Genomic DNA, 72,089 nt, shown 5'->3' on the forward strand with positions numbered 1-72,089 from the left:
AAGGGTTTATATATATAATGTATTTAATATATTAAAGTTTCAATAATTTTAACAATTTAAATTTTTTCTCATTTTTCTTATAAATTCAAATTTCTCAAATTGTTAAAATTTCATATTTAATTTTTTTTTTAAATAAACCCATGTAATACATGGATCTTACATCTAGTTTTTATATTATTTGATTAAAAAAATTATGATTTGAATCAATGTTGCTAAAATCAAGACCTCTATCATAAAATCTTATATCCAACAAACAAAACACGAAACGGTCTCAATAAGATTAGTTTTGGAGCAAGATCGAACCTAATAGTGTAGGATCACACATATGACAGGAAGATTCTACTTGAGATGTTCTTCCCAGTTAATTATGTAGTTAATGTCTTTGACTATATACTACATACAAGGTCATGACTCTCGATGCATTTGAAGTTTGTGTATTAGCTGTTAATCTTTACTATTGTTTTAAATATTTTCTATCAACTTAAAACACGGATAAATAAAAAATACTTTTCATGTTTTAAACTTTTGGTTCAGTTTGTGGTGGAACATGTCTTTAACTGCATGATGCTTCTGTGGTTAGATTTGAATTTTATGTATTGGCCTTTTTTTTTGAACGCTTCTGTATTTGATTTAATCTTTACTAATGGTTAAACTTTTTTTTTTTTATAACTTGTGAATAGATAAATGAAGCAAGTCTTTAACTTGTGCCAATTTCAAACTGGAGGAATCTTCAGATCCTACCAAATAGGAAAATGATTATAGAGAGGATCTCGATCTTTTAATATTAAAAGATGGTATTTGTTACTTTGGAAACGACTACAGAGAAGATCACGATCTGAACTTCCAATCCAATCATGATCTTACAAAATAGAAAACGATTCTAGAGAAGATCTCAATCTTTTCATCATATAACTTTGAGAAACCTCCATTTCTTTTTGTAAAAGGGGTCTTACAAAGAATCTAATGGAAACTTCGAGTTACAACATCGAAGTTCTTGAAGTAACAGAACCCGTAAACAGTAATCAACACCAATATCCATCAACGGATGATCTTAAACTCATTATATTACCAAATGCCTATCTTCCTCGAATCTTTAGCACACTCATTGTTTATCCGAGTCATATAGCATGCTAAGTCCCCTTGTTTTTCCTCACCAAATGCCATCTAGATAAAATGTTCTCCATAAATTATGTTTAATAACTTTTATAGAAAATTGATGACACTTAAAAATAACGGGAAGAATTACAAAAAAAAAAAAAAAAAAAAAAAAAAAAAAAAAAAAAAAAAAAAAAAACTAGAAATTAACAGGGAAAATCTCATTTCTCTAACTTTATATATATGAAGTCATCCTTTTCTGCATCAAGTAAAAAACGAAACACTCATATACAGCTTACCAGATTAAACCATTCTCCTATAGATTAGTTTATCTTTATCCAGAGCAATTAAATTAAAGGCTTGATTTAGCTATTAAAAAAAAAAAAAAAAAAAAAAGAGAGGCTAATAATAATAAATCGGCAGGAACTTCACTTCACACATGCTGATTAAAGTGATGCAGCAATGAAGGTGATTATAATAACAACATTGAGCTCTCTAAGTATACACTAAATGAAGTATTAGTATTCACAAAATTCCCCCCAGGCTTTGGCCATTAACAATAACTACCCCACCGCCTATTACAAAAAAGAAAAAAAAAAAAAAAAAAAAAAAAAAAAAAAGGTACTAATATGGGCTAATCCAAGGATCAGAAAAATAGTAAACAAAATGTTTTAAAAAGAGACATAGACAGAGACAGAGAGATGGAAGTCACAGCTGTACACGTACCTCATTATCCTCCTCCATCAACCCTCAACCCTAGTTCATGACTTCATCATTTTATACAAAAAACACCCAAGAATTAGCCCTCATTTCAGTTAACCTAATCCTAACATCTTCATAACAAATTGGTACTCTTTTTCCATCTTTCACCCCACCTGCAAATCATATATCAAATCAAAATCCAATTTTTTTTTTTTTTTTTTTTCATTTAATAGAAGGGGAAATGAAACTAACCTGTAGATTGATTGGTGTTACTTGGGAATGAGAGCCCAACTCCAACGGTTGGTCCGGAATGCTCAATTCCGATCCAAAATTAGCAGGCAAAAGTGAGAGGTTATGAAGGCGGCTTTTGCTGCTGCCACTCAACCGCAGCCTGATCAGAGCTTCCACTCTCCGCCCCTGCACCACCAGTTTGTGGTGGTGACAACCGTACAGAGTTAGAGTTCTTAGCATTATCCGCCATCACAACAGGTGTTTCACTACTATTTGCATCATTGACAGGTGTAGTCGTTTGAGAGGTGGTCACAGGTGACTCAGATGGATTCACTTTCCGAGTAAGCAACAACTTTTGAGGATTTATTGTTTGCAACGACTTGTGGTGGTTGTTGGATGAAGTTGGAGGAGGAGCATGATTTTGATTATTATTATTGTTATCAGTGGAAGCTTTTTGCTGCTGAGGTTGCTTTGATGTTTGCAGATGTGGCAATGGTTGACTTAAAGAAGAATGTGATATTGGTGGCTGCTTACCAGGATACATCATATGATGCATGACTTTCTGCTCACCTTTATCTGCAGCACTAGATTGGCCTCCACCTCCTGAAAATCCATTCATATCGGCAGTAGTCATCATACTATTACTACCTCCCCCCCTTCCACCTTTCATAAGCTTAGGTTGTTGGAACTGCTGACGTGGCCGCTGCTGTTGTTGTTTTGCAATTTGGTTGTTGTTGTTGGTAATGGTTTGAGGGTTGCGCATAATCCCATGTGGCGCAGGTGCAGGTACAGGAAGTTTCTGTGAAGGCACCAATGGTGGAGATGAAGCTGGAAGTTGAGAATCTTGTGGTGGCATTATGGGATTGGATGTAGGAAACTGTTGCTGTTGTTGTTGGCGTAACCGCTGTTGTTGAAGCTGTCTCTCTTTAGCGAATCGCATTGCAAAAGCTGGATGTTGTGGGTTGGTGGGCCCCTGGAAATGATGTGGATGATGGGAATTAGGGTTGAGCACGCGTGGCGACTGTTGGGGTGAAATCGGACGTGGTGGCTGGTGGTGGTGGAGTGGGTATGACTGGACAGGCGGCAACGGAGGAACTCCTTGAGTGCTGCCACTTTGTGATGCTTGTTCCGCCGCCACCATCTTTTGGTGGTCCGTGTTCTGGTTGGGCTGTATAAAGAAATCAAAAACATGGTAAGGGTATTTTAGTCTTTTATTATATATATATAAAAAGAATGAAATCCGTTCCCTCGATTTGGCAAACCAAACACACAATGGAATGGAATCGCGAATTCTGATTCCGTCGGAACTCACCCGAATCATATGCATAGCCTCACGTGATCTCAAGAGGGAGTTTCCTTGAGCAGAGGTTGGTGTTGGTGTACCGGAAGTCAACAAACTAGTGGTGGAATTCATCATAGAGGGGGGTCTTGCCATCTTGATGCCTCTGGTCATCCCACACATAACACCCATACCACTTCCAGCTGGCAACATACGTACACCTCGATCGGTTACCGAGTGGGACCCAGGAGGCAAACTCGACTGATTTGCGTTTCTTGCAGACAACATCTGATTGTACTGTTGCAATTTTTGCTGGTCATCTACCGATAACGACCCCGCTCTAGGGATCCCGTATCTTCCCTCCCTATACATACAATTTAAAAAATAAAAAAAAAAAAAAAAAAAAAAAAGTAAGAACTCGGAACAAAAACAAGTCATTCAAAGAAAGCTATTTACTGAATTACCTGACAGATGGATTAAGAGGGGAAGAAGCAGAGGGAAGATTAGTTCCATGAACGGAATTGGAAGAACCAGGAGCTGAAGGAGCGGGACCGGATCCAGGAAGCATAGGTGGTACAGTACCGTGATTCAGAACCGGTAACCCACCCGAACCTTGAAAACCAACCGGAACAACATCTGGGCTGGATGAGATTGGTTCGGATAGTTCTAGAGGCCTATTTTGGTAATTACACAGAATATGGTATTATAAAACAAAGTAAAAAAACAAAAGGGGTGGTAAAAGGTAAAATGGAGAACTGACGTGAGGACAGGCCCGCCATTAAGGTTATTTGGAATGACTTGAGAAAGAGCAAATGCATGAGAAGTATGAGGCTGCTGCAACTGTTTTGGATCCTGATTATCATTCTTTGCAGAAAAAAGATTATATGAGTACAGTAGAATCATAAAATAAGTTGAAAAGGTGTTGAGAGACTACCTGTGACCTTCTGTAATGTTGTTTATGCCCAATCATAATAATTTTTTCAAAATGAGATTTCAGTGTATCCTCTTCCATTGGTCCCTGCAACCGTTGAAATAATTGTCTTGCACTGCCCTGTATCAACATACGTACATACAAAAACCAACAATTTACCTCAATCATACATACATACATACATACACCTTAAAACTTCAAACACATAAACTATATATATTACAGATATAAAAATTAAAATTTGAATATTGCCTCTGGAATGCCGGGTAAAGTAGAGGGATAAGGCTGGGAGTTCCCTGAATCTTCAGCACTATCAGCCCCATCCCCAGTATTTCGATCCATTAATATTTTATGCCGCTCTTTGCATTCTTTTGACTTGCGAAAAATGCACTGCACAAACATGTAACAAATTAACCTTTTTAATATAAAATACAATTTTTTTGGGAATTGGGATATGATATGATAGTTACCTTGAATTGCAAGGTGCTGTTAATGGCATCACTTATAAGCTCCCAGTTTGGACCCATATCATGAACCAACACAACAAGTGCCTGAGGAGACAACAGACATTTTATAAACAACACTTATTTCTCAAGAAATATAATGTATAAAAATTTAGTGGAAAAAAAGTTTGACCTGGTCTTCAAATAACGACCATGGACTTCCTGACCCTGGCTGCCCAACAGGGGTCTGCAGAGTTGACTTTTCAATTAATCCGTGTAACGAAATAGAATAGGAATTTAGAGTGTAATTAAAAGCAATGAATTAATTAATAATACCTTAAGTGCTTTGGCTTTCCTTCCACGATCACGCACTAGTAATTTCATGATCTTATTCGGGTTGGACATATTACTCATTTGAGAAGCCACTGTAGAAACCAAGGAATCAAACCAACCAAGTGAGTAAGATTTTTAAATGGGTTATCTAATAAATGCATCAAGAATCAAATAGTCTGCCAAATTTAAACATATACGAGAATAGGAAGACGCATACCACTGCTTCCATTCGAATCAAATTGATGTGCATCCAGCCTCCTTCTTGAGTGATCCTTCTGCATTTGTATATCAACATGTTTAATCTTACAATACGACTCTACAACAAAGTGCAAAGCATTATTTTTTTTTTAAATGTCGGAATTTTTACCTGGTCACTTTGAAAATTAGAATCAAGTTGCCATCGGTGGTCAAATGCGGATCCCTGAAACAACAAAAAACAAGATTAAAAGTCAAAACAGGTAGAAGCCAAAAAAAAAAAAAAAAAAAAAAAAAAGACTTGAGTAAATGTCAACATACCGGATGTTTTACCTTCTTTTTCTTTTTAGGTCTATTTGAAACTTCCATGGAGTCAAACTGTAACTGCTTTTCATAGTCTCCCACTGACTCAGCTTCCATATTATTCGGTATCTGGGACCCACCATGTAAACTACTTTGTTCATCTTGGAAGGAATTTGTATCGCCACTTGAAGCATCTGTCCTATGTGGCGCTTGTACACTTCCAGAAGTTCCAGCATGGAATGGACTTATAATCCTCTGTCTGGAAGCAGTACGCACTCTTTTTGTAGGAATTGAGACATTTAAGCTGGTGGCAGGTCTTTTCCCACTCAAAATAGACGGTTGGGTCCCACCAGTTTGCATGAATGACACATCACCTCCCATCTCATATGATCTCCCCCCATAAATTTTAAAGTTTTTCCTTCTTTTTTGAGCAGCTTTTGAAGATTTGTGACCTTCAAACCCTCCAGGCAGATAATATGTGTTTGCTTCTCCTTCGTCCTCTTCAAATGCATTTTCTTGAAATTCAAAGTCTCAACAGTTAGAATTTTAACGGATATATTAACAATTAATACAAAATGTTATAATACCTGCAACAGCATCATAGCCAGATGTATCCACTTCCTCTTGCATGATACTTCCAGTTCTCTAAACAAGTTTCGAAACAAATATCATTGAGCAAATTGCAACATACTTTACTCTTTTTACCAATATGGACAATGTACTTTACTTTTCACGCATGTTTACCTCAAACTGAAGCAAATGAGATTCAATTGCTTTCCTGTAGGCCTCAATTGCGCCAGGTGGAACTGTATAAAAGAGGTTCTCCTGCATTACAGTGATACAAAGTTGTTATGAAACCAGTTAAAAATTGAAGTATTAATGTGTGCATAGTTTGTCTCAGTTTATGGCATTGTGTTTGTGTAAGATAGTGAAATGTGATGTAATAGTGATTGCAACGTGACATGTGAAGATACCAAGTGTTAGTCCATACTTCTGTCAAATTGTCCTCCCAGGAAAGGTCCATGATGCCTAGATCAGATATAGTATCAGTTGTCACAGGTGCTTCAGTTGGGTTGTATTGAGCTTTAGAGCTATTATACTCCAAAAACCTCATTGCATATCCCTGAATCCCAACTCCATGATCTTTTGTCAGTTGTGACTCTGATTCCTCGCGTTTCACCTGTTAAATGTCACAATATAAGTGCCAGAACTCACAATAAGTTGATAAAAGATTACAAAAACTTATAAAAAAGACCTGTATCAAGTGCCAGAACTCCATGACTGCTTCTGCTAAAGTGTGAGACACTTCCTTTTGCTTTTGCAGTGAGCTTTGTTTTTTGAATCTTACACGTGAAGAAAAAGCAACTCTCTTTGAGAGTTGAGCAGCTGTAGTTACCTTCCAAAGGCGCTCCTGTTTATAAACATAGGACCAAATACTCACTAATTGGGTGAATGGCCTTAAAGGGTCAAGCACTGAATTTGGACAGCTATACAGGTCCTTTTCTACTTAATCTAATGGGTTAAGCCACTAAGAGGTTGTTTCCTTTTGACTTAATCAGCTTGATGGGTTAAGAACTTAATCTGGATAGCTACACATGGTTGTTTCTTTTTTACTTAATCTGGAAAGAATGACTTAATGAACTTGATTGCTTAATGTATTAAGATACAAACCATTTGTGCCTATTTTCATTTCTTCGTTTTTCCTCCCAACTCCTCTCATGTTAAATTGATGAATATTGCAAAAAAGAATTCAGAATGTAAGGGTAAAATGGTCATTTAATCTCATTAAAACAGGGTATTCGGCCTCAAAAAATAAACAGACCATATGTATGCAACAAGCCAACAATTTATTGACATCATTATTCATTCAGCCACTTTACCCATACAATTTATCCAGGAAAAGAGAAAGAATACCTGTTTGCCCTTCCTCTTTTATACATCCTGCTCCTCTAACGTTAAAATTGATGAATATTGTTAAAAATGATAAATACTGTGATTTTTTTTGGGGGGAATGCAAGGGTAAAAGGGTCATTTAGTCTCATTCAGGTTATTTATTCTGTCGATAACAAATGAACCATATGCATACACTTTATCCAGACAAACATCATTACCCATTCAGCCACTTTACCCATACATGACTTAATGTGGGATAATTAAAAAAGAAACAGCCCCTTAGATCTTTATCAGCAAAAACAAACCTGGGCAAAATCATTAGCCAACCATGACATTTCCTCGAGCACAAAATCCCATTGTGATTTTAGACGTCTCTCCAATGGCAAAGTTCTAACAGACAGCTCAGCAATCCTCTTACGTTTTGCCTGTTTACAATACAATCTCAAATCAGCTATTTAGGACACTTTTATGCGGAGCCAATCAAATGCCTTGAATTTTTAAAAACAAAATGAAAACAAAAAACAACCTCTATAATTCGAGCCTCTTCTAAAATCGAGTCTTCATGTTCTTTGGTTGCCTGTTTGAGGTTTTCCTGAGAGCATGCAATTTGCTCCGCCACATCAGCACAATGCCTAACAGTGTCATTTGAAGCCTGATGTTTTCTTTCTGTTTCTGAGGTGATGCAGCCATCTGGAGCATATTTTCTGGTAGCAACAGAATTCTTCAACTCATTTTGCAAGCAAGATTCAGATCCTTTCAGACCTTCCTCTTCCTTAATAGACGAGCCATCGTTATTCTTATCTTTATCTTTATCAACATTCAATATCTTATCATCCTTTTCTGCAACTAAATTATTACCTACCACATCTACCACCTCCTTTGATGCCAAACTATACCCATCAAAACGTTGACTGGTTTGACCGCATGATGACTCAGAATCCAACACCTTTGTGGGAATCACTTCACCATTATTTCCATCTTCATGTCTGATTTTCACCTCTTCCATGTTTCCAACCCCATTGGTGGGAGTGGGAGTGGGACCCACAAAAATTTCAGTTTTCACTGTGTCTGCATGAGGAGGAGATTTGGAATCTGTCAAGTCTTCTACCTGTTCTTGATGATTCTCTTGAGTGTTTTGTATAAGATTAGCATCTAAAACAGCAGAATATGGACCATGTGGAGGTCCAAGGGTTGATTGTCCAGCTGGCACACCATCTAACTCATTAGGAGTTTTAGGATTGGAGTTGGAAGCATGTCGAAAAGGAAGAAAATGAGCACCACGAGAAGGAACTGCATCAGTAGAACTTGAACGGGCCCCATCCCGATTTGGTCGAGACCTAACCCTACGTTTATATGATTTTTTAGGAAGTTCCAACACAGCAGAGTCTAAGCCTGATTCCTTGCTGATGTGTCCAACATCCAATTTGGAGAAGTTAATGTTATTTGCACCATCGAATAGCATGAGATTATCAGCACTGTTGGGTTCACAGACTGAAGGAGCACCTAGTCTACCGCTACTTTCAACTGAATCTCCATGAGGTGAAGCAGTAATTGCAAAACTACCCTTTGCTTCACTAAGAAAACCATAATAAAAGATTATCAATAGGCAATAATCATGCTGGAAACACTTGGCACATTCATTACACACTAGATACAGACCTTGTCAGATGTCGATCTGCTGTCAGTGATGTGGACTGAAAGCTAATCGATGCTGCATTCCCAGGTTTCAAGTCTAAAGGGTCTCCACCCTGCAAATACCAACCATTTCATCACCAATCTAAGCTTAAAGATTTTCAAACATAAAGATAAGATTAGTCCCATTACTTTCTGTAGAAATTCCAATTCTCTTCTAAATTTCTCAGCAGCAGTGAATGTTTGCCTGCAATAAAACATACATTATTACATTGGCTTGATTTCAGAAAAAAACACAGGGGTCAAAGCAAAATTTTGCAACATAAAGAAGAGCACAACTGTTACCTAAGTTCCGCTTGAGTTTTTTCAAGATCTGACGATTGCTGCAGAGATGGTTTTGAAGAAATTCCAACTCCGGTATCAATAACTCCTCCCATTGAATCAAACTCAGCATTGACTATAAGCATAAACCCTGAAGTACATCCATGCATGCCCTCTTCAAGCACCTAGAGGTCTGTTCATGACCCTAATTCAAAAACTAAATCACATTACAGATATACATACATATGTATATATATATATATATAGAGAGAGAGAGAGAGAGATTACAAAATATTCTCATTCCTAATGGTTATGCACACAAAGAGAGAAAGAGGTCATATGTTATATAAGGTATGCCACCAAACCTGAATATGTTGTATGGAAAAACAAAGATCATAGAAAATGAACTAACTTGGAAATTATCTACACCAAGATAACCATTTCTTGCTATAACAGTAGCATAGTTATGATTCAATTCATGAATCCAAAGAAAGCTATCTACCAATTAGGTGTCCAGGTTAAGTTAGTCAGTCATAGTGCACAAATGAGCAAGCCAATTCAATTCTCATGAGTAAAATTCAAATAATTGCACTGTATATTACACACCATTGCTTAGTACACTCCATGCCCACGTGCAACCACCATTATAAACGTTCATAATTTAAAGAAAAATGCCCCAGTAATATAGAGTTACCAACGCCCCATGTTTGAGAAATGAAAAACGACCCTAGTTTTTGTCACTTTGACACTTGGTTAGGGTTCAGGCATGCATTCAATCAAAATGCCCCAATACAGCACTGCAATTACATAATTACACATTCATTGACCTATAATCTACTAGAGTGAAAAAATTCCAATAGTTCCAGTTCTAGGGTTTACACAATATATAACATTTCGTCCAATTCTAGGGTTTCTGTGAGAAATACCTGAATTGCGAAGAGCACTGCAACAATATCCAGCTAGGAAACCTTTCCCCTCTCCCCTGAGGTGCTGCTATGATGTAAAATAGATCAATTTCCAAATCAAAAACGAATTTTTGCCCTAGAAAATATAGGACATCAAAAGAATCGACTGAGTGCGTCCTTTTTGAAATTGTTTACCCTAATCACTCACAAATTATACATATACATAATATATATGAATGTCCTTTGTGTGAAAGATTGGTGTGTATGTAATGTTGTTCGTTCTGGTTCGTCTTCAAGCTCGAATTCCTCTCTCTTAAGCAGATTTGCAAAAAACTATTTCGTCGTCTCTGTGAGTAGTGGGCTGGACATGCAGACGCAGATGGAGAGGGCTTTTTTGGTAGTATTTGGGCTTTTTGCTTACCTTTTGTTGTTGAAAAGGGATTTGGTCTCAAACTTCAAAGGAAACAATAAAAATAGTATCTTTTTATCATATATCTAGCATAATATTTATATTTTTTATTTTAATTTTAAAAAATCTATTCAATTATAACATCATTTAAATTTAAATATTACATGTAAAAATAAATTTTTTTGAAAAAATAATTGACATGGATAGTTATTTTAAAATAGATTGATTGAATAAAAAAATTAAAAATACAATCTTGTAATAAAAAATAAAAACTATGATCTACTCTAATAAATGAATGTTTTTTACCACATGTCATCTTCTTTTTCATTTGGACACATGACATTTTCTAGAATTTTTAGATTTTATATTTTCCACTTGTCATTTTATTGTATTTTTCATTTTATTAAATTAAAATTTCATATTTAATATGTAAGGTAATATATATGTAACGTATTTATTAGAAAATGTTTATATATGTAATTTATTCAATACATTAAAGCCTCATTAATTTTAATAATTTAAAATTTTTCTCATTTTTCTTATAAATTCAAATTTTTTTTCTTATTATTAAAATTTCATATTTAATTTTTTTTAATTAAACTCATATAATACATGGGTCTCACACCTAGTGGTATAATATACAGAGATTTCATGTTTAGTTATGGGTTTTTTTTGGAAACTATCACTTTTCAAAATATCATAATCCTATATGTACGTGTATGGTGTGTACGTTAGGTACCAACCACATTTCATACTCAAAATATTGAAAACTAATGAATAACTTTGTAACCTCTCAAACACAGACAACCACACTTATGGTTCTTAATTTATAATAATACAATCTTATCATAAAAATCTAACATGTAAGTCTTTCAAATGAAACATATAGTACCCTTTTTGTATTCTATATATTTAAATCAAAAATATAATGTTTAAATGAAGTTTATGTAGACTTTTGAACATTAAACATATGTATTTTGATTCAACTAATTCCTTATATGTGGTTGTTATACATTAAACATATGTGAATGCTACATATGATGGTTAATGTCATATGAATGCTACATATGATGGTTAATGTCATAGTTGGAAAATTACAACCATGATGAATTGGGAATATATAACTAATATATATTAAGTACTAGGTGTGAGACCCGTATATTATACGGGTTGATTTAAAAAATGATTAAATTTAAAGTATAAAAAAGAAATATTTTTAATGTACAACTTTAAAATAAAAAAGAAACATATTTATTATAATTTAATATCATATATATATATATATATATATATGATATCTAATACTTTATATATATATATATATATATATATATATATATATATCTAATACTTTATATATATATATATATATATATATATATATATATATATATAAGTATATGACTTTAATTAAAAATTAATACAAACCAAAAATTGACAAGTAGATAATATTTATTTCAAAATTACCACAAAATGACAAGTGTCAAAACTCATGAGAGATTGACAAGTGGCAAAAAACCTTCATTTATTAAGGAAGATTAAATCGTAAGGCGTAAAATGATATTTTTAATACATAAGAAATGAATAACATATAAGTTATTTAATAGTTTTCATTGATTCATTTATTCACTAGTTCAATAGTTTCCATAAATTGATTTATGGGCATATAGCAATAAAATACATTTCTAAATTTATATACTTGCATACGTGTTGTAAAAGTTATGTTGAAAATATGTATCCAAACTTGACTAATTATGATTTTACGTGGTACAAACTATATGTTTATAAGATGTAAAAAAATATGTTTATATATATATATATATATATATATATATATATATATATATATATATATATATATATATATATATATATATTAAAGTGTTTCCTACCTTTTATGTCTACAAATATTTCTACCGATTAAAATTATGATATGTGTCACCATTTCATATTACTTAACTATCTCATTATCAGTATATTAGGAATATATCAAATAAAATTAAATTGAATGGTTGAATGATGACATGTGTCATAATGTTAGTGGGTAGGAATATTTGTAGACATAAAAGATATGAGACATTTTAATCTCTCTCTCTGTCTCTGTCTCTCTCTCTTTCTCTCTCTCTCTCTCTCTCTATATATATATATATATATATATATATATATATATATATATATATATATATATATATATATATATGAAACCCATTTATAATATGCATTTATCCGTCACTCTAAGGTAGCTTGTTTTTCCTTATTGTTTATTGGTTCGATCACTTGCTTTTTACATAAAATGAACTATGTAAAATAAAAGGATAAAAAAAAATAATGTCTATATGTGGGCCATAGATGTACCCTTTAGACGCGAGAGGAATCGTGGAGAGTGAGAAAAAATCATTTTTGATAACATTTGTGGAGGTGCAGTCCCTTGGATCGGGTAAACAAAGTCGCAATATGAATGAATGGTAGGTCGTTAGGCCTGTAGTTTGCTCTCAAATGTGTTGGTTCGAATCTAATTTGTAACTAACATAAAGTCTTTGATCATAGAATATCTTAGGACCCTTATAGGTAAATACGGGGCTTTGACAATTTTACTTTTTTTGTATGATGCATTAAATGCTTCTTTTGCTCAAAGGAAGGGAAAAAATATTATTTTATATGTACCAAGGATAAACACTCCAACAAACTAAAACCATATGAATCATTCTTGTCATGGAAAAAATTAAAGATTGCATTTGAGATCTTTTATAATGTACAAGGACCATTTGTGTAATATAATCATAAAGCAGGGGAGATGTTATTAGAATTTAATATTTGTTTGGACCTTTAACTTTATTTTTAATAACTTTCATACTGTCTAAAATTTAATTTGAATGTAAATGGAATATTTTGAATAAATTGCATCGGCTTCTTTAAAACCGTCACTTCCTAAATTCTATCGATTTCTTTAATGTATCTAAATAAATAATTATTATCGTTTTTTATAAGGGGAAAATATTATTTTATATGTGCCAAGGATAAACACTACAACAAACTAAAACCATATGAAGCATTCTTGTCATGGAAAAAATTAGAGACTGCATTTGAGACCTTTTATAAAGTACAAGGATCATTTGTGTAATATTATCATAAAGCAGGGGAGATGTTATTAGAATTTAATATTTGTTTGGACCTTTAATTTTATTTTTTAATAACTTTCAGACCATCTAAAATTTAACTTGAATGTAAATGGAATATTTTGGATAAATTGCATCCGCTTCTTTAAAACCCTCACTTCCTAAATTCTATCGATTTCTTTTCCGGTAACTTTCAGCAACAATGGAGATGTTTCTTATTCAACTTCTAAAAGAGGTCCGTCTTTATATAATTTTCGACCCAACATAATACTCAGCGACAACAAATGGCGAATTAAAAATACATCGTCATGACACACGATTGGAAGAACTTATTGAAAGTTGTACGCTCGTTGTGAGAATGTTAATGTTTGTGTTGTGGAAATGAGAACGACGGCGATGGTGGTGGTGATCTAGTGTTAATGAGCAAGACATTTTGACTCGTTTATCAATGAAAATGAATTTGAGCACATGCATATCATAGTAAACACTCAACTTTAGTAGGAGGGATTGTGAACAATAATTACCGACCTAAGTTTGTTGACATGTTATTAAATGCTAGGCAGTTTCTCATAATGGGCATCGAGGTTATTGATCAATATATGATTTCTAATTAAAATATGAGATCGTTTCATAACTAATTGTATAAAATATTTCTAATAATTAAGATTTATATTTAAATTGGAACTCTCACAAGATAATCATTAAATTAATCTCATGCAAAGCTTTTCTATGATTTTAGTTTAATATCATTTAATTAATTGAAGAGATCTGAGATCATTTCGTAATTAACTTTTGAGTTCTTCAAATGATCGAGATATATAATGAATTATAATTTTCATATGAGTTATATATTTAACTAGTCTCATGTAATTTTCATTTCCATGACTTTAGTTTGAGATCATTTATTTAATCGAGGTTCATTTATGGTTGTGGTTTTTAGTTGAATTTAATACATTTGTAACCTGTTATGATTTCACTTAGAGATCGACACTTTGGATCAAATTGTAAATGTCAAAAGGTTTTCAGTCATTTAAATTTGAATAAAGGTAGATTCATTTGTTTATCAATGATCTTTTACTATAAAAAACCTAAGAGACATGGTAGCTTTTCAAAATTTTAAGATTCAAATATTATTTTGTATTATTATTATTATCGATTTTGTAAGAAATATTATGCCTTGGATAAACAATGACGCCTTGGTAACACCATTTTTGTCCTTTAATGCTTCAATGGAACAAATTTCTCTTTTTCTAATAGTCAATCAGTTGAGTTGAACCGAAATCGAAAGTGTCAATTACTTTATCGAGGTTGAGCTCGAGCTTGAAAATCAAGACTCGAGTCAAATTTCAAACTTGTGATTACTCGGTTCAATTACAATGACCATACATGTAAAAAAAGATAGAAAAATAAAAATACATATGTAATTTTATAACTTTATCATTAAAACCAAAGGAAAATAAATAGTAAATTATGGTCTCTATGGTTTTGGGTAATTTGTGTGCTTGGTCCCTAACTTATTTTTTAACTCGGAAAGTCCATATTGTTGGTTTTTGTTACGCGCTTGGTCCCTACTATTTGTTTTTGTTACGCGCTTGGTTCATGTCTTATCTAAAAAGACTATTATTTAAATAGGGAAAAATAGTGGGGTAGGTAAGATAAGGTGAGAGTGGTGGGGTTGGGGTGTGTTTATTTAAATAAACTAAAAAATCAAGGGCAAAATAGTCTTTTTAGGTAAGGTATGGACCAAGTGTGTAACAAAAACAAACAGTAGAGAGCTTCCGAGTTAAAAAAATAAATTAGAGATCAAACGTACAAATTACCCTAAACTATAGGTACCAGTCGTGTAAGTTACTCAAAAACAAATGTGCCCACTTAACTTTTTAGTATATAGTGATTAGTGAATATTTAATCAGATAGTATACAGAGCTTTCAGTACATCATTGGTGGAACTTTGCGTTGAAAATTACAAAATCTCTGATGCAATGAAGTTCCTAATAGCTAAAACTATAAATATCAGCACCTTTTATTCAGTTGACCTCCAGGTGGCTCTTTCAACTTAAAATAATTTAATGCAAGACTCTTATCTACAAAATCACAATAAACTTCATTAACACTCATATCATCCATAAATCATGATCAATAATTGTTTGTATATTTCATTAACACACACATAATTTAAATGAACAAATATGCATCTTAAAAAAAACATCAGACTATTGTTCTTGTATGAAATAACATAGTTTTTGTAATCATATATAACAACACATTAAATCCCTCAAAAAAAATTATCATCTAGAATCTGATTTTCCAACTGAAGAAAGCATAAGCCTCAACTCCTTCACATGGTTACTCATTCCATTCATATTGTAAGCTGTAATCATAGTTCTATACGTAATCTTATCAGGTTCACACCCTTTACTTTCCATCATCACCAACACCCCCTTCATTTCCGCTAAGCATCCCATAATATCATAAGCATCCACCAAACAATTAAAAAACACAGTATCAACCATCACATTCAAACTTTCAATATACTACAATAGCCTACGATCTTTTCTGCTTTGCCATTTTGCACATAACCTCATACAAGCGAACACAGTGTAACACAATTTGGTTTTATACTCTCGGATTGCATCAACCAAAATAAAATTTCCATTTGATTTACATCTCCAGCTCTCCCAAATGCACCTATGACTATATTGTAATTCACTAGAGTCCATGAGAAATGATATTTTTACATGTATTCCATCATTTCACTCATCTTTTTATAGTTTCCAGTTTTCCATATGAATTTATAAGCATAATGAAGGTTTTGATGTTAGGTGATACGTATGGAAAGTACTAGTTTTAATCCTACTAACTTAAAAACAAAGACAAACACACGATAGGTAGTGTACCTATCGATTAACTATTTAGTTCAGGTAAGTATGATATCGAACACATGGAACGATAAACAATTAAAATAAATGCTAATATTATCTAAACAAAACAAATAATGGAAAGGGGTTTTCTCTAGTTTTGCAAGACTAGAAACTTAGTAATCAAATAACACTCAAACAAAAGACAATTAACAACTAAGGGAACAAAATACAACTAGATTCAATAAGATAAAGAGAATTATGTTCATATTTGATTCACTTATTCCTATGGTTGATTTCGTGGCAAGTGCAATGGATTAATATATCAATGGTTACCGATTTCTAATGTGATTAGGTTCATGTTCACTATTACTAATCCTTTAGCAAACAAGTTAATTCAAACAATGATCAAGTGATTAAACTAACAAGTTTCCTAGTGTTCGGTTCAAATCAAGTAAGACTTGTAATATTAGTTAACTAAATTTGTCAATTCAATCAAATCATATGTGGTTGTTCATCACACAGGCTCACACATCAACTTACTTATTTTCTAGTTAACCCTAGGTTCATGTTCACTAATACTAGGCATACAATCTTGTTTTCACAAAACTATATGATTCAAGCAATTAAGAAGATGTTCATACAACTTAATAAACCTGATTATTAACAGAGAATAATTATCATTAACACGTAAGGGTCTTTAACAAGCTTAACAAGATAAATAACCAAATAAAATCAATCCAAGCCACTCAATCAAACTATATTCATAAGATCATCTAGTCTAAACATAAGTATGGAGCTTTTAGTTCATAACTACAACAAATAGCATCCTAAAATCAAAATCTAATGATTCAAGCATGGTTCACACAAAAGATCAAGATAAAAGTAATGTTTGTTTGCCTTTGATCTCTTCAAAATTGAGTTCTGGTTTGAATTCTCGAAAACCACAAGTCTAAGAACCCTTCTAGCCTCCAAAAATCATCCAAAACTTCCAGAATTAGTTAGGGTTTTGAATGAAAGCGATCCTATATATAGATTTTGAAAACAAAGCCAACTCGACGAGTTTTTGGGAAAAACTCGTCGAGTTCTTCATTTAAATCGCGTGTACGGCAAGTCAACGTTAAGAATCGTGGAACTTCTATTCAACTCGTCGAGTTGTAGGCCCAACTCGTCGAGTTCGCTTTGGAATTAACATTTTCTCAAAACACAGAAGTCGTCTAAAATTATGTATAGTTTTCAAAACATTTTGAATCTCGTTAATCGAAGTTACGGTTCATGAGATATGGCTAAACCAATAACGAGGGTTCAAGTTGTCCAACAACATCCTTCTTTCTTCAAAATCCAAGATCCAAGCTTTCCAATTGCTAAATTCGTTTCCTTTTCCATCCGAGCATGTCATTGTTGCTGAAAAATGAAATTCTAAACTAATTAAGCACCTTTTGTTCATTAAATGAGATAAAATCAACATAAAGTATTAAGATAATATATAAATTATATGACTAAATATGCCCATATCATTAGGTTGAATTCCAACACTTAGAAACTTCTCATAACATTGATCCATTGTTTCAATTTGACCACTTCCACCAAATGCTCTTAGGGTTGAATTCATGGTCCATACATCAAGCTTACATTCCCTTTGGCGAAGCATTTCCACTAATGTTGATTCCATATCAGCGAATCTTTTGCAAATTGGAAAACAAAAACATTCATATGTTAGTCCCATGTAGCCTAAAAAAGTAATCTATTTGTTGAAGGATTACCTTTTTGCTTTCCCGTATGCATCAATAGGGGTATTGTAAGTAAATGTGTTCGGGTTGACTCCTCGTGAGAACATTTCAGAAAGCAGAGATTGCACTTTATCAAACTCATGAAAATGAAGGCATGATTTTATGAGGATGGAATATGTGTAGACATCAGGGTGGCAGTTGGGTGTGTTCTTCATCACTTTTAGAATAGAAAATGCTTTTCTAAATAGGCCACTTCGGCTATAGACAGAGAGAAGAGCAATGTATGACTCTTGGTTTACATCACATCCTTCATCAATCATGGCTTGAAACAAGGAATTTGCTCTCTTAGGTTGCTTGCATTTTCCAAGCATCACAATTAACTTCACGTATATAGCAGAGTTAGGTCTGTACCAAAGCTGCTCATGAAGTAGTTCAAAAACATGAAAAACATATAGTGTCATGATATTAAATATTAATAACAACAAAGTTATATTTGAATTCTATTGTTTCTTGCTATTGTGCTCAGGAGAATGTTATTGAATAAATAATTAAATGATGAGAGATGTTGATAAATTATGTGTGATGAAATGCCTGTTTTTTTTTTCCTCTTCATCAGTTGGAAATCACAAAACTGAAGGTTAGAAGTCTGTGAAGGAATTTGGTAGATTTTTTATGCACAATGTCTTAATAAGAAAAGTATTGAAACTATAATTCTATAATTAAACAAAAAAGAAAGTAAGATTATACAAAAGCAATATTTATTGCTTTGTTTCATAATACATATTACCTTCATTAACTTTTTTTATTATTATTAACGCATTATACATTGAAAGTACAATGCCTTAATACGAAAAAATAATCAATGAAAGTAGAATGTTGCAATAACCAAATCAATTAAAGTCTTTCTACTTTCATTAAGTAAAAATTGGCTAAACTTTATACAAATGATACAACAACATATTCCAAATGCCTTCTTATTGGTAAACCTCTTATATTGCATTTGAAACATTCTTATGTTCTCTATTAGATGTTAATGATACGGATAATCAACTTGTCTACTACAAGGGTATCTAACCTAGTATCTTAATGTGTCACTAAGTTTGCAGCATACCATAAAACTTGAGAATTAGATGCCCCAGTAAGCTCAATTTGAATTTCACGAATTCAATTACAACACAACCACCGAAATACGTGTGAAAATCAAAGTTAAATTGAGAAACAAGTAACGAACTACCTTAAGAGCAGACTCCCAACGCAAAGCAGCGATACGTTCGTGAAGCGCTCGAGTACAATTCCCATAGACAACCTCGTGGATCCTTTTTTCTTCTCAATCACCGCCTTCATATCCTCTCATCTTAATATAACGATATGACCTTTTGCGACTCGATTTTCTTATTCACTTGCTCTTTCCTTTTCATCATCACCTTTTCATCATTAATTGGAAATGATTCTTCCCTTACTGGATTAACATTGGTGGATCATACGAGCTTTTTATTCTCCGGAAATCCATTAAAATCCGATGGGAAAGGGTTCATCGCCGGCCCAGGGAGGGACACCATGGGTGATGGGGATGAAGTTTGTTTGTAGTCCGGGTGCTTGTGAGATATTTAGTTTGTACTCATTTTGGACTTTATGAACTTGTTACACGTCCGGAAATCTATATAAAGTCCATAAGTATGTATATATATATATATATATATATATATATATGTGTGTGTGTGGGGGGGGGGGGGGAATACACTTATTAAGGTAATTAATTTTTATGTTTTTTCACAACTGGGTAACTATCTTTTTTTTTACACATCTAGGTAACAAACTTTTTGAAAGTGTTCACATATGATCATTATGACCGGTTGTAACATAAGACAGGTACCAAATGCATAACAAAATAAACACTAGGGATCATCCGAGTTAATAAATAAGTTAAGGAACAAATGAATAAATTACCCAAACCACAAGGACCATTTGTACAATTTACTCTTACCTTTTCGGTTTGTTCACATCTGGTAACTATTTTTTATACACATCTAGGTAACGAACTTTTTGGAAGTGTTCATGTAACGCCTTATTCCTTGTACGCATTTAGTTGTAGTTTGTTTATTTTTATGTAGCTACTCGACGAGTTGGGAGCCCCAGACTCTTCGAGTAAAAGCAAGATTGGACGCGAGTTTAAAGCCATCTACTCGACGAGTTGAGAGCCTTCGACTCGGCGAGTAGGTCTACCAGAATGTAACCCTAATTTTGGGGTTTATACCCTATTTAAGAAACTTAATCATCACCTTATAGCCTCATTTCCAGCCTCCAAGTCCCAACCCCTAATCCAAGAAACCCTAGAGAATTTTGTTAGTGTGTGAGCCATTTGTGAGTAATCTTGTGTGTTCTTGAAGCTTGAAGAAGAAGAAGGAGTTAGAAGACTCAAAAGGAAGAGAGTAGATCTAGAAACTACACTTATTTGGCTACATTTTATGGTAATCAAGTTTCTATCTTGACCACTAGTTCATTAGATCTCTTCATTCCTTTTTTATAAGGGGTTTGGCCCAAGAATGATAACTTTTGGAGAATGGATGACCCAAGTGGGTATTTTTCCAGATCTAAGACCTTGAAGGGTTGGTAGGGTATAAAGGTGCAAACTTTATACCATTATATCCCCCATGCAAGCCCTAAAGTGTCATTTTGGCCTTTTTAGCCCAAAAAGGCCATGCATGAAGAGAAAGGTGGGAGCTTTACGTGTCCAAGTAGTGTTAGGGGTTTAGATATGTGGCTGTAAGCTTTAGTTTGGTGCATGGATGGCTTAAGGACCAAGTTTTAGGTCCCAAGGAGTTAGGATTTGAGCTAAACCCATTAAGAAGAGGTATTAATAGGTAATGTTGGAAACTTTACCCTTAAAAGGACATTTTTGGGGTTTATGTGAAGTATAAAGTTTGGATCTGGTGTAGGGGCTTAATCCATCAAGATAGCCAAACAGGAAAGGGGGCTCGGTGAATCCAGAGGGGGGGGGGGGGAGGGACTCGGCGAGTTGAGTCGATTGGTCCCGATTCCATACCAGGTGGAACTTGACGAGTCTGCGAAGAGACTCGACGAGTTGAATTGATTTGTCACAAGTCTGAATAGCCTAGGGACTCGATGATTTAGGAGGTAACTCGACGAGTTGGGTCAACTGGAAGTTGACCTTGACTTTGATATTGAACAGAGCGTTGACTTTGACTAGGGGTAAAATGGTCGTTTTACCCTTAGAAGGATTTTCAATTTTTGACTAAGTGTTCCTTGTGAATTTATAGCTCGGGAGTCAACAGAGCATCCATCAGAGATTCCTCACTTAAGATTTCAACAACCAGCTTGAGAGGTGAGTTTTCCTCCAGTAGGAACGGGTCGAATGCATCAATGCCGACCCATTTATGTATTTTACATATACTGGACTTAGGTCCGATGTCAGGGTTAGCTCGATGTAGTTTATATGTTTATGTGTTTCAGACTTAGGTCCGATATCGGGGTTAGCCCGATGTAGTTTATATGTTTATGTGTTCCGGACTTCGGTCCGATGTCGGGGCAAGCCCGAGGAAGGTCTCTATGCTTGATGTCTTTGTGATTCTTGCATGTATTGTTTATGTGTTCCGGACTTCGGTCCGATGTCGGGTGGGGCCCGATGCCAGACTTTGGTGTGATGTCGGATTCGTCCGATACCGAGCGGGGCCCGATGTAGTAGGCAAGGCCCAATGTATGCTATTATGTGTATGGTATGTGATAGTTTGGGGAGACTCACTAAGCTTCGTGCTTACACTTTTCAGTGATGAGAATAAATCGCATGATCGTTTAGATCTTTCACAAGTATATTAATGAAGAACAAACAATTCAATCAGACACAACAATGAACACAATATAGAATCAATATAAAGCTTATGATTCAAACGTAGTCATGCCTCAGCAGAGCTCGATAAAGAACTTCCAGTGTAGAGGCGAGCTAGGGTTTACAATATTATGATAAGAATTATAAAAACATTACGAACTAAGGATGCATGCATGCACCTTAAATACTAAAACCCTAGAATAAAATAATGCACGGTTGGACAGGCCCAACCCGACTATAATACCAGGCTAAAAGGAATGAGCCCAAGACGCAACATTATAATCCCAACAATCTCCCCCTTTGCGTCAATTGGGGCGAGACCATCACTTTGGCTTTGTGACCTTGACTTGATTCACAACTTTAAACAACCAAGGAATAATAGCAAGAAGCGTTTGCCGAAACTGAATATACCAATGAAGCATATTAGTAAACAGCTTATTGTCAGTTTCACTGTTCTGATTACATCTATGAATGATCTCCAAAATATGTTTCAAGCAAACCATAGAGAACAGGTGTTTGTCAATAAGAGCAAATAGGCATTTTGACCTTCACCCCTAATGAACATCACCGTGTGAAACTTCGTGTCAATCTTTCCCTTGATCATCGTGTTTATATTGCCAGCTCTTCCCATTGGTTTGATCGTAGTTCGCTTGTGAATGGAAGTGGCAATCTCTTGATCCATCTTTGCTACTTCATGAATGTAACAAACAAGCATTCACTTGATATTGTCAATGATCGGCTGATACTCTTGAGGATTACATAGCAGAATATTGTTGAGGAGTATCCAGTCGTGAGGGTTTAGATTCGGAAGATCAGCTAGGGAAATGGTATGAACCGAGCTATCTGAGCCTCGGGTTACTTTGAATTTGGCATTAATAAATTTCCCAGCTGAATAGGGCTTCAATACCTTGACCGTTGTAATTTTCTTCAAGCTCAAGGTCAGGTATTGTGGTTGAGAAAATTCTAGTAGATCCCGATAAACCTTCGGGTATGGAGAAGGAATGACAGCAGTTGAGGCAAAACAGTGAAAGATGAATGCCTTTCGGTTGATTGGCATGTCGAACTGAGCATCCTTCGAGTTCTCAAGACTGAACGATAAAACAGGTTCAAGCCAAAGAATACTCGGTTCATCAACGACTTCCCTTTGGAGCGATTCAATAGTCCATTCGGGAAACATCGATTTCCTTTTATCAAGCAGTTCCTTCTCTTTCATTTCTTTCTGCAACCGATTCATTTTCTCCCTAAGCTCTTGCTCCGAAGGCTTAAATTTTGTCTCAGGCTTGGAAAGAGCGCCTGTAACGATATCATCATAATCATCGTCTTCACCATCATCGCCAATAATCTTCTTTTTCTTTTGACTTTTAATGGCCGAAGCTTCATTATCCTTCGGTCCAGCAGTAGCTTTCGGTTCTGGAGGAGGTGGAGGTTGAGTTTTGACAATATTTCCTCCTTGTGATTTCTTTTATCCCCTTGTTTCGGAAGAACGACAGTGTCCGAAACACCTTCAATACGACTGAGAATTTCCAAGGCAGGACGTAGCTTCTCAACCAAGTGACGACAAATGGAGATCGTTATGATTGAGTCATGAGCATCCAGGAGATGAAGCAGGATCAAATGGACATCACCAACATAACTGCAAATCACCTATCTTTCAGATTTTAGATGATTAAGCTCTTGAGTTGCAGTACGGAGCTTCAAGTTTTGAATTTTGAGCTGAGAAGTGCGCTTGTCCAACTCTTCCATAACTTTGTTTTCAACTGCTAGCTCTGCCTCAAGAGTAGTTAACCGTTCATCAACCTTGGTATGAAGCTTTTCATTAGCAGCTTCAACATATTTTCAATCCACACCAAGTTGGGACAGCTCGGCCTCCAATGACCGTTTAAGAGAATCAACCGAAGCAGTCACGGTATTAGCGTTTTTCTGAGCAGCAGCTTGAAGATAATCTAGAAAGAGTTGAGCTTCTAAGATTAGTTTTTTGACTTTTGCGTTCGCTTCCTTGCATTCTTTAGTAAAGTTTTCCACTGCAAGCGAAGCCTTCTGGCATTGAGAAGTTGAGGCATCAATGACCTTCGTTGCATTGGAGATAAAGCTATCATGCTCATTAACTGCAGAAGAGAAGAGGGCCTTGAGAGCAACTTCTGAGTAGGGATTAGCAGAGGAAGAGGAAAGTAACTGATCAAGCTTATCAATCACAGCTTTAAGATGTCGCTTGGTGATAGGAGTGCCATCATCATCGTCGCTCTGAACACGATAAGGATTGAAGTAAGTGGAATCAAACTTCAAGTCCTCACCTCCAAGAACAATGTTGGTGTCAGTTGAATAGGTAGGAGATTGATGATGAGTAGTGATAGGGGTTTCGGGATGTTGAGTATTGATAGGGGTTTCAGTATGTTGAGTAGAAAAATGAACCCCCGTATCAGATATGTTGGTCTGAACTCCCGTGGTTGTGGTAGTAGTAGCTTCAACAAAAATGGGTGTAGGGATGGGAATCGTGGAAGAAGGTTGAGATGTGATAACCGAGAAGGTTGTGGATAAGGAAATAGGAATAGAAGCATGTGGAGGAGAAGGTGCTTTAGAGCGAACATGTACCTCTAGAGTTGGTGACCGAGGAGGGGTAGCACCACGAACTGAAACCTCCTCATCAGAGCTTTCGCTCTCATATGCAGTAGAAGAGGGTCGTTTATGTCCAATAGGGACATAATCAAAATCTGAATCGCTCGTGGACTGAAGAATAAGCCTCCGAGCCGGTTTCTTTGTATTTTTCTTCTTCGGCGGTGAAGCGCTGCCTGCTCAGTCTTTTGTTTCTTTGGAGTTTGCCCCTTATCTCCTTTGATCACCAGTCCTTCATTCTATTTCTCTTGTTTCTTTCCCCTTTTGGATGGTTTTTCTGCTTCCTCAATGGAGCGAACCATCGTTGGTGTGAGTTCCCTTGGGCCCGAAGATGGAAGTTTCTTGTATTCTTGAATGATTACACTTTTTTCAGGTACATAGGCATACATGGATGCCGAAATCGAGCCAACGAACAGATACTTAGACAGTTCAGTGACTAGGATATTGGTTGAATGAAACGTGACATTTAGGAGGAAGACAAGATTTCTTGAACTTCGTCACTGTGGTTCGGGTTTCAGTGTACCCCATATTATAGAACATTAAGAACAATTGACCAGTGGTGATAGAATCGGGGTTTACCATGGTGGGTTCATGAGCAAGACCTAGCAGGTTGCAGAAGCGGTTCTTGGAAATCGAGGTCTTCTCATTGTGAATGTCAAAGTGTAGTCTCTCAACAACTTTGTCGTAGTATGCAGTGGAGTAGATGTGAGAAAGGCAAGACATGGGAACAACATCCACCTTTGAAAGAGCAATAACGAATGGAGAGTATTTGAGGCACTCCACAATTTGTAGCATGTAAGGTTCATAGGCTGAAGGCGTAAGGTCGATAATAAGATTCTGGTTAGGTTTAATGACCAGAAGGTTGGATTGAGCAGAGGTTTCTTGAACAGAAGATGATTATGCCATTGATGAAGGTGAAAAAGAAGATGATGAATAGTGAGAGAGATCGCCCTTTTCTTTTAGAAGATGTGTGAGTGGTAAAAGAGTAAAGTTGATCGTGAGAAGCCCTTTTATACGTGAGAGTAGGAGAGAGTAAGATATGAAATCTCGTCCTTTTGTTAGATGGCTCCTGATGCGATGGGGAGTAGACAATTGGCAACCCCGATGATGACGCATGAGAGAGAACAAACGTTTCACTTTTTACGTGCCTTTCCATAAAAAGTACCTTTTTCAAATCGATGCAACGATTGGATAATTGCTAACTCATCCATCATGCTTTATCTGAAACGTCACCCATATAAAGAACATGAACCGTTGTCACCCTTATGATATTAATCGAAAATCACCGTAACGTCTTTTAGAAACCAAGCTATAAAAATTAGCTCATATATAAAATAGAACCAGACTTTTGGAAAATCAAAGATTTTCGTGCATAGAGTGTGAATGAAAAAGAAATAAATCGAACTTTATGGGATATTGTGATGTCATTTAAGACATGAAACAGTAGATCCCGGTCACAAATCTCTTCCTTTCAAGTCAAGAGTGACTTCAAAGTGTCTGTGTGGATTCTCGTGAGAATACGATCAAATGTTTGTTAAGAAACATTGAAATGCATCTTTTTAATCATAGGATTTAGAGGTGGCTAAGCTTCAACCAAACTTCGATGCTTAAAATAAGACCGAATGTTGGAAAAAGTACTTGTGAGACCAATGCGGTCTGTTGAACAAGTAGGTTTGATTGCTTTGAAGTAACATAATTCAAAATAGAAATATCAAAAACACAAACTAAGTTGTATCTTTTGGGAAGAAAACGTCTTGGTGTTAGACAATTTCATAAAGATCACACAAGAAAGTAAAATGAGACTTTTGTAGGTAACAAGTTAAAGCTTGAATATTAAAATTCACTGTTAATTCAATATTGGTGTTGGATGTAGGGTCTCACTCAACACGTGGTGTACGTATCTAAGATCATAAACGCGGATTCTGTGTAACCATAAACCTCAGTGGTAAGTGCTGAGAGTCTCAAGGGTTACATGAATGAGATGAAGTGTAATGGAGAAAAATGATGTAGGTGGGTTAAGAAGAGAATGTACATATGCTATAAAAGTAGGACCGAGCAGAAAACTCGAAACTCAATATGAGAAGAGTAAGGTAGCTCTCGATTATAGTGAATGTAGCAGCCTAATTTGGAAAATATGATTTGTACTTATCACATTATTAAGGCTTCACTCAAAATCATTTGAGGCTTTGGTCAACATGCATCTAGGGACACTTAACTAGTCTTATGAAAAGAATTTATACCTTTAATGAAGCGAAGGCGTTTATGGTACTGATTCTGCTTCCATCATTCCTAGACCTTGTAAGATCTTATTGAAACTTGCTTTAGGTAAAGCCTTATTAAATATATCTGCTAATTGATCAGTGGGCCTAACGAAATGAATCTCTACGTTACCATCTTCCACATGATCTTTGATGAAGTGATACCGCAGTGCGATGTGCTTTATCTTCTCATGTTGCACTGGGTTATGACAAATCCTAATTGCTCTTTCAGAGTCGCAATATAGTGGGATTTTCTTCATATTCAGCCCATAGTCCCTAAGCTGACTTTGTATCCAAATAACCTCAGATGTGCATGAGGCAGCAACGATATATTTAGCTTCAGTCGTGGAGAAAGAAACATAGGTTTGTTTCTTTGATTGCCAGCTAACCAATTTTCCATCAAGAAATTGGCATCCTCCAGTAGTGCTTTTACGATCTAATCCACAACCTCTTAAGTCAGCATCTGAGAATGCTTGGACAAAAAATCTTGAGCTGGCTGGATACCATAGACCGATATAGGAGGTTCGCTTTAGACAGCAAAAGATGTTCTTCACTGCCAGCATGTGAGGTTCACGTGGGTTGGCTTGAAATCGAGCACAATAGCAGACTGAGAACATAATGTCCGGCCTGGTGGCTGTAAGATACATCAATGATCCAATCATTTGATGATATAGCGTCATGTCAGCAATTGGTTTGTCCAATGATGGTGTCAGTTTGGTTCCAAACGCCATAGGAACCTTCACCCTTGAATCGCCTAACATCCCAAACTTGGAAAGTAATGTTTTTGTATATGCCTCCTGATTGATAAAAATGCCTTCGGGTCCATGACTAATATTTAAGCCGAGTAAAAAGTTAATTGGACCCATTAATCTCATCTCAAATTTAGTTTCCATCAGCTTCCTGAATTCAACTGTTAGGCTGGGATTCGTGGAGCCGAATATGATGTCATCAACATAAATCTGGACTATCATAAGGTGGTTACCCTCTCTCTTACGAAAGAAGGTTGGGTTAACCAAACCTTGTTAAATTTGGACATTTTTAAGAATCAAGTCAGGGTTTATACCATGCTTTAGGAGCCTTATTCAGACCATATACTGCTTTGTCCAGAATATAGCAGTGATCTGGATGCTTCTCGTTCACGAAGCCTGGCGGTTGCTCAACGTACACAGTTTCTTTAAGTTCTCTGTTGAGAAAGGCACACTTTACGTCCATTTGATAGACTTCAAAATTCTTGTGTGCAACATAAGCAAGAAAAATTTGAACTGACTCTAATCTTGCAACTGGAGCGAATGTCTCTTCATAATTTATACATTCCTCTTGATAGTATCATTTCACCACCAACCTGGCCTTGTTACGAATCACATTCCCTTCCTTGTCCATCTTATTTCTAAATACTCATTTGAGACCGACAACCGAAGCATCCTTTGGAGTTGGAATTAGACGCCATACTTTGTTTCTTTCAAACTCGTTCAGCTCGTCTTGCATGGCCTATACCCAATCAGAATGATCAAGAGCTGAATTCACCGTCTTCGGTTCAACTTTAGAGACAAAAGATTTGAACATGCAAAATTCTACTTGAGAGAATAACGTAACTTGCTTCACTTTCAGTTGTGATCGAGTTAAGACTTTTTTAGAGGATTCCCTAATTATTTGACTTTGAGGATGGTCTTTGGTCCATTTTATGAGAGGAGGGTAATTTGGATCACAAGTGGGATCCAGTTCTGCATTGATTTATTCTTCAAATTCTGATTGTGTATCATCATCATTAGCATTCGTATTCTCCCCCTCAAATGATGATACAAGTTCAATTTCTGGATCAGAACGCTCCCCTTCATTTGGACTTTCGGTTGATCTTGATGACTGTGATGATGAATTCTCCCCCTGAAATGATGAACCCTGATTATTTCGTAGGGGCGAACCCTCCCCTGGATAGAAGAACAGTCACCAGAAGGTTCGCTTGAATCAAGCCTTTCAGTTACATTTGGTTGGCCAGTTACCATCTTTTGTGCAACATTGCAATAATTTGCTTCAAACTGTCGACTCTGTTATCTTCAGCCTTGGATTCATAATCATTAGCTTGTTCTGGTTCATCGAAGAGAAGCATATATTGCTCAAAAAGATTTGAAATAGGCACAGTGACTTGACTAGACTTTGGAAAGATTTCCTGCATTTCACCTTTGGTTGTCTTCAGCTTCTTGACTTAACCGTCATCAAAAGTGACATAGTATATCTTCTTTGAGCGTTTATTCAGAACTCTATACGCCTTAGAAGTCAAGGAATAGCCCAAAAAGATCACTTCATCAACCTTAACATCAAACTTGTTTCGATTCTCCTTTGAGTTGAAGATGAAGCACCTTGAACCGAATACATGAAAGAACTTCACATTAGGCTTATAGTTGTTCAAGATCTCATAAGGAGTGATTGAGAATCTCTTGTTTAGATATGATCTATTTTGAGTGTAACAAGCAGCAACAATAGCATCAGCCCATAAATATAACGACAATGAACCGAAGCTCAGCATAGTTCAAGCCACTTCGCAGAGAGAACGATTTTGCCTTTCGACGATTCCATTATATTGTGGAGTATATGGAGTAGAAAAATTGTGATCCATTCCTTTCTCAGCTAGAAAATCTTCGAAATCCTTGTTCTTAAATTCCAAGCCATTGTCGCTTCTAACGTTACGGACCACTTTTTGTAGCTGAACCTCTACTTGCTTTATGATGAGTTTGAGTTTAGGAGTTGCCTCTGATTTTTGCTTCATGAAAAATACCCATGTGAAGCGAGAGAATTCGTCTACGATGAAAAGTATGTACTTGTTTCCACCAATGCTTTCGATAGAGGAAGGACCACATAGATCAATATGTAACAGTTCTAATGGTTCTATCACCTTTTCTCATGTCACCTTACCCCCCTGTGTGAAACCCTAATCGTTTAGATTGATCTAAGAGAGAAATAAGAGTTAACTTTAAGCATTCTAGTGCACTTTTGGAATAGAAGAGAAGGGTATCAAGGCTTGGAATGAGATGGGACCGTTGGATCCAGTGTTTATCCATCCTTAGCTTCTATTTGAAGGTAAAAGTCACCACCTTTCTCATTATTTTAATTAGATCTCGTGTTTAGGAAGTTTTAGGGTTTTTTTTCCATATTTCCTTGAGACTTTGAGCATTTTGAGCTTGCTAAGAGATTGAGACTTCATATCTGGACCTTTTAAGGTCCCTTAAGCCCAATGGTCCAAGCTTTATTAAGCTAGAGGAAAGATTTTATGCTTAGGACCCTAAATGGAACTTGTTTTGGCATTTCAAGCCCTAAGTGCCATGCATGAACGTAAATAAGGACCTATGGTTAAGTTATTAGAATCCCAAACCTATATAATTTATATGATGATCAGTACCATGGGGTTCAATAGGGTTGAGTAGAGTCCATACTTAGACAAGAGTATGTGAGGGGTGTAATGGTCTTCTACCCCAATGAGGACCTATCGTTAAGTTATAAGAATCCCATACTTATCTAATTTGTATGATGATCAATAGCTCGGGGGGTCGAGAGATCAGCAGTTCGAGGATCTGCCAGCTAGCAGCAAGAGGTCTATTCATGAGATTCTGCAGTCATCTTGTGAGGTGAGTTTTCTCCTGTAGGAATGGGTCGAAGGCACCAATGTCGAACTGTACAGAGTAGCTAAGTGTGGGATGGGCCAATATCTTATACTTGTTTATGATTAGTAGCTAAGTGTGGGTTGAGTCTGTATCTTAGTGTTATCTGAGTAGGTTATGAATGGGTAGATTATGGTATCAGTATGTTCCGGACTAAAGTCCGATGCTGGGTGGGCTCGAGGAAGGTCATATGTATGTTTTCGAACTACGGTTCGATGCTGGTGGTACCCGATGAAAGAATGCATGTTCAGTTATAGTTGTTGCCTTTGTGATACTTATATGTGCCTTGGGAGGGAGGTGAGTGTGGGTGGGGTCCCGTATTCACCACTAGCTGGGAGTGGATGGGGTTCCATATCTCATTATTAGCAGACTAGGGGCGGGGCCCATGATAGGCGAGGCCTTAGGAATGGAGTATATAGTAATGTTTATGACTCTTATGTGCTAGTATGATTATATGTTATTGTCTATATGTGTATAGTGGGTGGGGCCCATAGACAAGCGGGGCCTGGTAGAAATAGATCTATATACCGAGCAGGGCTCGATGCCAGGCGGGTCCTAATGTTGGACTCCGTTTGATGTTCGGCGGTGCCCGAGGAAGGGCGGGGGCCCAGTTTATGTGATTATGTGTATGGTATGTGGTAGCTTGGGGAGACTCACTAACCTTCGTGCTTACAGTTTGCAGTTTTTGTTTCAGGTACTCTCGATAGCAAGGAGAAGAGCTCGGGATGACTGCGGCGTACACACCATTGTTTTAGAATGAGATGTTTTTACTCTGATATATTTGACAGATGTCTATGATGTTTTGAGAACAATGAATTATGTAATGTTTGATTAATATGGTTTTATTAATGATTTAAAGTGAAAATTTTAGAATGTATTTTTGGGATGTTTCAGACCATGTGGGGGGTTCCCATGGCAGATAGTTAAGACCACGTGGGGATTCCAGTGACACTTGGTATAAGACCTTGGAAGGTTTCCATGACATCCTTATATGTTGTATGCATGGCTTATGTGTTATGTGTAGCTTGTAGAGCTATTATGGATTATGTAATTACGTGGATTGCTTGGGGTATGCTCTAGGAAACTCACTAAGAATTAGCTTACAGTTTGTTGTTTGTTTAAGGTACTTCAGAGCCTAAGGGCAAGGGCCTGACTTGATGGCGCGTCGTGCACTCTCTCCGACATTTTATATGGGGGCACTCTAATATTTGAAATAAAATGTGGATGTTATGGATTTTGAAAACAGTTGTCATTGATATTTCATGAGAATATTTTGATTAAATAAAAATGAAAATTTTATTTGGAAATTTAGGGATGTTACAAAATGAAGAGGGGATGCTAGATCCAAACTCTTGAGGGCAAAGCTTCATTCTTGAACAACCTTCTTCATAACCAAAAGCACACACTATCACTCAAAAAGCTCCAAAATGATCAAAATGCACTAGGGTTTGCTAAGAGGGTCGAGAATGGGGATGGAGGCTGGGGTAGGGTGGTTCTTAGGCCATAATGAGGTTTAAAATGTACACAAACCCTAATTCTCAGGGTTTTGGTCTAAACTACGTACACCCTACGTACAGGAGTACCTGCAACATACTCACACGGAGTCCATTACACTAAGCGTATAAGGATGTACGCAATGCGTACACAATCCATACCAAATGTAACACCCTGTTTATTTAATAAATAAATAGATAAAGTTTATTAAAGAGTAGTAGCCCTAAAATCCATAATATTCAGTGAGATGTTGGTTTTAGGAGCTAAATGTTATAATTTTATGAAGACATGGGCTGTGTGGTAATTATTTGGAATTAACTTAAAGGAAATGAGGTGGAAGGGCTGAATATGTCATAATTAAGATATTGGGCGTTGTTTGGTAGATTTTATACCTAAACTGAAAGGAATTTAGAATGCGGAGGGCTAAAAGGAATTGGGAGTGATGGGGGCTAAAATGTAACTTATGGAGCTGTTTTGAAGATTTTATGTGATGGAGGGGTTGGAAGTGTCAAACTCACATGGAGTTTGTATGAACACCGGATAAATCATGCCATCTACTCCATATCATTACACCACCCTAACCCTAGCCTCGTTTACAGCCGCCACCATCTCCGGCTCTCCCTTCTGCCGCTTGTCAAACCTCCAACCGCACACTTCCTTCCCGTTTCCGATGGAGCAAGACCGCCAGGCGCAATCGTTCTAGCCTCCGCCACCTTGTCATTGAACGCCATCGTCACCTCTTCTGCTGCTCCGGTGAAGTCGCGAACGGCCGAAGAAACCCCACAAAGAACAAAGTCAGAACTGTGACCGGCGGACACAAGTTGAGTGCGAACGGAATGCTCACGGTAAGGCCATCTTTCACCTCCTTCATCCCTTCTAGCTATTTGGGCCGTAACCGCCGTTGGTTGCCATTCAGTGGCATTCCGACGATGTTCTGCAACCTTGTAGGTGGATGAATGTATGTGTGCTCATCGTTATAGGCTATTTACGGAGCTAATAATGGAGTATGTGTGTTATTTTGGACAGGGAAGCAAGATAACCCACCACTACCACCATGAGGTGGTGGCTGTCATCTCCAACCACCATGTGCCGCCACAATTTCGCCGATTGAGTGCATAAACCAACGATGCTGTGTTCCAGGAGCATGTACGTGTGTTGTTGCTGAACAAATAAAATCAGGGGAAAAACCGCCAAGGCTGCCATGGTGGCTACCACCACTCGCCACCGCCGGCCACCACAAGGTGGCTGTGTATGTATTTTGTTTTGATGTGTTATTTTGGGTTAAACATTGTAAAGCGTAATTAGAGATTAGTAATGAAAAGAAAAACTCAAAACCACCACCGTGAGGTGGTGGCTGCCGCCACCGGCCGCCGTGTCGGGTAGCGGTGTGCCTTGTTAGATCGTGACTCGTTTGGATGTTTGGACAAAGGGACCAATAAACCCTAATGGGCCCAATGAGGCTTAATGGGCCTCATAAAGCTTTATGGACCTAAAAGCCCAAATAGATGACTAATGGGCTTAGTGAAATCTTAAGGAGCCTAATGAACCCTAATTGGTCAAAGGACCTGGCTATTGGGCCTATTGGGTTAATATGGGGTTAGAAACCCTAATTAGGGTTTAGAAAACCATAATATTAGATTTCTGGGCTTGGACTTATCAGGACCCACACTTAGGCCATTGGAATGGAATTGTGTATTAAGCCCAATCACACCATATGATTTAATTAGAATAATGATGGACTCAATGAAATAAGTCCTTAATGGGTTAAGTGTGAAACACTTAACCCTAATTGTCATTTTATATGGAACCCTAATTTCATTTGGGTTTATTGTTGGGCCTTGATGATTGGATTTATGGTTGGGCCTTTCTATTGGGCCTTGATGATTGGGTTATCAATGGGCCATCCAAGATCAAGCAAACGGACTAGAATAATTAATGGGCTTCAAGGTAAGGCCCATATGAGGATTTGGGCCCAATTTGGAAAAATTGGGCCATAGATGGGCCATAGTTTTGACCTTTATGATTATGTGATATTGGGCCACTAGAATGTTGAATGTTGGACTGGAATAAATGGTTGTGCCTTATGGTAAGACCTTGTAAAGGTTTGGGCCCAATTTGGAAATTTGGGCCATATGTTAGGCTTTGACTTATAGTTGAATTTTGGGCCTTTGGATTTGGCCTTGGGCTTGAATAAAGCTAAGTTAGTGGTAAAGTAGTATTTAACCCCAAGTATGTATTTATGGTTTTATGTTAGAACCCAATTATTAATTGGGTGTTATTTGACAGATTCGAGAATCTATCAGCCAACAGCCACAGCTTTATCCGCGTGACTTCAGCAGTGTGAGGTGAGTCTCCTCACTGTTTGTATGGGTCTAAGGCACCAATATTGGACCATTTAGTTTATGTATGATAGGAAGACCCGAGGGTTACCCATAGGCATTATGCATGGAAGACCAGGAGGCGGCTCCTGGCACACAATATGTTATTACGTATGGTAGGAAGACCCAGGGGTTAGCCCTAGGCAATATGTATGAAAGACCAGGAGGTGGCTCCTGGCGCACTATATGCTGTTATGTATGAAAGACCATGAGGTGGCTCGTGGCACACTATATGCTGATTAGCTAAGTAGAGTAGTATGTATGCTAGTTGTCTTTGTGATGATTGCATGGAAGACCAGGAGGTGACTCTTAGCACTTGTCTGTGAGATCAAGGGGGTGGCCCCTGGCTTGGCAAGAAAGACCATGTGGCGGCCCATGGCATAATGTCAAGACTATGTTTGGCACATAGAATCTTTAATGATTATGATATATGTATGGCTCACGGTTATGTATCACAGTATGCGAGTATGTGTTTATATGCTAGACAATATTCGGTTGAAAGAGACCGAAGGGGTAGGCCAGTACACATATATGCTAGGCAGTATGTTAATATGTATGGTATGTGGTATTTGGGGAAGTCACTAAGCTTCGTGCTTACGATTTTCAATTTTGGTTTTAGGTACTTCGTTTTCAAAGGAAAGGAGTCGGCTCGATTGCAACGCATCACACAATGGTTTTCCGCACATGAGATCTTTGGGATTACACTCTAATATTGTTTTATGATAACATGTTTTGATTATTTCTACTTTGGTTTTGACATGACATGATATTATGGATGTTTTATTATACTGTTGGTTTTATAATAACGTATTTAAAAATGAAAATTTTGGCCTGTATTTTTGGGATGTTACACTAAAATTTCAAGATTTTAACTTCGGGGGACTAATGTACAACCAAATCAAACCCAAGGGTTCAAAATAAAACCTGAAAAATCTTAGATGTTACAGTACACATGCGCATTCGTTACATGTTTCAGTACAATGTAATCACACTTTGATATATTTGAATAAATAAAAATGGAAATTTTGGGTTGAAAATTGGGACGTTACATGTTGTTATCCTCACATGATTTTCCTCGTTGGTTACATACTATTGTCTTGTCAACTACAACTACCAGTTGAGCCATGCTCTTCTAACGAGTCTCCGACCGCTCCCCTCTCGATCTCCGCTTTTTGTCACTGTAAGAATAATTTTTCGTTGTTCAGTATTGTGTGAATATAGAAATTGAAAATGAGGGTAATCCAAATAGCATAGACACCCAAATTTGAATTACTATCGACTCATTTTCTTATTCCCATCTCTCCTCATTCTATAGCTCTCCCTTTACCAAATCGATATTTCCTTCTGACACACTTCATCACTCTTAGATACCTTGGCAACCATATTTACATACAACCACCAATTTCATGATTTTTCAACTATAACATATTAGGAGTTATCTTCATCATCTTGGTGGGTTTGATTTGTTCTCATGTTTGTTGAAGCCTGAACGAGCGTTTGTTTTCATTGTCGGAGCTTGCTACAAGAAAAAAGACAACCACACCACCATTCACCCCACATACATATCGTTGAGTCTCTTTCTTATTCCCCCCCCCCCCCCCCCCCCCCCCCCCCGTCATCATAATCCTTACATTTGCATTCTTCATAACATTATCTCTCTACATCTACTTATAAATGCCAATCATTCTAACTTTGCAGCCATAACTATGCATACATTCCAGTAGAGACAATCAAGGTGGACTTGCCATGCCACCAGCTGCGCTCTCCTATGGATGATAATTGGAAGATTTGGAGTGATACTTGAGGAGAAACGATGAATGCGACTTTATATATGTTCATTAATGAACATGTGATTTTCATTGTATGTTTCCAATAACATATGTGTGTTAAATCAACTATTTCTCACCTTTCATGAGGCACAAGTAAATGGGTTGGGGATTCATTTAACTTCAAGAGAAATAGATGACATTAGTTATAAACAATGGTGGTGACCTAACATTTGGGACAATGGTGGTGGTGATGGCAACTTTAGTTGAATAAACATTAATAATATCATTTCAGTGGGTGTTTGAAATTTCATTTAAAAACAACTTATTAACTTATTGATTTATTGACTTTTTGAAAAGTCAACAAGTCAAAAAAATATTTAGCTGTGTGAAAGACTTTTAAAATAACTTTTCATCAACCCTTTACAAATGAGATACCAATAAGTTAGGATTTCTAGCTTTTCAAAACTCCTTATAACTTTTTAAGTTGTGAAACCTCTTAAAAAGATATATAAGTTAAAACAAACACTTTTTAAAAAATAAGTTATTGACTTATTAAGTTTATTTACCATAAATGTTAATCCAAATATATATTTTTTTAAATTCATTTTCCTATTACATATTTTTTTAAATTCATTTTCCTATTACATATGTCAATAACTCATTTCCAGTAAAAGTTCTTTTGAAGTTTCAAAATAGAATCCTAAACATCCTCTTAGAGGGAGTAGTGAAACCATGAAAAAAATTATAAACAATCTTTTGGTAATCAACTTAATGGATGACTAAATTATTTTTTAAATGGCGGAAATAAAATTAACGAGCTAGCAAGACGCTAGAAACCATTATAAAGTACAAACAATAGTAGGAGAAATACACCAGTCAAATCAATTTAACAACTTATAACTAACTATATGGTTTAACCACCCAAAAGACAAAACCTACACATTATCCGTCGTTTTTAGAGCACCGTCTCCCTTCTTCTTGAAAACACAATCATTTCTAGCTTTCCATAAACATCATTAACATCCCTCAAGCAATGTTGACATAAAACAAAATCCATGTGTACTCCCTTACGAGAGAGATTAATTGCCAAAGGGCTTCTGTTAAACATAAGTCTCGAAACAAAACAATTTACTTTTAACAAAACCAACTAATCCAATTAAAAGTACTTGAGACTTCCCCAAAGATGACCTCCATCATGCACATCCTCAACGAATAAGTCGAGAAATCCAACACCCAACTCCAAGAATCAGAGACAGAGGATAAGAAAATATTTCCAATTTTTTCCCTTTAGCTCATATAAAGAAACCGACTCCCTCCCCCCTTCTAGTCTATCGAATCCATGCACCAACTAACTCCAATCTCCTGTCAGACCCACCTCTAGACAACCTTATCCATGATTGTACGGTTCTTGTTGGATTCAATTCGATATAGCTCCAAAAATACATCCTTAAGAACAAGACCCTCTAGCCATCTATCTTTCCAGAAAAATATATCATCCTCCATCCCTACCTTCTTCCTCACAAGTGAATCTAATCTAACATTGTACTCCTAGATTTAATGCTATCAAGAGTACAACACACCATGAAGCGAACCCTTAGCAATAGGTTTTCCCTTAATGCCATCAATCTTGTGCCAAGCTTTAATGCACGGAGACCAAAAACTATTTCTATATGTTTTGAATTTCCAAATCCACTTAGCCAAAAGAGTCACATTCATCACTCTAAGACACCTCACACTCAAACCACCTTTACTCTTAGGCAAGACCACATTTTTCCCATAAATTCAAAGAATCTTTTTGCTATTGTTTTTTCTGCTCAAACTTCCTCTTAATTTTCTCCAATCAATCAATGACTTTCAAAAAAGTCTTAAGAAGCGAAAAAAATAAAATAAAAGAGAAATAAAAATAAAGAGGAAGGCTACTCAAAAGAAAGATTATAAAGCCTTCCAAGAGGATAATTTCATCTTGAATTTATTATTTATCCACAATAGATCTCTAATGCTGGACTAATTTCATGTTAGCACCAATAGCAAGACCAAAGTAATTAAGTGGAAATTTCCCAATCTCACAACACAAAATACTAGCGAGATTCTCCACCTCTTGGTCATTACTCCAAACCCCTTGCTTTTGTTTAGATTAACTTTAAGCCACGACGCCATAAGAGCCTATTAAGATTTATTAGGTTCATATCTTACAAACCATTCCCCATTAAAAGTAACATCCATAGATAAGATAAAATAGCACCATTATAAGGAAGAGTAATACTAAGAGCATCCACAATGCATTGTTTAGAGCCTATTAAGATTTATTAGGTTCATATCTTATAGACCATTCCCTATTAAAAGTAACATCCATAGATAAGATAAAATAACACCATTATAAGGAAAAGTAATACTAAGAGCATCCACAATGCATTGTTTAATAGAAGAATTAAATGAGGTGATATACCTAATTGATATTCAATAAATTAAACTCTATCATTATGGATATCATGTTGATACTCAATAGATATGGAATTCAATGACCATTAAACTCTTCAATGAAAAAAACGAAAAAAAAAAAAAAAAAAAACTTTTTAACTATTAAATATATATTCCATTGAACTCTAGTTCAATACATTGTAGAAAAATTATATAAAATTATATATTAAATAAAATAATAATATAGAAAAATTAATATAAAATTATATATTAAATAAAATAATGATACATCAATACATTACACTCTAATAACTTTAATCCATTTTGGATTACAAGCCCCCTTCATAATAATACTAAGACCTTCCATGACTAAAGATAAAAAGAAAAAAAAAGGCTAAAGGGTCGCATTGTCTACCACCCCTCTAACCAATATTAAATGTACCAAAAGATATTCTTCAGGCAAATATCGATTCTTACATTCTATTAACTATGTTGTGTTCTAGATTATGTTCCATCAAACTTACTCGTATAAAAAAAACTCAACCCAAATGTCAAGAATATAAATCTAGATCCAAGTCTATGTAATTGTAGACATAATAAAATTATCACCAATACTTAACACGTTACACATTCCGAACAACAAATGTCATAAAACAACAATCTAAATAAACCCATTAAATGTCATCTATCTCTCATCCCACAATATATATACCATTTACACACATAATCAACATCTATTTCTTAGTTTTAATGCCATTTGACCCGTTAATAGCTCCTGATGAATCTTTACAAGCTTTTTTTGCCAGTTTTTCTTGAAGTGCCTTTGCATCCCTGCTCCAAGAAAACCCCCAAATCAACCATTTCAACATTATTCGAAAAAACATTGTTCCAAGAAGAAAGTTTCATATAGATTTGGAAAAAATAGACGTCAGAAAAAAGAAGAAGAAGAAGAAGCGATCGACTGAAACCTTTCTCGTCTTTGTTCAGGAGTTAATCCATCTGTTTTGGGATTTTTAGGTTTACCCCCAGCCCTTGCTTGAGCCCTTTCCCTATCACGATCTCTCTGGTTTCCGCGTAATCTTCGAGTTAAGATTTAACAAGACATAATATTACCTTAAAGATTCCGACTTTATATACGTTTGAATAATTAAAAAAATAATAAATAAACAAATAAATAAAACACTTGAAATCGCTATAATCGATGATTTCGATAATCTTATCACGACCCTATAGATCGTTATTTGTTTGGTTATAATTATCACAAGAATCAAAGCAAACTTTCGTCGATCGGAAGAAACAATCGATGATATCCCAAAAATAGCGATCTGAAATTGGAGAAGATAAAGATATCAGGGAGGATATGAGACATAATTCTCGATTTACGAACAGCCGACCCACAAGATCTAACAACACTCTGTTATCAGACCCTGTAAAATTTTGTTTTCAAGAAAAACAAAAAATTAAAATCAATGAATTTAACCGAAATTGATCGGTTTAAGATCAACTACCAAAAAAAAAACAAATTACCCAATCCGAAAGCGTGCCAAGAGGATGAGAAAGAGATTGAACGATAGAACGTCTACTGAGACACACAGCTGAACGTGGCTGCGGGGAAAATAAGAAGGGTATTTACGTATGCAGAGGAAGGATCGAGAAGCCGCGGGATAACTGGGAATATAGTTATCGTGTCACGCGTCTATGGATCTTATCATGGGGGTTCTTAGTACCGATTAATAATAGCCGTCGATTACCATGAATTACAATTTAGCCGTCGATTACCATGAATTACAATTTAGACTAAATTACAGTTTACACGGATAGTCTTGCCTAATCTTTTACTTAGGTGCTGTTTGTTTTTTCTGAGGCAAAATGTCTGCAGTTTGCGGACCACATCTGTAGACCTCTGCAGTAGAAGAGGTGGACCAAACGTCTGCAGTCTGAAAAAAGAAGACTGTTTGTTTTTTTAACATCTGCGGGTTATTAAAATAAACTGAAATCTAAATAAACTGATTTTTTAAAACTTCAAAGCGAATTTTTTATATATTTTTACGACTTTATTATAAATATATAACGAATCTAGATCAACTTTTATGTATTATTATATAAAAAATAAAAATAAAAATGGTATTAATTCATATACATATTTGATAAAAACCAACAACTTTGATTGCAAAGTTATAACCAAACATTATAATTAGTGATCAAAATAAATAGATGGAAATAAACTTCGATTTTTTCAAATAAATCTATTAAAAACGTACGATAAATATTTTCTCGAGAAATTGATGATACTCTATTAAATAAAGTTTTACAAAATTTTGGCAAAAAAATATAAGAATATATTATGATTTTTTTTTCATATTTATATAAACCACTTCAACGAATATTATTATAATAAATTTTTATTTATAAATTTGTTAAAAATATCATGTTTGTATCGTCAAATGTTTTTTTTTAAGTTTTGTAATTTTTTTTTTTCATATTGTTTATCATTAATAAAGTTGGAAAAAATATAAATTAAAAAAAAAACTTTAAAAAAATAAAGATATATATGTTTTTTTAAGCTAGAAGATGTCTGAAGATGTTAGAAGACTTTAGTCCACATCTGCGCCAAGAAGAGGGCGCGCAGACATTTTTAGGTCTGCAGTCTTCAAAAAAACAAACAGTCTGTGAAGACTAATGTCTGCACGTGGTCTGCGCGGCGCAGACAGAAGACGTCTCGCAGATCTGCAGACAAAAAACAAACACTACCTTAGTATCTTTAATTTTCTACCTTTATGTAGGGATGTGAAAAAGTTATGTGGGATCCCGTTTCCGTGGGATCCCGTTCCATTTGGGGGGAATTTTAAAAAAAAATTAGGGGCGGGGACAAGGTTAACCTCCATTTTAATTTCGAGGGTGGGGGCGGGGATAGGCAATCCCGTCCCGAAACCTCATGGGAACCCCGTTAATAAATTACACATATATTTACATATATTAAATACATAAATATAATAAACTATAACATGATTTTGAGCTTACAAAATTTATCAAAAAACATGTTTTTAAATTGTTAGTATAATGTTTTTAAGATGTCATAACTTTTTTATTTTTAACATGTAAAATTCTACTATATATAATTATTTATTACCTAAAAAGTAGTTTCTTTTAACATAAATAACAACCACTTTTAGCCAAAAAAAAAAAAAAAAAAAAAAAAAAAAAAAAAAAAAAAAAAAACCCAAAATCAATCGGGAGCGGGGGCGGGGGTAATAAAGGGGATTCGGGGGCGGGAGCGGGGGTAGGAAGGCTGAACATTTCGGGGGCGGGGACGGGGAACAAGGAATTTCGGGGGTGGGGGTGGGGGATGCACTCCCCTTCCCGTTTGCCCCCGTTGACATCCCTATCTTTATGTTTGATTTTTAAGAAATCAAATATCTTCTTTTTAATGTCCATTTTTTTATTTATTAGATCAAAATAAATATAAAAATAAAAAACATTAAAAAATAGAATCAATGAATTTCATATGCATTAGGCTATGGGGAAATAAAATCAATGAATTTCATTAGGTTATGGGGAAAGGCTCAATACAGGATTATGTGAAGTCAGAACACACCATGCCAACCTCGATAGCTTTACTCATCAACAACTAGACCTGACAAAACATGTCACGACACGAAAACCTGACACGAATCCGATACGAAATTAACGGGTTAGGGTCAGAGATTTCGACACGTTTATGTAAACGGGTTGACACGACACGACACGATAATTAAACGGGTAGGATTAGGGTCAAGACCTTCAACTCGAAAATGACCCGTTTAGTTATATATTGTTTATTATAGATTCATATTTTTATAAATATATTATATGTTATAGACTTGTAGTGGGCAAAACTCAATAATTATAAGTAATATTCGAATTTTCAAAGTTGCTTAATTTTAGTCATCTTCACCACATATTCCTTTTGCTATCCAACTTTATCTCTTTTCATTTTTTCTTCAAAACTTACTATAAATTTTGTCATTCCATCTTATAACACCAGTGTTTCACTTTTTCCTTTTTGCCTCCACAAATCCTACTTTCAATCTTTAAAATATTTCAACTCGACATGACACAACATATATACAAGGTCTAAACCTTAACCCGAAACCCGACACAAACATAAAAGGGTCGACACGACACGTCATGATAATTAAACGGGTTGGGTTATGGTCAAGCTCTTTCAACCCGTTTAATGTTTTGACACGACACGTTTGTCAGGTCTATCAACAACTATATACCACAAGGAGAAAGAGAGACTACCAAAAATTCAAAAATTCAAATTTCTTCGGACTTACAAAATTTTAAATTTTTTCAAACTTTCAAAAACTTGGTGTCTTGGTTTGTTTCCGTGATACGATTTTGGGCCTTGTCTTCAACAGTTTCACTATTAAGAACATCGCCTATCCTAAAGCATGCAATACGTTGTAGAGAGCTCCCAAGTTACAAGTACCGATACAATCTAGTTAATGACGTTCTTTTTGACATATTTAGATGTGGCAGGGTTTCTGTCAAGAAAGATACACAGATGAACTTATTGATCGACTCGTTGAAAGGGAATACTAACGCTTAGACCAATCGAAATTTTAGTTTTTGGAATGAAATGATGGAAACATGCATGAGTGGATCTAAAATAAGTCTCAACTCTTGTGGCGCTTGAGGAGTGAGGTTTTCATTGCAAGGAAAGCTCCTCTAAAAGTTGTCTCATGCAAAGTGACTAACATGATAAAGCATGCATGCAAAATCAACATGTGTTTGTATATTTTGCGTTTGATACTTTTGGTTTCCTTGCGTTTGATGTTATGGAGCTCATCAATAGAGTCTAAGTGAACATGCATAGTAATGTTATAACCCAATATCTATGAGTGTAGTTTTTTATATAATTAGTTTCGTTATCCAAAAAATGTTATTGACACAGCTTGTTGCCCATTTACCTACTAATATTATTTTCTAATATAACTTGAATCCTATCCTCTCTCTCTCTCTCTCTCTATATATATATATATATATATATATATATATATATATATATATATATATATATCCTTTTTTCAACATAAATTCAAAATGTTAACCTTATTTCAACCATTATAGATACCAACAACTATCAAATTTTCACTCAAACATTCTTCTTATTCATTGAAAAATGTTTCCTCTTATTCCTCATTCAACCAAAAACTCTAATAGAGCAAGAAATACTCAAAATACAATCACTTCAAACCTTTTATCACCCGTCTTCTACTAAACTTAAATAGACTGCCCTATTTTGTCACCCCTACTGCAACATCTTGATTTCCATGTATTCCATATATGCCCTTAGTATGAGAATTGTTTGTAAATTGGTCCTTAGTTGCATACTTGTAAATTTTGAATCCTTCATGAGTACGTTGGTGGAATCTCAAACCTTAATTTTTAGGGTTTGGACCCTATTTAAACAACCTTGTGCACCAAGTTTCTCTCATTACTAGCCCCTATTGCCCCTTTGAGCACTATTTAGAAACCTTAGCCCATTTATAGAGATAATTTACTTTTGTGTGTGTTTGGTGTACTTTGAAGAAGAATAAGAAGCTTGGTTGAGGAGCATTGATCAAGTTGGAGTTTGTAGAGCTAGAGTCCATCCATTATTTTTTCAGCTTCATAAAGGTATAAAGTCTTGACCTTGGTCATTCTATGCTTTGATCTAGATCTAGTGGAGTTTTGGTCTTATTTTGGTCCCATGAATGAGTTTTAGTGAGTAAATGTCACTCCAAAGGTTTTGACTTGCTCCTCTTGATGTTTCTAAGATCCATAGTTCATAAAGTTTGCATCTTGATTGTTGAAGATCAACCATGTATGGATTAATGTTCATTTAGTGAAAGTAGAATGCTAAATCTAGGGTTTGAGTCTATTTGAACCATGCAAAGGCATCAAGTTAATGAATTTATTGTTTTACACATTTCCCTTGAGCTAAATATGTGTTTTAGACGTTGTACTTAAAGTATTAAGTGCTTAATAGGCGCTTTGGCTAAGCGGGGCATACGAAAGTATACACCGAGCGTACGTGTTTGGGTTCTCATTTATCGTGTAGTGATCTAGTATGTCAGGAGTACTGGTGGTACGCTTAGCGTACTCTCCAAGGATCCTTTTGGGTTTGATGTGTGTAAAATCAACTAGTTTTAATCCTACTAACTTAATCACAAAGACAAACACACGAAAGGTAGTGTACATATCGATTAGTAGTTTAGTTCAGGTAAGTAGGATATCGAACACAATGGCAGATTAAACTAACTACTAGTATTATCTAAAAAAACAAATAATAAAAGGAAGAGTTTTCTCTAGTTTTGCAAGACTAGAAACTTAAACAATTAACTAAAATTTAAAATATCGACTAAATAAGCAAGAATCAACTAAATTCAATAATAAAGAAGACTTCTGTTTAGGGTTGACTCATTTGATCCGATGGTTGATTTTATGAAAAGTGCAATGGATTAATCTGTCTTTGGCTCTGATTAAGATGATTAGGTTCACGTTCGCTATTACTAATCCTTAAAAAACTAATTAATATAAACAGTGGCCAGTTGTCCAAATTAATGAATTTCATAGATTATTTATTCGGGTTAAGTAAGACTCGTAATGGTTAATTGAATTGGTCTTTCAATTAACCTCTTGCTGATGGTTCGTCACACAAGCTCATACATTAGTTTTCCTATTCTCTATTAACCCTAGTTTCACGTTCGCTATTCCTAGGCATTTAAACCAAAAATCATATGAGATTAGAAATTAAGAGATTGTCATGCAACTTAATTAAAGATTAATTAACATGGAATAGTAATAACTAACACATAAGGGTCTTTAACAAGCTTAACAAAACAAATCACTAAATAAAGATAATCCAAATCATAAAATCAACACATAATCACAAACTTTGTCTTTTCTAAACAAAAGAAAATAGGTTTAGTTCATGATTACAGCAAAACTAAAGTTAAAAACGAATTCCAGTAAATCAAACATGGTTCAACTTAAAGAATAATAAAAGTAAACTTGAATTTTGCCTAAATCTTCTCACAATTGGATCTAGGGTTTATTCTCTAACTCCCAGCACTTGAATACGTCTTCTAATCGTTGCTTCTCTCCAAGAGTTCATTCCAGAAAATTGGGTTATGATCAGGAAGTCTCTTTTTATAGGTTAGAGGCGACTCGTCGAGTCCATGGGGTGACTCATCGAGCCCTCATTAAATTCCCGTGCACGGCAAGGTAAGGATTCTTCTTGCTTCGAGAACCTTCGTGAGAACTCGTTGAGTCAAGGGTCAACTCGCCGAGTTCCTTGTTATTTTTGGCTCTTTTCTTTGTTCTTTGATTCCCAAACTCCCAATAGCCATTCCTGCTTCCTTTTGCTTCTAAGCACTTGTTTTGAACTGAAAATATAATTCAAACACGATTAAGCACCTTTTGTTCGATAATTGCAATAAATTAGCCAAAAAGTATTAACAATCTATACAAAATATATGACTAAATATGCACATATAAAATTACCCCACACTTGACTTTTGCTTGCCCCCAAGCAAAACTGAATTTTTAAACATACTAACATCACATAAGATAATCCTAATAACACCCAACCATTATGTCAAGACCGCAAAGCATGCATTTGTGTCTAAATTTTTTCCTAAGGAACCCCCCATACTCTAAATACTCACAATCCTCATAAACACTCACCCACTTCTTTTGAACAATGCTAATTTTATGCATCCCTCAGAATCCATCCTCAGAAAACTCTCTTAACCTCAAAGTATTTTTGGTCAAGCAACCCAAGCATACATAATCTAGAAAAAATTACAGCTTTTTTCAATACCACTATGGAGCTCGTTGGAATTATTCACTTCTTTGATAATTTGATATTGATTTCTTTGAATTCACCACCTTCTTTGATTTTTGGTACCTTCAACTTTTTGAATCTTCAGAATTTTGATCTTTTGATCTTTACTTTGATTGCTCCAAAATTCTTACAACTTTTTCTTGTAATTCTCTCTCTCTTTTTTTTTTTGAACATGTAACTCACTTTTTTTTTCACTCAAAACCCTACATGCTTAAGCAGGGGCGCTCAACTTCAACTTTTATTGGTTAAAGATAAAATTTTCCTGGATAATTTCTGGTACACGATGCTAAACATATTGCATCCCTCAAACTAAGCGAAGTTGTTTTTTTGTCCCATGATTTCACTAGAATAAGGAGGCCACAAATGCACTATAACGTATTTTGGCTCAACTAAACATTTGGGTCCTCATAGAATCATCAAATATAATACTCGCATGATCCCTAATTGCTTTTTTACCAAAGTTTTCTAATTTAGCCCTAGAAAATTTTATGCAAAAATTTCAAAATTTAACTAAAATATTAACTAATGTAACCAACCCCTAACCCACACTTAATTTATGCATTGTCCTCATTGCATACTATGCATGATAAAGAAAAATAAAATAAATAGGGAATTGGAACAAACTCCCCTGGGATAGTAGTTGCGAGGTTGATCTTCTTCATTTAAAGCTCCATATTCAGCTGACTTTAGACATGGGAACAACTTATCCATGCCTCGGTTGTCATGCCACGTATGGTTGAAAGCTAAAAAACGCAAGAAAACTCTGAGAAACCTCCAGGAATCATACTTCATAAGTGCAGCCAATTGCCGTGTGAGATAATACCAAATCAGCAAGCTGAGATGAGAAATTCGCATGCACTCGTCGAGTTAATAGACAGACTCGCCGAGTTGATACGTGAAAATGCTGAAACCAAGTTTTTTACACTAGGACACGTCGAGTCGGATAAGTGCACTCGGCGAGTCCATTGCTGTATGGAAAATCTGTCATCTTTTTTAAACATATGTGATAATCACTTCAAAGCCTTTTATGCAGAAATTTTCTTGAGCACTTAGACACTTTTAAGACTTCTCGTAAACACCGAAATCGATACTCGAACTCGCGACCTTTCGCTCACTTAGACTCGTCCTTCCTAGCACTCACGAGGTCTTTTGTTTTCAATCCCTAGCATCCAAATTCTGAAATGAAATAAAACAAACGACCATTCGAGCAATCAAAAGTCCTAAACTACTAGTTCAAACATCAAATAAAAATTATTTTTCTTAAACACAACCAAAAAAAAAGATAAATCATTCCTCGTCTTCCGCATCCTTGTCATCATCATCATCATCATGCACCGCCTGACTTCCACTAGCTCCTGCCCTCCTTTCCTTAAAACATTCCTCCCATGTATGAATGTATGGGTAATTACCCCCATCAATGTGTGGGAGTTGAAAATGATTGAATAATTGGACATGTGATTGGTTGCTAAAATTGATCCCCCTTGCTAAATCACTTTGGAGCCACCTCATTTCCACATTGTACCAATCCATAGGTACATCGTCCTCGATCGGGATCACCGGTGGTTCCTCTGGAGCTTCCCGTTGGTGTCTCCTCGCATTCCTTCCTGGTCCCTCGGGTGCTATTACCGGGTCATCATTGGGAATGACATAGTGTTCCCATCCATAGTCTTCAATAATCTTTGCCCTCCTGAAAAGCATATGATTAAAAGGATGGGTTGGAACCTCCATCAACATGTCCCACGCCCCTGCATTCATCAAACCATAGGACTTAGCCAGGCGGGTCACAAACATGCCACCATTTATTTTTGAAGTCTTCCTATCCTTGACCGCCCCTCGTTCAAATACGCGGCTATGCAATACGGGATGCAACAAAAAGTGTTAGGAGTAATAATACTCCATAAATAGAATACATCAAGGGTAGGGACTTTGTCATCATCTTTCCTTTGGTTGATGGTACTTGAGATAAGATGATGAATGAGTCGGTGGGTTGAGGATCGAATGCTCCCTTCTTGAGCAGATTTTGCAATGTACACCTTGTTGGCGATCGTATTCCACCAAAGATTACCCCTTACTCCATCCAAAAAGACTTGGTGGCAATGCTCCAAAAATGTACCAAACTCAGGAGTATTGACCAATTGTTGGTCATAAATCCCAAGTCTCCAAGATAGCTCCACCATACTGCATTGGCGGTATTCCCCACCAAGGCAGAATTTTATGTTCCCAGGATTGTAATAGTCATTTCCTCCCCGGAAAGAAACTATTAAGAAAAACTCCCAACATAGCTCTTGATACACCGGCTCTTGAATTCTGAACAGCCGGTTCCACCCATCGCATGTAAGAGAAACGTCATTGTGGTTAAATGTTTTGACCAAGTAAGGCGCTATCTCCTCTTCGTACCATGCTCCACCCAACCATTCCCAATCAAGTGCATTAGGCACATAGATCTCCTTCTTCTTCAGTTTTTCAAGTTTCTTCCTCCACCTCCTCATCGTAGAATTGGAATTGATGCGTGGAAAAGTCAACCAAGGGTGAGAACCTAAGCTTCTGCGGGAGCTTTGACCGAAGCTGAACATGTTTTCTGCACACACAAGCAAGAGAAACACATAAGCATATAAAAAACATCTATTATGTATTACGACCGGACTCGTCGAGTCCATGAACAGACTCAGCGAGTCTGATGAACTGCACGAGTCAGTCGACGAGTCTGTGAGATTTCACTCGTAAAAACTCAAAATTAGTCTGAGGGTTTGTCCCAAAATGTGTATAAGGCATATTAAATGAAGAACATTCATCCCAAACACCACAATTCAGTCAAAATCAAAACCCTAAAAAAATCTAACATTCCAAAAACGGGTGTTCTAACAAATTAATACTTCCAAACATCTAAAAATCATGACTTTAACAACAATATATAAGAAATTACGTACCTTGTTTGATGAATTTCAAAAAATGAAGAGAAAGTTCGAAGAAGGTGATGAATGCTTGAGAAAAAGAGAGTGCACGTCGAGTGTGTTGGCTGAGATGTGTTCCAAATGAGGGTTAAAACCCTAGTTTTACCGGATGTAAAAATGATTTTTTTTTTCAGTAAATAAAGTCGACTCGTCGAGTCTGACCCATACTCGACGAGTCGGGTCGCGGGACTGAACTGTATTACTTCGTATGGACTCGTCGAGTAAGATAACAAACTCGACGAGTCTTGTTAAGCTTTTCATCAAAAATTGAAATTTTATCCAATTTTTTTTTAAAGATTGATCCACACCCCACACTCAGGCCTTGCTTGCCCTCAAGCAATCAATTGTAGATAATTAAGAAGAACAGGAAAAAACAAATCCTAAGAAAACCTAAACGAAAAAAAATAAAATGAGAAAAGAAATCAAACTCTCGTAACGGGTTGCCTCCCATCAAGCGCTTCTTTTTTTGAGGAGTCATTAGCTGGACTCCTTCCCGCTCTACGTTGCTGCTGTTTCCTTTAAATCCAACATTTCTTCAATTCTTTCATCTCGTGCCATTCCTTCTTCGTATCTTTTAACCCGATGCCCATTAACTTTGAAACTTGATCCATCTTTGTTCCATAAGTCAATCACACCATAAGGATAAACATGCTTAACATAAAAAGGCCCGGTCCAACGGGTGCGTAATTTTCTCGGAAAAAGTTTAAGTCTTGAATTGAATAATAGCACCTTTTGTCCTTCATCAAACTCTTTATTTCCTTTCAACCTTGCGTCGTGCCATCTTTTTGTCTTGTTCATATAAACCAGTGAGTTAGTATAAGACTAATTCCTCATTTCTTCTAGAGCATTCATTTGCAAGAGTCAATTTGCACGCAACTCATGTGGCTCAAAATTACATGTTTTCAAAGCCCAATAAGCCTTGTGTTCAAGTTCCACGGGTAAATGACAATTCTTTCCATACACTAATCTATATGGTGTGGTTCCAATTGGTGTTTTAAATGCGGTCCTAAACGCCCAAAGTGCATCATCTAATTTATCCGCCCAATCTTTTCTATTGTACCCCACCAATTTTTCCAAAATTCTTTTCAACACTCTAATCGTAATTTCGGTTTGCCCATTGGATTGTGGATGATAAGGCGTTGAAAATCTGTGGCGTACTCCATATTTTTGCAATACTTTTGTGAGTTGTTCATTAGCAAAATGGGTTCCTCGGTCACTAATTAATGCTTTAGGCACTCCAAATCTTGAAAATAATTTCTTTAAAAATTTCACCACCACTCTTGCATCGTTTGTTGGTAATGCTTGTGCTTCCGCCCACTTAGACACAAAATCTACCGCCACCAAGATATATTTGTTGCCCTTAGATGAAGGAAATGGTCCCATGAAATCTATACCCCAAACATCAAAAATCTCACAAACTTGAATATTCAATTAGGGCATTTTGTTTCTTGCCGATATATTCCCCGTTCGTTGGCAAGCATCACATTCTTTTACCTAAGTTGCTGCATCTTTGAAAATAGTGGGCCAATAAAAACCGGAATCAAACACTTTTTAGCAGTGTATTGTACCCATTGATGTCCTCTAGCAGGTCCATTGTGGCAATGTCCCAAGATATCTTTACTTTCCTTGCCAAATACACATGTTCTTATTATTCCATCCGCACAACTTCTAAAAAGATAAGGCCCAGCCCAAAAATAATATTTAATTTCAGCAAAGAACTTTTTCTTTTTTTGATGGGAAAGGCCTTTTTGGAGGTAATTGCCGGCCAAGTAATTTGCAATGTATGTATACCATGGTTCTTCACTCACAATCACCATCAAATATTCTACGGGGAAGCTATCTCCAAAACCATGTTGTCTTTGTCTTCCTTTTATGTGTTTTCTAATCTAGAAAGATGATCGGCTGCAACATTCTCCATCCCCTTTTTATCCTTGATCTCGATGTCAAATTCTTGAAGTAAAAGTACCCATCAGATCAATCTTGGCTTTGCATCCTGCTTGGCAAACAAATAATTAATAGCGGAGTGGTTAGTAAAAACAGTGGTTTTAGATAAAATTAGATAAGGGCGGAATTTGTCAAAAGCATACACCACGGCTAGTAATTCTTTTTCAGTTGTGGTGTAATTTTCTTGGGCCAGATTCAAAGTCTTGCTTGCATAATAAATGGGTCGAAAGTGCTTATCAACCCTTTGGCCAAGTACAACTCCTAATGCAAAGTCGTTCGCGTCACACATTATTTCAAAAGGTAATTCGGGACAATAATGATCGGGGCATTAGTTAATTTTTCTTTCAAATATTAAAAATCCTCTAGACATTCTTTAGTGAAATTAAATGGTGCATCTTTTAAAAGTAATTGTTTAGAGGTCTAGTTATTTTAGAAAAATCTTTTATGAAACGACGATAAAAACCCGCGTGACTTAAAAAACTCCTAATTCCCTTTACATTAGTGGGTGGAGGTAATTTAGCAATTGTCTTTGTTTTTGCTCGATCAACCTCAATTCCAGCTTTGGATACCTTGTGGCCCAAGACTATACCTTCTTTAACCATAAAGTAACATTTTTCCCAATTAAGGACTAAATCGGTCTTTTCATTCCTTGCAAGCATTAAATCAAGGTTAGTAAGACAATCACGGAAGGAAGATCCAAAAACAGAAAAATCGTCCATAAACACTTCCATGAATTTTTCCACCATGTCATGGAATATGGTCGTCATACACCTTTGAAATGTCGCAGGTTCATTGCATAACCCAAAGGGCATGCGGCGATAGGCAAAAGTCCCACTTGGGCAAGTAAAAGTAGTCTTTTCTTGGTCAATTGGGTCTATGGGTATTTGGAAGTACCCCGAAAATCCATCAAAGAAACAATAGTAGCTATGACCGGACAATCTCTCAAGCATTTGATCAATAAAAGGTAGAGGAAAATGGTCTTTACGAGTGACATCGTTTAGCTTTCGATAATCGATGCACACTCTCCAATCGTTTACCGTTCATGTCGGAATAAGCTCGTTCTTCTCGTTTGTTACGACCGTCATACCGCCATTCTTGGGCACCACTTGAACGGGACTGACCCATGGACTGTCGGAAATAGAATAAATGATCCCCGCATCTAAAAGCTTGACTACTTCCTTCTTGACCACTTCTTGCATGTTCGGGTTTAGTCTTCTTTAGTGTTGCACTACCGGCTTTGCTTGTTCTTCTAGATTAATCTTGTGAGAGCAATAAGAGGGGCTTATTCCCTTGATATCGGTGATACTCCATGTAATGACACTCTTTCTCTTCTTTAGGACACAGATTAATGCTTCTTTTTCAGATTTGGAAAGGTCAGAAGCTATTATAACAGGTTTTTTGATCACTTTCTTCTAGAAATGCATACTCTAAATGATCAAGTAGAGTTCTAAGGTCTGATTTTATGTTCTGTGCACTGGACACGTCGGGTCGATATAGGTGACTCGTCGAGTTTGGGAGAAACTCCTTATCTGATTGTGATTCCTCGTATGGACTCGTCGAGTCTGTGGTGGCTACTCGGTGAGTCGTAAATTCTGCACTTTTGACTAAATCATTGTATTCGGCTTCTTCAAGTAGTCTCTCTATCTCTTTAAGCTCCTTTTTAGCATCAAATTCTTCTGCAAAAGTTATAGAGGAATTGTTCGACTTGCCTTCTTTCCAATCTTCTATTAGTTCGTCCATCATATATATGGAGAATGTCGTGTCATCACTAAACCTTGCATGCTTCATTGCTTGATCAACTCCAAATGTAACTGATTCGTCTCCTACCCGAAGGGTGAGTTTGGAATCTCTCATATCTACTATGTGTGACAACCGTCAATTTTTGGTCAAGTCAAAATCAACTAAATTCAACAAATCAAACCATTCGACTCAATTTGCCCATGAGTACTAGAGTTTACATTATGTAAATACTATACAACTCGTTATTCTAATGAGAGATCAAAAATCAAAAAGTGCGAACATCTAGATCTCCTTAACCTAAAACTGTGGTACGTGGCGAGCCAAACCGATAAAAAAATGTTACATACTCATCGGGAGTGTGTAAGATCCTTAAACAAGGCTTAACAGGGTTTACGGACCTTGCGTGGCGAAGCCGGACACTCACAAATGCCACACACGAAACCTCTCTCAATCATTTTCACTCTGTCTCTCTATTTAGAATCTCTCCCAAATCTCTCCACGTATGTCAAATCTCTCCCAAATCTCTCTAAGTATGTGAAATCTCTCCCAAATCTCTCTAAGTATGTGAAATCTCTCCCAAATCTCTCTAAGTATGTGAAATCTCTCCCAAATCTCTCTAAGTATGTCAAATCTCTCCCAAATCTCTCTTTGTATGAGAAATCTCTCTAAGAATGTGAAATCTCTCCCAAATCTCTCTAAGTATGTGAAATCTCTCCCAAATCTCTCTAAGTATGTGAAATATCTCCCAAATCTCTCTTTGTATGAGAAATCTCTCCAAGAATGTCAAATCTCTCCCAAATCTCTCTTTGTATGAGAAATCTCTCTAAGAATGTGAAATCTCTCCCAAATCTATCTAAGTATGTGAAATCTCTCCCAAATATCTCTTTGTATGAGAAATCTCTCCAAGCATGTGAAATCTCTCCCAAATCTCTCTCAAAAGTTCCCGTAACTTTTTATAGTCATTCTGGCCATCCCGACTCTTAACCGGATCGAAAACGGCTTAAGACGGGGTAAAAACATGAAAATCCGCCTCAAGGAGCCGAAACTCCTCTTGGAGGCCGAGGCCGAGACCGAGACCTAGAAGCCGAAACCAAGAAAGAACCGAAACCGAGACCTGGAAGCCTCTCGGGCCGAAACTGGGAAGGGGAGAAGTCTCTCGGGCCGAACCTCACTCTCGGTTCCCCTCTTCCGACCGAGCCTCACTGCTATTCACCTTCTCGCACTCTCGGTTCCTTCCCCTCTCTCGGTCCTTCTCTTCCACCTTCGGTTCCAAGCATCAGAAGCCGAACCTCCAGCCAGACTTCGGATTTTTGACACTTTTCACCAATTTTCAATATTTTTAACATTTTAAGCTCGTTTTTCGAGATTTGAACGCGGGATTTTCACCCAAACTCATATTTTAACGTAATAAACCCCAAATATTCATATTTTAATTATATTTTGGGGAAAATCCTTTCTTAAGAATAAAATCTAGTTGGTAAGATATTTAGGAGGAGTGTTGACTTTTCTTTAGCGTATGACACAACTCACAAGCAACCTCCCATACCCACTCCATGACCAACCCACACCCCTCCCCACCATACCTAGTCACATCCTTGTACTTTTTCCCTCTCTTTTCAGCCATTCCCACGTTCTTAGGGATGGAACATCCATCCTCTCTTCTCACACTTCATTCATTCACTCATTTTCCAACAAAAGATCAAACACTTTTCTCTCAAACTTTTTCTCTCTATTTCGAGGCTCCAAAGCTGACCATCAAGCGTTATTCTACTCTTGGTATGTATAATTCATCCTCCTTGTGATTATTACACTTCATTCTACTCCAATCACTGATTTCTTACACAAACTCCATCACTTTATTGTTAGATTCTCGAAAATCTTCAAGGCATCTTCAAGTGTTCTTAAGTTGAACACTTCCCTTTTCCAACATTCGTCTACTGAAATCACATAAGGTGAGTTCATACCCCTACATTTTAATGTTTTTTTTAAGTTTTTAGGGGGGGGGGGGGGGTGAAACGACCCAAAAATACGACCCAAAAATTTTTGTTTTTAATATAATCAAAACTGTAATCAGAGTATCATATAATAAAACCATGCGTGATGTATTCCAAAACATAATAAAATACTGTGCGGAAAACTGTATCATACTACATCAAATCAAACAACTAAATCAATCCCAGGCTAAAGCTGAGGCGGTGGTGTGTGCGATGCCGTCATCCCGAGCTCTTCCCTTTGGTTGCGGAAGTACCTGAAACCAAAACTGAAACTGTAAGCACGAAGCTTAGTGAGCTCCCCCAAAGTACCACATACCATACAATACAATATCATATAAACACATATCGGGCCTTGCCCACTGCATCGGGACGAAGCCCGAAAACTGCATCGGACCGAAGTCCGGAACTGACTGGGACCTTGTCCCCAGCATCGGACCAAGGTCCGGAACTAACTGCATCGGACCAAGGTCCGGAACTAACTGCATCGGACCGAAGTCCGGAACTGACTGCATCGGACCGAAGTCCGGAACTGACTGCATCAGACCGAAGTCCGGAACTGACTGCATCGGACCGAAGTCCGGAACTGAGCATAGCATAGCATATCATAACAACTAGCATGAATACATATACTGCATACTACATCGGGCCGTAGCCCGGAATACATAATACATAACACATAAAACATAGCTCACAAATCCTGTCTGAGCCACGAAGGCATCAAACATACTAACTACTGCATCGGATCAAGTCCGGAAACTACTGCTAACTGGACGGGCCGGCATTGTGGCCTTAGACCCGTCCCTACTGGAAGGAAACTCACCTCGTAAACTGGCGGCTGAGTGTGTGTCTCTGAAAGCTAACGGCTGCTGCTCCTGAATCTCCTCGGCTACAAGTCCATGAACACACTCAATCAAATACTAAACACTGCACTTGGGGTAAAATGACTCCTTTACCCTTGGTCAAAGTCAACTTACTTTTGGGGCTGACTCGCCGAGTTGGGCCGCCCAACTCGCCGAGTCTCACTCTCACTTCCAACTCATATTCACTGCAACTCGTCGAGTGTGGCATCGACTCGACGAGTACCCTCTTGATCCAAGAACTCAGACAATCTTCATCCGACTCGCCGAGTCGTATGAACAGACTCGACGAGTTGTTCTTGATCCTAAGGAGATTGCCTTGGACTCGCCGAGTTGTATGAACAACTCGTCGAGTCCCTCCATCACTGAGTCTACCCTCAACTCGCTGAGTCCACTCTCTAACTCACTGGGTGCACTCGACATTGCTAAAAACGAAGGAATCGGGGACTCGCGACCCGACTCGCCGAGTCGCTCATCCCGACTCGCCGAGTCGCTGCCATGCAGCTAGTTTTTACTCGATTTCTCTTGAATCCAACACATGCAAATGATAGATCTGGGTCCAATAAGCTGTTTTACCACGTAAAGTTTCCAACTTTACGTGCACAACCTCATGAATAAGGGAAATAAGGCTAAAAGATGCACAAAATGAGTAGATCCATGGCTAATATGCAATGTAACTCCAAAAAGACAGTAGATCTGGGCTCTACAACACCCCAACATTCAGATCCAAAGGTATTTCGACTTATTAAGACATTCATGCAAACATAAGGCTTGGAACAAACATCAAATAGCTCTTAGAAGAGCTCTAATGGAAGTTTAAAGCATATAACAAGAAGGGAACTCCGAAAATACCTCAATAAACTCAGATTTGCCCTTGGATCTTTGCACTACAACTCGTTTCCTTGCTTCTTTCTTCTTCTCCTTCTTCACACCTTCACAAAAATGGCACCAAATCACTTATAAGCTCTCAAGGGAGGATTAGGGTTCTCTCACTGTGTTCTCAGGGTGAAAGTGGCGAGAATGAGGCTATAATGTGGTTTAAATAGTGGGCAAACCCGGGGATTTAGGGTTTCACCCAGACGGACGGACTCGCCGAGTCCGGGATATGGACTCGCCGAGTCCCCGGCTCCCGCGTGCACAAATACGCGACCCAACTCGGCGAGTCAGGCTAGAACTCGCCGAGTCCCTCTTGAAAACTTAGACAATTAACAATTAATTAACATACCGGGAACGGGTCGTTACAATTCTCCCCCACTTGTCTCAGACTTTGTCCTCGAAGTCTGCTACGGCTGGATCTGCGAATAACTCCGGGTAGTGCGTTCTCATCTCTTCCTCAGCCTCCCACGTCCATTCAGATCCCTTCCGGTGCTGCCACTGCACCTTCACTAGCTGAAAGACCTTGTTCCTCAAGGTCTTGATCTTCCGATCCAGAATCTCGACCGGCCTCTCAATATAATTCAGGCTGCTATCAACCTGAATATCCTCTAGGGGAACGACTGCTGACTCATCCACCAAACACTTTCTCAACTGCGACACGTGGAAAGTGTTGTGGATCTGACTAAGCTCCCCAGGAAGATCTAACCGATAAGCAACCCGACCCACCCGGGCCATAACCCGGAAAGGACCAATAAATTTGGGGCCCAGCTTGCCCCTCTTCCGGAACCTGATGACACCTTTCCAAGGTGAGACTTTCAGAAGAACCATATCTCCCACCTGGAACTCCAAGTCCGAACGCCTCCTGTCAGCGTAGCTCTTCTGCCGACTCTGCGCAGTCTGCAGCCTACTACGAACCTGCTGGATCAACTCAGTCGTCTTGAGCACCACTTCGGTGCTCCCGATGACTCGCTGACCGACCTCGCCCCAGCAAATCGGGGTCCTACACTTCCTACCATACAACATCTCAAAAGGAGGTCGATCAATACTCGCATGGTAACTGTTGTTATACGAGAATTCCGCTAACGGAAGATACATATCCCAACTGCCCCCAAAATCTAAAACACATGCCCTAAGCATGTCCTCAAGAGTCTGAATCATCCTCTCGCTCTGTCCGTCAGTCTGAGGGTGGAAAGCGGTGCTAAAATGAAGACGAGTACCCATCTCGTCGTGGAACCGCTTCCAGAATCTGGAGGTGAAACGAACATCTCGGTCTGACACCACCGATACCGGCACTCCATGACGTGCCACTATCTCTCGCACATAGATATCGGCTAACTTTTCCGCCGATATACTCTCCTGGATCGGGATAAAATGGGCACTCTTCGTCAACCGATCCACCACTACCCATATCGAATCCACTCCACGTGCAGTCCTGGGAAGTTTGGTGATAAAATCCATGGTGATATCCTCCCATTTCCACACGGGAATGTCCAACGGCTGCATCTTGCCGTGAGGTCTCTGGTGCTCTGCCTTGACCTTCCGGCAGGTCAAGCATCTCTCAACGTACCAAGCGACGTCCCGCTTCATGCAGGGCCACCAATAATCAGGTCGAAGATCTCGATACATCTTCGTCGCCCCTGGGTGGATAGAAAATCGAGACTTATGAGCCTCGTCCATCATTACCTCCCGTACTCCACCCCAGTACGGTACCCACACTCTACCATGAAGCATCAACAAACCCTGACTATCGTAATCAAACGATGCTACTCGACCCACTATCCTCTCACATTTCTGCCTCTCCTCCTTGAGGCCCTCCACCTGAGCCTCCTTGATCCGCTCCAACAGCGGAGTGATCACTGTCATCCTCATGCACAGATCCCTGATAGGGGCCGCCGACACTTTGCGGCTTAGGGCGTCGGCCACCACGTTGACCTTCCCTGGATGATAAAGGATCTCACAATCATAATCCTTTAGTACGTCCAACCACCTCCTCTGCCTCATGTTCAGACTCGGCTGATCCGTAAGATACCGCAAACTCTTGTGATCCGTGTATATAGTACAACGGACCCCATACAGGTAATGTCTCCAAATCTTGAGGGCAAACACAACTGCCCCCAGCTCCAAATCGTGGGTAGGATAGTTAGCCTCGTGAGGCTTCAACTGTCTCGAGGCATAAGCTACCACATGGCCTCGCTGCATCAATACTGCTCCCATACCTGTGATCGAAGCATCACAGTAGACTACGAAGTCCTCTACTCCTTCCGGCAAGGTAAGGATCGGTGCCTCGCATAATTTCTGTCTGAGAGTCTCGAACGCCGCCTGCTGCTCAGGCCCCCAACGGAATACCACCGACTTCTTGGTTAGTCGGGTAAGTGGCACTGCTATCTTGGAGAAGTCCTGAATAAATCTCCGATAATACCCTGCCAACCCTAGGAAGCTCCGAATCTCAGATGGAGACCTCGGGACCTCCCACTGCATCACGGCCTCAATCTTGGCCGGATCTACCAAAATACCCTTCTGGTTGACGAGATGGCCAAGAAACTGCACCTCGCGCAACTAGAACTCACACTTGAAGAACTTTGCGAAAAGTCTCTCCCTCCTCAAAGTCTCCAACACCTCCCGCAGGTGCTCCTCGTGCTGCCCCTGAGTCTTGGAATATACCAAGATGTCATCTATGAATACTATCACCGACCGATCCAACATCGGTCTGCACACGCGGTTCATGAGATCCATGAACGCGGCTGGGGCATTGGTGAGCCCAAATGGCATCACCACGAACTCATAATGACCATACCGGGTCCTGAAAGCAGTCTTCTGTACATCCTCATCTCTAACCCTCATCTGATGATATCCAGAGCGTAGATCGATCTTGGAGAACCAAGACGCTCCCTGAAGCTGATCAAACAAATCATCTATCCTCGGAAGTGGGTAACGGTTCTTCACCGTTACTTTGTTCAACTCCCGATAGTCAATGCACATCCGATGCGACCCATCCTTCTTCCTCACAAATAAGATCGGCGCTCCCCAAGGCGAACTGCTCGGCCGAATGAAACCCTTGTCTAACAGCTCCTGAAGCTGTGTAGACAACTCCTGCATCTCAGGGGGAGCTAGCCGATATGGTGCTTTGGCTATAGGATCCGCACCGGGAACTAGATCGATCCTGAACTCAACCCGTCTCTCTGGAGGTATCCCCGGCAAATCCTCGGGAAACACATCCGGGTAATCTCGAATAATAGGAACATCATCAATCGTCGTCTTGCCCTTCTCCCGGGCATCCAAGACGTATGCGATAAAACCGGCGCAACCCTGCTGAACATAGCGCCTCGCCCTTGCGGCGGAACAAAAGATCGGACCACGCTGTGGCCTCTCGCCCTGAATCACTAACTCTCCCCCACTGGGAGTGCGAACCCTCACTAGCTGAAGCTCACAATCAATCACCGCCCCATTAGGGCTTAGCCAATCCATGCCCACGATAACTTTATTCCCTCGCAGGGGAATAGGAACCAGGTCCACTGAAAACTGCTCATCGAATATCTGAAGAGAACACCCTCTATGCACTCTGCCGACCCTCACGGTCCTATCATCTGCTATCTCGACCTCTAACGGACAATCCAGCTCCCATGGAGCTCTGCTAAATTTCTTGCTAAGAGCAAGCGATACAAATGATCGGGTAGCTCCCGAATCGAACAATACCAAAGCAGAAATGCCGTTCACCGAGAACGACCCTAAATAAAGCATATCATCAAGAAATATACGAACGATAACAATAATAATCAAAAGGTGAAGGAAAGATACATACCCGTCACCACATCAGGAGTCGCTCGCGCCTCCTCTGTTGTTATCTGAAACGCCCGGCTCTTCGCTGCTGGTGCATCAGATCGGCCCTGCCGGCCATCTGTAATCCTCAAGGTGGCAGGGGCAGGTGCAACTACCTTCCCTGCTGCAGCTAGACTGGGACACTGGGACTTTTTATGTCCCCTCTGATTGCACTGAAAGCAAATCAGGTCTGATGCGGAAACCGCAGTAGCAGGGGCCGTACAATCCCTGCTCATATGCCCAATCCGACCGCACTTGTAGCAGCCGGAACTCCCTGCCTTGCACGCCCCCTCGTGCATCCTCCCACACTTGCCACACCGACTGTGGCTCTGCTGACTCCTGGACCTGTGATCTGAAACCTTGGGCTTTTTGCCCGCACTACCTGAACTCGAAACCGCCTCCGGTTTCCTCTTCCTCTCCATCTCGAGATCAATCTCCCTCTTCCTGGCTCTAACAATCATGTCGTCCAGCGTTTTACAACTGGACCGGCTCACAAACATGCGGATATCACTCCGCAACATCTCATGATAACGGGCCTTCTTCATCTCCTCATCGGCTGCATACTGAGGAACAAGAAGAGCCCTCTCCCTGAACTTGGCGGTGATCTCCACCACTGACTTGGTAGTCTGAGTAAGATCCTGGAACTCCCTGGCTAGCTGCTGCACCTCAATGACCGGTGCAAACTCCGCCCTGAACCTGGTAGAGAAATCAGTCCAGGTCATAGCATCCAACGCCGCATCATCCCCGATGGCGTGTCCGACCTCCTCCCACCAATCCCGTGCCCTGTCCTTCAGTAGACAGGACGCCAATCTGACCCTGCCCCCTCGGGACACCTGCTAGTGCGGAAGGCGTTGGCCACATCCGCCAACCATCTAGTACTCGCTATGGGGTCCCGCGCCCCATGATAGTCTGGAGCTCCGCACGCCCTGAACTCCCTGAATGTAAGAGTGCGCGACCCCATCACGGCCGCCATCTCAGCCCGGAAAGTACTCAGTCTCTCATCCATCATCTCCAAAATACCCTCCTTGATCGAACCGAAGATCACAGGAGTCTGCTCCAATATGATGCGGGTAACCTCAGAAGAAAGGAACTCTCTGGTCTGCTCATCCATCTGCCCGACCTCCGGGCCTGATCCCGATCCTGATCCCGATCCTGATCCCCCTCCGGCATCTGAGCTGCCGCCTGCTGGTCTCGGGCGCAAAACTACCATTCTGAAACATATCATAACAACATCAGAACATTAAAATATCTCAAGGGATCATGACACTGCTACTAGCTTCCTGGTCTTGTCTTGGCCTTCCTTGATTCGAGTACGGATCCTCTGCTTTCAGTAGTACGGGCCCATACTACCTTCCACATCTATCCGTACTTTCCTCAAGAACTGCCTTGACTCCATCAAGTCACTTCTACTACTGCTATTCTCTGCTACTCTCATCCTAGGCTTGCCCTAGGAAAATCTCAGGCTCAACACAACTGGTCCTCAGCTGCTGAAGGTTTCCTCATAACGCCAATTAGCCATTACCTAAACACCATCACATGTGATGAGGATCAGATAATCCTTCGAGTAAAAGACCCGTCCCTATAACGGTTGGACTCAAACAAGAGCTGCGCAATAGGGCCAGTTCCAGTACTCTGAGATTATTCAATCCTAGTCACATGTGGTGTGACGTGTTCACCTAATGGCTAACTCCCATCACTCGGAACCCCACTAAGCACAAAGCAAGCAGCATTCGGACACGGAAAACAGACTCAAGCAAACTATTCTCATAACAAGAAACTGCACTAGCATAAGATGCTAAGCTCCTGCTATCAGGCATAACCTAATCAGGCTATCCTACTGCTGTCTACTCAGTACTAGCATGCAATACTCATAAAGCTGTAACACATAAGCAGGCACATAAGGCATTCTCCTAAATCCTTAGTCCTATACTAGCATGCTGTTCTACTAAAACTAAAATTGAACAAATAACTTGTATGGGTAATTTGGGAGTACTTACTTGAGCTCGGCTGACCGCATGCACACACCTCTTCCTTTCTAAGTACTTTCAAAATTCTTTTTATAAAACGTTTTTATTTTAATAAAATCTTTCATTTCCCTTAGTTTGAGTTCAGATACACCCGGAAGTGTATCCGAATCCCTCAAACCAGGGCTCTGATACCAACTTGAAACGACCCAAAAATACGACCCAAAAATTTTTGTTTTTAATATAATCAAAACTGTAATCAGAGTATCATATAATAAAACCATGCGTGATGTATTCCAAAACATAATAAAATACTGTGCGGAAAACTGTATCATACTACATCAAATCAAACAACTAAATCAATCCCAGGCTAAAGCTGAGGCGGTGGTGTGTGCGATGCCGTCATCCCGAGCTCTTCCCTTTGCTTGCGGAAGTACCTGAAACCAAAACTGAAACTGTAAGCACGAAGCTTAGTGATCTCCCCCAAAATACCACATACCATACAATAACAATATCATATAAACACATATCGGGCCTTGCCCACTGCATCGGGACGAAGCCCGGAAACTGCATCGGACCGAAGTCCGGAACTGACTGGGACCTTGTCCCCTGCATCGGACCAAGGTCCGGAACTAACTGCATCGGAACGAAGTCCGGAACTGACTGCATCGGACCGAAGTCCGGAACTGACTGCATCGGACCGAAGTCCGGAACTGACTGCATCGGACCGAAGTCCGGAACTGAGCATAGCATAGCATATCATAACAACTAGCATGAACACATATACTGCATACTACATCGGGCCGTAGCCCAGAACACATAATACATAACACATAAAACATAGCTCACAAATCCTGTCTGAGCCACGAAGGCATCAAACATACTAACTACTGCATCGGATCAAGTCCGGAAACTACTGCTAACTGGACGGGCCGGCATTGTGGCCTTAGACCCGTCCCTACTGGAAGGAAACTCACCTCGTAAACTGGCGGTTGAGTGTGTGTCTCTGAAAGCTAACGGCTGCTGCTCCTGAATCTCCTCGGCTACAAGTCCATGAACACACTCAATCAAATACTAAACACTGCACTTGGGGTAAAATGACTCCTTTACCCTTGGTCAAAGTCAACTTACTTTTGGGGCTGACTCGCCGAGTTGGGCCGCCCAACTCGCCGAGTCTCACTCTCACTTCCAACTCATACTCACTGCGACTCGTCGAGTGTGGCATCGACTCGACGAGTACCCTCTTGATCCAAGAACTCAGACAATCTTCATCCGACTCGCCGAGTCGTATGAACAGACTCGACGAGTTGTTCTTGATCCTAAGGAGATTGCCTTGGACTCGCCGAGTTGTATGAACAACTCGTCGAGTCCCTCCATCACTGAGTCTACCCTCAACTCGCTGAGTCCACTCTCTAACTCACTGGGTGCACTCGGCATTGCTAAAAACGAAGGAATCGGGGACTCGCGACCCGACTCGCCGAGTCGCTCATCCCGACTCGCCGAGTCGCTGCCATGCAGCTAGTTTTTACTCGATTTCTCTTGAATCCAACACATGCAAATGATAGATCTGGGTCCAATAAGCTGTTTTACCACGTAAAGTTTCCAACTTTACGTGCACAACCTCATGAATAAGGGAAATAAGGCTAAAAGATGCACAAAATGAGTAGATCTATGGCTAATATGCAATGTAACTCCAAAAAGACAGTAGATCTGGGCTCTACAATACCCCAACATTCAGATCCAAAGGTATTTCGACTTATTAAGACATTCATGCAAACATAAGGCTTGGAACAAACATCAAATAGCTCTTAGAAGAGCTCTAATGGAAGTTTAAAGCATATAACAAGAAGGGAACTCCGAAAATACCTCAATAAACTCAGATTTGCCCTTGGATCTTTGCACTACAACTCGTTTCCTTGCTTCTTTCTTCTTCTCCTTCTTCAGACCTTCACAAAAATGGCACCAAATCACTTATAAGCTCTCAAGGGAGGATTAGGGTTCTCTCACTGTGTTCTCAGGGTGAAAGTGGCGAGAATGAGGCTATAATGTGGTTTAAATAGTGGGCAAACCCGGGGATTTAGGGTTTCACCCAGACGGACGGACTCGCCGAGTCCGGGATATGGACTCGCCGAGTCCCCGGCTCCCGCGTGCACAAATACGCGACCCAACTCGGCGAGTCAGGCTAGAACTCGCCGAGTCCCTCTTGAAAACTTAGACAATTAACAATTAATTAACATACCGGGAACGGGTCGTTACAGGGGGGGGGGAATATAAGTTAAAACACCAAGAACATAACTAAAGTTTTCTAACAGCCTTCATCAGAAAAGTTCAACTCCATTCACGGACTGTTTTGGGCAACTTAAACATTTTTGTTTTCAAAACTGTACAAGGTGCAAGTAGTTAAAGTTCTTATCTTTAAGATGACTACTTGCACATCTCCATACGATTTTTCTACGATTTATGGTGATTTTTACAAAACTGCCTATCATTTCAAACACCAATCCGGACCAGTATGTGATTATGGAGTTTTTCACCCAAGTTGGAGGTCATTAAAAATCATGATAAAAATTATGAGTAAACTAGACACATTTTGGGAACTCTCAGAATTTACGGATTTAGTTTTCGACTTCGTATGATTTTTCTATGACTTTTCTAAAACAACGCAGAAAGGTTAATTTAGTTAACAGCATATAAATTTCATAACACTTTGTATTATGTTGAGCAAAGCGTATAACCATAAGTTCTAAATATTGAATGTGTTTCCTTGTTAGTTTATCATCATAAAATGAAACTTAGTCATTCATGATAAGATTTTTCATTCATTTAGAACACGTATATTAAGCTATAATAAGCATAGTTTATGGATTCATAACACTAATGCATTTTCATAAAAGAGTTCTTATATATTACAAACATTTTGGATAAACTATAATAGGTATAGTTTATGATTCATCACATAATACACTCGTACAAAAAGGGTACATTCATACAAAAAGGTTTTACACTCACGCACACCACACGTAAACTTGTTAACCTAAATTGTGAGACAATCTCTTTCTGTACGTCCGAGTGCGGGATCTAAATTCCTGGTAGTTATAATCAGAGTCTCCTGGAGGGAGAATGTGATAGTTGTGTATAGATCTATATTGGGTTTGACACCCCACACCTTACTGCTAGCTACAGTAGGACCTGCAGGTCTACGGGTGACAAATGTCATTTCAGTATTGTGATGCCTGAGAAACGTCGTGGCAGGTTCATTCAGTCATAGTATGGTTATAGCGACTCACATAGGGAGATAACAATACATAAAGTTTACGGGATTTTTATAAAACCTAAAGGGGTTTTATGTCGATTTAAAATCACTTTTTATATCAATAAGTACAGATATTACTGTATACTTTTGGTTTTGGTATCTATGACTACACATCATTTGAAACCACTTTTATATATGTAAGTATGGCCAATACTTGTTATTTCTCGGTCCTGGGATTTAGGACTACATATACATAATAAACAAAATATTGGATTTTCTGGATACATATTCTAACGCTTTTACAAGGAAAACAGTTTACTTCTCTAACGAAATCTCTTATGAACTCACCAACCTTTGTGTTGACACTTTTTCAAAACTACTTGTATTCTCAAGAATTCAGTGAAACAGGAAATCAACAACGTTTTGAGGATGGGACGATAATTCGTCAAACAGTTTATTTTGTATCATAATGTAATTGATGTGAATCATGTAAACATATACTTTGGTGTAACATTTTCAATTATATTTGTGATGGTTGTATTTAGTTTGAGCACTATTATACTCGTTGTTGTGATACTCTACATGAAGTCCTCCACCTCCGGACGTTTCTGTCATCCTTGGTTTGGGGATGTGACACTATGGCATCCGCGGTGTTAAGGAAAGGTCTTCCAAGTATGATCGGGACTTGAGGATCCGATTCCATGTCTAGCACTATAAAGTCCGCCGGGAATACGAACTTATCCACTTTTACCAACAGGTCCTCGCATATTCCTCTTGGAAATGTCACTGTTTTATTTGCTAAATGTATTGCCATTCGAATTGGCTTTGGCTCTGGAAGGCTTAACTTCTTAAAAAACGAATATGGCATGAGATTTACACTTGCCCCCGAATCCGCTAATGCATGTATGGTTGCCAAATTCCCGAATTGACATGGTAATGTCAAGCTTCCCGGGTCACCTTTCTTTTTAGGCATTTTGTTTAGCATGGCGACTGAACAATTTTCATTAAGAACTACCTTTTTCACTTCTTCCATCCTTTTCCTATTAGTAAGGATTTCCTTCAAGAATTTAGCATACTTAGGCATGTGTGCAACCGCCTCGATAAAGGGCATATTAATTTGAAGGGCTTTTATGTGTTCCAGGAACTTTTAATAATCCACATCATGTTTATCTTGTCTAGATCGGCCTGGAAAAGGTAGTGGAGGTTGATAAGGTTTTACAGGAGGTTCCTTTTTCGATTCATGCAGGGGACTCGTCGAGTCCCTATCATCGACTCGGCGAGTCCCGTCGGGATTCAGAGATTTCGGGGATTTCTGCTTTTCTGCTTCGTCTTGCACCAGTTTGGGATTTTCTTCTGGAAATGGGGTCAGAGGGGTAATTATCTTCCTACTCCTGGTAGTTACGATATTTACGTGTGCACCTCTCGGGTTGTGTTCGGTATTACTTGGAAGTCCACCCGATTGTCTTTCTTTTATTTGTAGTGCAAGTTGGCCCAATTGTTTTTCAATATTTAGAATCGATGCTTGCTGGTTTCTAAGCATGGCTTGTTGATCTATCATCATGTTTTGATGTTCTTTAATCATGCCTTGTTGCTCCTTTAACATGTTTCGTTGTTCTTTTATCGCATCATCGGTTTCATTGTGTCTTTTCTCGGATGCAGCTGCAAATCTTGTGAGCATGTCTTCAAAATCAGATTTATTCTCTTGAACTGGTTCCTCCTTTTGATAAAAACCCCTCTCTTTTTGTTTGAACTTTTCCTCCTTAGCCTTTTTATACTCGTCATACGGGAGCCACTTTCTTTTTGGTTTTCTTCAGATTGAGGTGAGTTCCTTCATTGTACTCATGGGTTGAAGGCACCAATGCCAACCCGGTGGATTATGTTTATAGGATGATAGTTGTCTCCGTGACAATTTTCTATTACGATTGTATTTTCTTGTTGTCTCTATGAATCTTGCTGATATGATTCTATATTAGTTGTAGGGATGAAATAGACAGGATACTGATTGAAAGAGACCGAATAGGGTGAAATATACCCAATATTGGTTGAAAGAGACCGAAGGGGGTGAAATATACCCAGTACCAGTTGAAAGAGACCAAAGGAGGGGGGTGAAATAGACCCTATTTTGTTTTCTGTAACATCCATAAAAATCACAACAAATTTAAACTTTTAAAAACAACCCATAGTCATAAAATGTTCACAAAAATATTGTTTTAAAATTGTTTATCCATATTAGAGTGTCCCAAAATCAATAAGCCATAAATAGAGGATATGTATGGTCATGCTTTCATCTTCCCGTGATCATCAAAAGTACCTGAAACAATAAACTAAAACGGTAAGCCAAAACTTAGTGAGTTTTCCACAAAGTACCAACACAAACAGATAACATATACAACATGTTTGGTCCAATAAACCATCGGGTAGGAATACCCTAGACCCAGTCAACCTCCTGGTCCAGTCATCCTCGCGATGGAATACCTTAGGTTGGAATGCCAATATACAACGGGTCCATTTATTCTCATGATGGAATACCCTCAGGCCCAATCAACCATCGGATTGGAATGCCAATATACAACGAGTCCAGTCATCCTTAGGATGGAATACCCTCAGGCCCAATCAAACATCACGTTGGAATGCCCCGGTTTGTTGGCTCACGAACAAAGCAATAAAGCCTCAGTCACAACCCAAAATATGCTGACAATTACAAAACAAATAAACATATAATCAGTCAACATACAAACAAGCAAATCTACAGATCACTACCGCATAACAACATCCTATAACTAGGTTACAAATCTAACATATCACTGCAACATAACAACATACGGTAAACTAGGATATCAATCTAATAGGCCAACCTTGGTGCCTGTGACCCAAAAGTACAGTGAGAAAAACTCACCTCACAGTCTGAACAATAGTTGATGAGGTCCCAACTCTAAATCTCAACTCTAATGATCACCTATTCATATAATGAAAAATTCTCAAACACCATTCAAATTACCCAAAATACCCCTTGGTCAAACTTGGTTAACTTTAAACTGGTCAAAATCAATAAGTCAACTGATTCAACCCAGTTGAGTCAACTTAGCCGAGTCGACACAGAACCCGTATGCGTACCTTATGTGGGGCGTACTCCAAAGGTACGCGGAACGTACCCAAACCTAGACTGCAGGGGGGGGGGGGGGGGGCGAGTTGAACTCGTACACATTGTGTAGTCAAGTTACGCAGGGTGTACGCCTAAATTTCTCAAAGCTTTATTAAGAGCTTAGTGCCTTAAGCTCTTACATCTAACTTTCAAATCCAAGGCTAATTCATCCTCAAGAGTCATAAAGTTTCCAACTTTATGACTTTGCATGTCCATTAAGTGTTTAACTCAACATCTTAATACATTAAGACCTTCTAAGGAATGCATGGAGCAAAATCAACCATTAAGACCCCATTTTTATGACTTTAGACCCTTCCTAACGTATGAAAGGATGACTTAATGGGTCAAGAACATGAAATGCTCAAGAATTACCATTTTGGGACCAAAAAGTGACTTAAAAGAGTGAAATGTCTAGATTTACAAGATGGAGCGGCAAAAATGAAAGATTTATATCTCCTTGAGGTTGCAAACAAAGATGAAATCCTGGACCCAAAGTGCTCTCAAGCTCCAAGTTCTTATCACCACCTTCTTATTTCTCCAAGGATACTTCTAAACACTCTAAAGGCTCCAAAATAATCTTCTTCTCTAAGGGTTTGCTTGGGGGATCAATTTCACAAAAAGAAGTTGAGTAAGAGTGAGATGTGAGGCTATAATGATGCTTACATATGAGCCAAACCCTAAAAATTAGGGTTTGCATGATTCTTATGTACGCCTTGTGTATAACGTGTACACCCAATGTACTAAGGCGTGTCCTAGTATAATTAGCAAACACACGTACGCTCAACGTACTCCCCAAATTCCAAATTTACCAAAGTGTCTCTATGGGCCCCTTATGCACTCTTTCTTCTACTTATTGACCGAAATGAAATATAATCTAATTAGAGGGTCAAAATTAGAAGTACCTCATCATTAGGATGTTACAACTCTCCTCCACTTGAACTAGACTTTGTCCTCAAAGTCTGTTGTAGTGAACAACTCGGGGTAATATTGTTGGGTTTTGAGCACTATAACACTCCTATGGCGCACATGCAACCCTAAATGCTTTAAATCTATGTTTTCTGTAATTATACATGCATATTTTCATTTTTCCAAAGCATTGTCCTAACTAGCATACAATTTTCCAAATGAATAATACATATAGGTACATGACATACGTTTTAGAAGGACTAGTAGTTCTTGACCTTTGAAAGCTTGAGCACCTCATGTGTGATGCCTCTGTTGGTTCACAAACACCAATATGTAAGAGGAGGCTTGAGAGAATAGGTTACTAGCACGAAATCAACTTCACCCTCTTGGAAAATAAGTGGCAACCAATTTTGACTCTAGACGGGGCTTATTTATAATGTTGCTCATGCTAGGGTTACACTTTGTAAACCCTAATGACCCATGACTTTCCACATTCTCATGCTCCATGGATTTAACCGCCATGGACTATCCATGGATTAGTTTAGCCCATCTACATAATCATGGATCATTGGCCCACACTACAATAATCATTAATCTACATAGTCAATCCCCATATATTTAATTAGTCTCTTTTGACCATAAAGTTAATTCCAAATTGATTCTTGATCAATACTAATTAAATAATATGATTTCATATTAATATATTATACTTGTAATATATTAATAAACCATAAATAACCTTATTCTCAAAATCAATCCTATCAAATTGCACTGGCGAAGGTATTCCAAAAAGAACTATGCTACAATCGGGTCACGTACATCCCAATTATAATTATGGGCTTAGACACCAAATCTAACAGTCTCCCACTTGGATAAGTCTAATAACTATAACTGCCAATGCGACTTCAGGATCCGACTTAACAATCATAAGCTTTCAAAAGCCGCTGTCGAACTCTGACCTAGTTAGTGACGTGTCCTTCAAATAAAGGATCATATATTCCTCTATTCTTAAGATATCTATTCAGACAAACACATGGAACATAGTCATACTCATTATCCTGCAATTTGTTTCCTGATTTCCGATTCGTCTACATAGAACATAACTGAACACATCAATTTAGTTCTGACCGTGCCCATCACATAGTAAAAAAAGAATCATCGAGGGGACCAAGACATCTCTTTTAATCCTCTTAGGATAAAAGGAACATATAAACTTCGACATTATATACCTGTACTAATTACTCATTAAGTCATGCATAACGATACGTTTTATAACATCAAGTTACTAATTCGTTTTTGTATCATCAATGCACAACCAACTCGTAGTAAAAAACTCATATATCTTAGCTTGAAGACTATATGATATTATCATCTCACAATCACTCTTGATAAATTCCATGATGTGATTCAGGTGAGTGCGGGTTGATCAAATGCTCAAATCTTATTTCACAAGCACTCATGAATGGTGTAGCAGACTTTTGCTATGCCTAACACCTTAGATAATCTTACAAGCCAACTCATGATAGTCTTGCTTCATACCTACTTCCAAAGTATAATCGATTGTGGATAGTTTGAATAATCTTATTATTCGGGAAGTCAAAACATGCAAAGTGAAACACAAGAGTAATATTAATCCTATATGGGCCCAAAACTTTTGAGTGTAAATAAAGCACATTTTATTTAATCACCATATTGATTACTCATTATTCATTGTATATTGTTTCGATTTATCAACTAATACTTTGAATTAAAACAATAGCTATCGCATGCTCCAAGCATGCATACTATGTTTACCTATGGTCCTTACTTTGTGAAATAGGTCAATGGTAAACATTTCGAATGATACTCATTTCATAATTCCAAATCCTTGTCGCAAGTGTAAGAATACCAGGTTCTTCCACTTACTATAATTTGTTAGATTCTAGACTTATATACAATGATACTTTTGTAATGATTAAGTACACAGGTCACAT

General features: G+C 38.0%; 1 protein-coding gene, 1 long non-coding RNA gene and 1 pseudogene across 3 annotated transcripts; all 3 read right to left on the reverse strand.

The window, feature by feature from the left end:
• Window positions 1-1,550: 1,550 nt before the first annotated feature.
• LOC145011998 (chromatin modification-related protein EAF1 B-like) lies at window positions 1,551-10,627 on the reverse strand. Of its 2 annotated transcripts, none has more exons than XM_078970760.1 (23): window positions 10,285-10,627; window positions 9,383-9,563; window positions 9,230-9,284; window positions 9,065-9,153; window positions 7,932-8,979; window positions 7,711-7,830; window positions 6,768-6,923; window positions 6,504-6,692; window positions 6,257-6,337; window positions 6,100-6,157; window positions 5,543-6,027; window positions 5,382-5,435; window positions 5,232-5,289; window positions 5,018-5,106; window positions 4,875-4,928; window positions 4,709-4,789; window positions 4,491-4,628; window positions 4,242-4,358; window positions 4,068-4,171; window positions 3,772-3,981; window positions 3,341-3,671; window positions 2,050-3,196; window positions 1,551-1,970 (listed from the first exon to the last, which is right to left on the reverse strand). In XM_078970760.1, the coding sequence occupies exons 2-22, from the start codon at window positions 9,526-9,528 to the stop codon at window positions 2,150-2,152; spliced, it is 4,710 nt and encodes a 1,569-aa protein (XP_078826886.1). In that variant the 5' UTR covers window positions 9,529-9,563; window positions 10,285-10,627; the 3' UTR covers window positions 1,551-1,970; window positions 2,050-2,149. The 2 variants fall into 2 exon arrangements, with proteins under 2 accessions (XP_078826886.1, XP_078826885.1); XM_078970759.1 differs by having other exon boundaries at window positions 5,531-6,027.
• Window positions 10,628-16,076: 5,449 nt separating this feature from the next.
• LOC145012945 (pentatricopeptide repeat-containing protein At5g48730, chloroplastic-like) lies at window positions 16,077-19,981 on the reverse strand (annotated as a pseudogene).
• A 19,604-nt stretch (window positions 19,982-39,585) lies between these two features.
• Window positions 39,586-40,455, reverse strand: LOC145013312 (uncharacterized). The gene is made up of 4 exons (XR_013664916.1): window positions 40,325-40,455; window positions 40,165-40,224; window positions 39,766-39,876; window positions 39,586-39,628 (listed from the first exon to the last, which is right to left on the reverse strand). It is a non-coding gene; the product is annotated as an uncharacterized LOC145013312 (long non-coding RNA).
• Window positions 40,456-72,089: the final 31,634 nt, after the last annotated feature.

This window comes from Lactuca saligna, chromosome 8 (genome assembly GCF_052625555.1).
Source record: "Lactuca saligna cultivar CGN05327 chromosome 8, ASM5262555v1, whole genome shotgun sequence".
NCBI lineage: Eukaryota > Viridiplantae > Streptophyta > Magnoliopsida > Asterales > Asteraceae > Lactuca > Lactuca saligna.

Coding starts and splice junctions, on each gene's coding strand:
- LOC145011998 (XM_078970759.1), bottom strand. CDS start 9,528: ATGCATGGATGTACTTCAGGGTTTATGCTTATAGTCAATGCTGAGTTT. Junction 8,980..9,064: donor GCAGATCGACATCTGACAAG/GTCTGTATCTAG, acceptor TGGTTTTCTTAG/TGAAGCAAAGGGTAGTTTTG. Junction 7,831..7,931: donor AAGAGGCTCGAATTATAGAG/GTTGTTTTTTGT, acceptor TATTGTAAACAG/GCAAAACGTAAGAGGATTGC.